The sequence below is a fragment of the Glossina fuscipes genome, unplaced genomic scaffold, assembly GCF_014805625.2.
Source record: "Glossina fuscipes isolate IAEA_lab_2018 unplaced genomic scaffold, Yale_Gfus_2 59, whole genome shotgun sequence".
In the NCBI taxonomy this organism is placed as follows: Eukaryota; Metazoa; Arthropoda; class Insecta; order Diptera; family Glossinidae; genus Glossina; species Glossina fuscipes.
Genome location: NW_023998431.1, coordinates 5,136,957 through 5,195,852, shown reverse-complemented (window position 1 = coordinate 5,195,852; position 58,896 = coordinate 5,136,957). Strand labels below are relative to the sequence as shown.

General features: G+C 33.1%; 5 protein-coding genes and 1 long non-coding RNA gene across 8 annotated transcripts; 2 read left to right on the top strand and 4 right to left on the bottom strand.

The window, feature by feature from the left end:
- Window positions 1–6,680: 6,680 nt before the first annotated feature.
- LOC119637300 lies at window positions 6,681–18,849 on the bottom strand. 3 transcript variants are annotated; one of them, XM_038033239.1, is made up of 5 exons: window positions 18,608–18,849; window positions 12,652–12,847; window positions 12,211–12,573; window positions 7,295–7,489; window positions 6,681–7,220 (listed from the first exon to the last, which is right to left on the bottom strand). In XM_038033239.1, exons 3-5 carry the CDS (start codon window positions 12,295–12,297, stop codon window positions 6,681–6,683), a joined length of 822 nt encoding a protein of 273 aa, XP_037889167.1. In that variant the 5' UTR covers window positions 12,298–12,573; window positions 12,652–12,847; window positions 18,608–18,849. The 3 variants fall into 3 exon arrangements, with proteins under 3 accessions (XP_037889167.1, XP_037889168.1, XP_037889166.1); XM_038033240.1 differs by lacking the exon at window positions 18,608–18,849 and having other exon boundaries at window positions 12,652–12,987; XM_038033238.1 differs by lacking the exons at window positions 12,211–12,573; window positions 12,652–12,847; window positions 18,608–18,849 and adding an exon at window positions 10,090–10,243.
- A 215-nt stretch (window positions 18,850–19,064) lies between these two features.
- On the top strand, window positions 19,065–22,110 carry LOC119637298 (mRNA-capping enzyme). Its single transcript, XM_038033236.1, has 6 exons — window positions 19,065–20,416; window positions 20,851–20,986; window positions 21,057–21,195; window positions 21,256–21,529; window positions 21,604–21,797; window positions 21,869–22,110. Exons 1-6 carry the CDS (start codon window positions 19,344–19,346, stop codon window positions 22,096–22,098), a joined length of 2,046 nt encoding a protein of 681 aa, XP_037889164.1. The 5' UTR covers window positions 19,065–19,343; the 3' UTR covers window positions 22,099–22,110.
- A 147-nt stretch (window positions 22,111–22,257) lies between these two features.
- On the bottom strand, window positions 22,258–24,284 carry LOC119637299 (tRNA-dihydrouridine(20) synthase [NAD(P)+]-like). The gene is made up of 6 exons (XM_038033237.1): window positions 23,851–24,284; window positions 23,485–23,785; window positions 23,129–23,421; window positions 22,882–23,047; window positions 22,594–22,820; window positions 22,258–22,535 (listed from the first exon to the last, which is right to left on the bottom strand). The coding sequence occupies exons 1-6, from the start codon at window positions 24,059–24,061 to the stop codon at window positions 22,282–22,284; spliced, it is 1,452 nt and encodes a 483-aa protein (XP_037889165.1). The 5' UTR covers window positions 24,062–24,284; the 3' UTR covers window positions 22,258–22,281.
- Window positions 24,285–29,307: 5,023 nt separating this feature from the next.
- LOC119637387 (run domain Beclin-1-interacting and cysteine-rich domain-containing protein) lies at window positions 29,308–34,204 on the bottom strand. Its single transcript, XM_038033387.1, has 6 exons — window positions 33,894–34,204; window positions 31,797–33,420; window positions 31,357–31,723; window positions 31,133–31,300; window positions 30,717–31,068; window positions 29,308–30,648 (listed from the first exon to the last, which is right to left on the bottom strand). The coding sequence occupies exons 1-6, from the start codon at window positions 34,077–34,079 to the stop codon at window positions 30,451–30,453; spliced, it is 2,895 nt and encodes a 964-aa protein (XP_037889315.1). The 5' UTR covers window positions 34,080–34,204; the 3' UTR covers window positions 29,308–30,450.
- Window positions 34,205–35,229: 1,025 nt separating this feature from the next.
- Window positions 35,230–44,220, top strand: LOC119637278 (DNA topoisomerase 1). The gene is made up of 8 exons (XM_038033191.1): window positions 35,230–36,281; window positions 39,020–39,219; window positions 39,301–40,381; window positions 40,443–40,531; window positions 41,069–42,198; window positions 42,297–42,547; window positions 42,605–42,798; window positions 42,857–44,220. The coding sequence occupies exons 1-8, from the start codon at window positions 36,255–36,257 to the stop codon at window positions 42,957–42,959; spliced, it is 3,075 nt and encodes a 1,024-aa protein (XP_037889119.1). The 5' UTR covers window positions 35,230–36,254; the 3' UTR covers window positions 42,960–44,220.
- Window positions 43,712–48,258, bottom strand: LOC119637279. The gene is made up of 2 exons (XR_005247232.1): window positions 45,177–48,258; window positions 43,712–45,051 (listed from the first exon to the last, which is right to left on the bottom strand). It is a non-coding gene; the product is annotated as an uncharacterized LOC119637279 (long non-coding RNA).
- Between the last annotated feature and the right edge of the window lie 10,638 nt (window positions 48,259–58,896).

The window sequence follows — 58,896 nt, the reverse complement described above, 5'->3', positions numbered from 1 at the left end:
AACGAAAATTTAAAAATGATGTTCAAGCAAAAATAAAATTATTGGATGCGTATGAAGGCAGTGGCCTTCATGGCGTTGACACTTCTGCATCACTTTCTGGAGGGCCAGTAAGAGCTGATAACGACAGCGCATTATTTGAGGCAAACCGCCGAATGACAGCTCGTAAGATCACTGAGAGCTTAAATCTACTTAAGAGAGCTTATTCTACTGTTCTTGATAAAATGTTATTTTTATACACTATAAAGAAATCGATTTTTGTTTTGATCAAAAAAAAGAAAGTTTTTTTCTGAATCACACCATATAATTAAAATTCGTATTAGACATAGTTTAGTTTATGCAGTACTAATTACTATTATAATAATAAGACTATGCATAGTTGCAAACAACGATAATCTATAAAGGCAGATAACAACTATGTTATGCTGTATTGGGTCGAAGCATAGATATACATGTAATTATAAATTACAGATATAGATGGTTTTAATGGCGACTTTCATAAAGTTTACAGCGTTAACAAAGAATAACGTTGATGATGATAAATACTTGTTATCAGGCAGGATTAAATTCGTCGTCTGACAACATTACATCATATATACATCCGGGCTCTCGATTGTGGATGATCTTATGGAGAAACACTAGATTAAGCTACGGTATTAAGCTACGTTTGAAAATCAAACAAAAATCTTGAGCGAAAACTGCGATATTCTTTCATATTTACGTCTATTAAAGGCATATCAAGCATACTTTTTATTAACAACACCCTGAAACTTATTCAATTTAAGTTATTGCACACGTTCGCATTACAAGCTATGCACGACACGACGAAACATTGAATTAATTTCAATTTCATGACGGTAAGAGCATATTTCACAAACGAGACTTCATAGATTAATAGTCAAAAACTAAAATAGTACTCTATAATTACCTAAAAAAAATATATTATTCCATTAAAATGAAAAAACCAAAAAATGAAAGAAAATTGAGAGGAAACGGAACGTTGAACCATCATTAACGAGCGCTACCAACAATAATTGATGCAACTGCCACAAAAAAGACGAGAAAAAGAGCGCGTGATATGCCAGAAATAATGGTATCATGACTTTTAACTATGAAAGATTTCGGCCCCATATAGCAAGAATCAGACCAGCTCAGGAAATGTTTGCATCGTTAACCTGGAAAATCGCATTTTCCCTCTGTTAGTAACGAACACTCGTGCGGGTTTTAATGTTTGCTCGCTCCTTGGGACGATAACCAGGGGTTCTTTGGGAGAAAACCTCAAAAGACGGAATATTTTCCCAGTAAGGAATTTGAAAATTGCCTGAGAAAGAGAAAACAGTTGTAACAAGTGATTGCCTGTACTTTGATTACTTTGTTCACTCATTTGCTTCTGACGTAAATACATTGTTGACTACAAAAGAAAAATCTCAATAATCGAGCAATAATGGAACTCGATTTATTTTTTATGAACCGATGGTTATTGCTACCAGGCCAAGCCAATTGCTTGTTTTTTTTTTGAAAATTTGAAAAAATCAAAATGAATTATATCGTGTGGCCGACAATATAGTGAAATTTTTAATTAATATATTCGGTTAGAGAGACCCTTAGTTCAAAATCGCCCATAAGTGTTTTGAATGAAAGACGCCAAACGCTAGCAAAGCGACTTTGTTTTGCAAAGAACTGTCGTCGTTCAGTCGTCGAGTGATTTCAATCATGTGGTAGAATATGTGAAAAAATCCGCAAAATAATCGGTTTGTTTAAATCTTAAAATGTGGTTCCCTAAACTACTATATAAGTATTTTAAAGGAATTTCACACTTAATTTCGAAACAACTGAATGATATTCCTACAATATGCATAAATATAATTTTAAATATTCATCCATTGAATTGTAATTTTTAGGATAGCATAGGTTTTTCGTACAATTTTGAGGAAATCTATTTACAAATTGTTAATAAGAACTTATATGCACAATACCTCGTCTAATCTGGTCCGTTTGAGTACAACGATCCAACTCTCTTGACTTGTGTATTCCAAGCAAGTTATGTTCTGCGAATTGCTGTTAATCTTTTCGCCAGTCTTCATCTGCGTCGACAGATAAAAACTCATTTTGTCAAACGTGGGATTTTCATAACGGTATATTGAAACATTATCATCAAGCCGTTACTTTGTGAGAGGCGGTCTAATGATTAAATTTTGATGCACTATCATATTGGCTATGTGTGATCAATTTTTTCCATTTTTCTACAAGCATTACAGCATCATCCATAGAATATGCGTTCAAATTCTTGTACATTTATCTGCTATAGCTTATAAGCAAAAAAGTAATTTTTTATTTTTTTTGAAAGACAGAGGTATTCTCAGTTTACGTGATTCTGTACGCGTGTCCTTCAACCGATTTGGCTTATTTTCTATACCAAACCGTGTTCTAGCACTTCAAATTTTCTGCCACATTTATAGTCGATAGCTTCATTTTTTGCGGCCATGAGAATGTTTGCAACAGACATTACACAAACGGACAGACGGACATGGTTAAATCGATTTAAAATATGATGCTGATCGAAAATATATGTATTCTAGTTGCTAGTTTAGTAACAAAGACAACTTCAAATGCAAGACCTGTGTATGAAAACTTCAAAGATTGACCAATCGATGGATCCGTACGAGTAGCTGATAGGTACGAATCGCAAATACCAAGTCAGTGTTTCAAATTTTAAATGCGGTAGAGTTCATTTTGGTCGCAAATATACTAGGTGCTCAATTGGTGATGGCATAACACTTACCGACTGGACGCATACCTACTAGATTGCGGCTGTCACCTCACAACCGTTACCGTGTTGCCATGTTGCGGAAAGCGAACATGTGTTGAGTGCTCGATCTACATCAAAAAAAATCACCGGGCTATCATATCAAATCAAAATACCAGTGAGCTTCCATCCTAGCCTTTGTGACACAAAAATAAGAATTTCTTTCCAGACGCACCGCATTATATCAGTTCGATATTCATAACTTGGAGACCAAACTCTCAATGTATATTTTAGTGTGTTGGCCTAACCAACTTCCAGTTATGTGAAGGTCGCAAAATTCTCGAGACGACTTTTTTAATAAATCCTAGATTATGCCTGACTTTATTTACAGCTAAACTTATATGCGGATGAAAGGTGAGGTCTTACAAAATAATAATTTTTTACATCTACTAAGAGGCATAACCTTTGCTCTACTCCAACCCACTAAAGCTTCTAAATTTTGCTTTAGACAGAGTTTGTTCATGTGTCAGATGAAAGAGACAGTTTGACATTGTCGACATATATAAAAATACGTGACTGCTGAACCACGGATGGTAGATTATTTGTGAGTAAAACGAAGGCGAGGAGGACCAGGTAACTTCGTTATGGAAAGCCAAATAGAACTATGCCTCTTTTCGCTAAAGCGAAAGGAACAAGGAACATACAACTGTATAAAATAAGTTTAAAGATAAGTAGGCCATGATTTACTCTATCAAACGAGAAGCAATACATGTTTCAATAACACATTCAAAGTTTGGCATTGGGCGCCAATACGCTATTGATAGTGTTTAGTGAATAAAATGAGTGAGGTGGCTATTTAAGATCTATTTTTGTCAATTATTTTAATCGAAGTAAAGACACGTATTATTCGTATTTAGATATGCATATATATATATATATATATACATATGTATGTATATATTGTTTTTGTTTTTTTTTTGTTAATTTCAGATAAACTTCAAATGATCTATAAACAATGTTTATTATTGGTAAAAGAATGTTTATATATGTAAATAAAATAAATAAAATTTCACCTTGAATTTTCGCTAAAACATTCACGTCACAGATAGTCAGAGACGTAATTGTAGTTATAGTAAATTTTGTCTAAAATATCCTCAGCTATTGTTCGATGCATTTTTGTTTTATTTTATTTACTTATTCCGTTCCTTTTTTCTTGTTTCTTTTCATTTTTTGTAATTATAGTCATAACATTTAGCGAACGCTATATTATTAGTTTGTTTAGTTGAGCCGCTATGTATCGTGCTGAAACATTAATTTGAAATACTTTTAAAGAATTTCTTTGTTGATTGTAAACAAAATTTTTTCCAAAAGAATTTTTAGGGATCAAAATAATGATAGCGCAATGTTCCTGCTGTTCCTCTGCATCTAACACTGAAGACATAATACATTTTTCGATTGTAATGAATAGAGCGTGTGTCGGAGATGCCATAATTTACATATATAACCGTAGTGGATGTAAGAATTGTATATGTAAATGTTTTTATGTCTGTTCCACATCAAAACCTCTATGAAAAGAATAAATATGTTTTCGTATCTTTTTTTCTTCACTCTTTTTTACTAAGCCGCTCACTAGGTCTTCTTCGGTATTGATTTTCCCTTCTTTAAATTAGAAATTAGTTTGCAGCAGGGAGTTTGATCTCAAGCTTTTTTTTTTACTGCAAACATCCTATATAAAAATCAGTTAAAGCAAACCGCACGCTCATCCACAATTGTGAAAAAATGTTATATAAACAAGAAAGAAATTGCATTCGTTTTAGGTTGAATTTAATAACGCTGACGCAAAGAAGATGTCTCCATTCCGTACGTATTTTAAATCGTATTTTGGTACAAATCGAGAACACTTTATAGGTAATTGTACAGTATCTATATAGTCTGTGTTCGGCTTTATTTTTTCAAGCATAATCTGACTAGAGTACTGAAAGAAGATTTGGGAGCTCGTCTATCGGGCTAAACAAAATCTTGAGATCGTATTGGTGACTTTTAGAGATGAACTGGCAAACAATAAGACATGACTGAGACGATCCCGCCCTTTACGTTAATCAAGTATGAAATAAATGTCTTTCGAGTTTCCGATTTACATTTCTATGGTTTGCAAAAATTTGATAAGTTCAATATAAATCGCTTGGCGAGTATAGTCAAACAGTGTGTAAATATATTACGTATGTTTTTTCGGCAGTACAGGGCAATGCCGTCTTTATTTCCTGAGTGATGTGTTGCGCCTCTTACAGTTTTAAACATCGAAAATTTGTATATACAATTATCGTATATGATAGATAGTCATGTTTTAAGCCGATATCATATGCTCAAGTCAGTCCTTGCGGATTCAAATCTCAAGTGCGGTAGAGTCTTTTAGTCATAGCTGTGGTGAGAGCTCGGTAGACAAACGCATAACATTTATTGATTGGGCACACACCTATTTCTGTGTCATTCCTCTCTTCTTTCTGACAAAAACAGTGTTAAATGAATAGGGGCCATCCCATGAATGTTTGGGCATATTACAAAAAAAAAAATACGTGAGCCAATAATTCTTGGAATAAAACACTTAGATGTCGTCACTAACAAACATTCGAAATTTTTTTTTTGGAGAGCCAGTCACAACAAACCACTAAGCCTACTAAACTTCATAAGTATTTTTTAATGATTTCTTTGAAACTTACGGCGGTTTTAAAGACACAGCTTTTCTCGTTTTCAAAGCAGTGCAAAATATTCGACTTTCGCGTTTCGATTAAACTTTGCTGTTTGATGGGAAAGCACACCGCCCAAATTCAGCTTTGATTTGAAAAAAGTCTTGTGGTTATTATTCTTCGCTGACAACGATAGTTTCTTGGTGGTTTGTCGACTTTAAGGATGAGGCTGAACGCCAGTGAAAAGAGCCAGAATGTTATCGTCAATAATTGAAACCTGGAGTTGCAAGAGATAGCTGACGTCCTAACGAGGCCAAAGGGTAGTTTATTCACTATTTTGCATGCAAATGTCGGGCAGAAGAGAGCTGTTTTTAAATGGATACCCTGCTTATAAAAAATGTAGCAAGGGCACGCGGCCCCAACTCGCAGTCTACGATGGCAAAATTGAACGAAATGAAATTTTACTTCCTGCTCCGCTCGTCGGATTGCTCACATCTGGCCCCCAGCTTCTGCTATCTAATTTGCAAGTCTTGAAACGGTACTCCAAGTGAAAAGCTTTGTATCAAATACTATCATTGTAGAAACTAAACCGCATTTTGCAGATTACTGGAGCGTTCGATGAATTGTATCACTCTTGAGGAATAATAGCAGATTTTGAAGAAAAAAGATTTTTTTTACTTCGTCCCGCGAATTATTGACCGATTGTTATAGGCATATTATTCGTAGATATGTTTATTATCTTTGTTGTTCATTTACTTAATTATTTATTTTTGAAAACTCCGTTTTTTAACCAATCGAATGGCGGATATTAACATTTCGATATCAGTCGAATATAATTTCTTCCTTGCTTTTAGTATTTTTCTATTGCTTTCCATTCAACTGTTCGTTATTGAGTAAATAAAAACAAAAAATAAAAATATTGATAATTGCTATGGAAGATTTAAAATTGCGGGTAATTACATAAATTTTTGTTGTTGTTTTATTTAAAAGAGCCAAAGGAAGAAAGAAGAGAAATATAACTAAAAATTATAATTGCGACCCAGAAACAAGAAAGAACAAAACAAAATAAGAAAAAAAAGATCATAAAAGTAACGCACGTACCCAGTATCAGTATAAAAAACTCATAAACACATTTTTATTTTTAAAATGTAAACATTTCAGATTTAACGACTTTCCTTTATGTGATTTCCCGTTCAATGTAAGGAACGTTTAAGCAACGTTTGCTGCAGTAGGCAAACGCGACGTATAAAAAATCATGGGGCAGAACTTGTGCGTACCATGGTCGGTACAATTAGGGCATTGTGACGTTGTAAACGTTTACGTTTTAATTGCGTCAACGTTTTCGGATCATTTTGTTGATTTTTCGTCTTTGATATCGTAAATGATATTTTTCGACTCTGTTGTTGCTGTTGCTTTTGTTGCTGCTGCATTTGATATACTCCCTTTGAACCGAATAATTTCTGTCGTAAACTGGGTCTTTTGAAACGCAAATCTTTCGTTGCATAATGAGAAGCCTTAGCAGCATTTTGACCCAACAGTAACTGCTCTCGGTGTTTACGATGTTTAGGATGCTCATGCCGTGTAGCACTTGTAACGACAATATTTGCAAATTCAAGTGGCTGCAATAATGTATTATTATTGGATTTTTCTTTATTCAATTCGTTTTCGTAATGTAGCGATATTGTATCTTTGGATAGTCTACGTTTATCGCCGGTTTTTTTAAATTGTTTTAATTTAGCTTTAGCTTCCAATTCTCGTTTATTTTTCATAGCAACTTCTTCTAGATATTTCTCCTAAGCAATAAATAAAAAATAAATAAAATGCTATACAAATGTTAGACAAATAATTGGTTTGTTTTCTAACTTACAAATAAAGCACGTCTTGCTTTATCGCGTTTAGTTAAGACAACTACCCAGCCGCCAAAAGAAATCATTATGACGGCAGGCACCAATATGCCAGCTAATAAGCCGGACTTACGTATCCAGGCATGATATATTGCTAAAAATATTACCAATGAAGCTAATATTACTGCTACCAAACGTCCATTGGCTTTGCGTTCTTCCTGTAAAAGAGAAGATGGGAAAAATTCGAGAGAAAGTCGTCATTTTATTTTTTACTTTCCTAAATATTTTTAAAAAAATTTTTAAACATTACATGTAAGAGTAAAGGCGTCTATCTGTCTTTCACTTTTTTTCTTTATTTCAATAACTCGATGTATTTGCTAAGTGATGGACTGCGTGTTTGTGTGACTGGCCACGATATCTCATTGAAATCATATGCGGGAGATTATCGCGTAGTAGATAAATTCACTATCATTAGGAACACCATCATCTGCCACCCCTCCCTACGTTCCTATTTTCTTTACATTAACACTCTATCGGCATGAAGGCTAACCACTAACTGAAGTTTGCATAGAGAGGATTGTAACGACAACAAATTAGCTGTAATCCACGTAAACTTGATGTAACTGAATAATGTTTTTAGTAATAGATGCTCAGTCATGATTCCAGCTCTATCAAGTAATTCAATAGTAGATAATTACGAACTGAAAACCTGAGAAAAACACTAGAAAGCTTGTATGAAATAATTCCCGAAAGTAAATGCGGTTCCGAGACATTATATTCTTGGTCGATGTCTCTGGATCACACTGGATCATTTCAACTTCGTTTCACAGTTTAGCTAAGTTGTCTGTCATTGGAAATTTCATTAACGTAATTTGTGATGAAAAGTGCAAACTTATACATATATTTTTTGATTAATGATTTGATGATTAAGGTTAAAAGCAGAGTTCCAATTACTTCTAGTTTTGGTGACTCAATCTCAGAGATATAAAAAATTTTCGACTTATGACCGTAACGAATATACGAATATATTAAATTTGTCAATCTGTTTGAAGACCGAATACACCATATATTTCCGATTCGGTTCAGACTCTGACCATTCTTAGTAATGTTCGTCTATTCCTCTTTATTTGAATATCGTCTATATTCCTGCTAATCAGAGCCGCAAAAATTGAGATACTGAACTGTTAACTGAGCCAGTTATGTTCTAAGTTTAGATTCACAGATCAAATGTGAATGCGTATGCGCTAGACTTATGATGTTTAAAAAGTGGAAAAACGAAACTTTTAAAAAAATATTGTTATAGCATACAACGTTAAAGTGTTCTTATATATTAAACGGTTAAATGAATCAAATATGCGACATTTTGATAAATAACCTCTTGCCGCTTTCCTAGTGAGCTTTTGCCGGTAGCCTGTCAGATGAGAATTATATCACAAGATGAGAATTATATCACACTACCCATTGACAGGCTAATTCTACATACAAATAGATTCCTAGATATAGATAAGCTTTTAGTCTTGTCGACCAAGCAAATCTGCTTGACAATTCCACAAGTCCCTCAGTAATGTCCTGATTATCGGAACATTCTTAGGATATTTACCTATTTTCTTATATATGTTTGGCATATAATGGCCAATTAAGACGGATATAGTTTTCGTAGTTGTTTTTATTAAAAATTCTGCATTTCTACACATGTGCCTACCATTTACATTCAATTTATTGTAAACATTTTATTTAGTTCAAGTTTTCTAAAGAAATTTTAAAACATCGATAAACAACGATTTAAAACAAAACAAATTTAATTAAAAATTGCGCAAAGTACATAAATATTGTGATAAATGCATTAAAACAAAAGAAAATGAAGAAAGACACCTTCGTTAAACGAAAAGTGTAAAATAGGTTTTCTTAACTTACCGTCTAAATGTTTATAGTAAATATAAAGGAAAACATTGTTCAGGAGAAATATCTCCCATCTGGAAAACAGTTTTTATGAGAAGTCTCATTAAAAAGAATACATGAAAATAGCAAAGTGTAGCCGCGCAAGCACTAAAGGAAGTATTGCGACCATCGTTTACATTGCCTCGCTACCCGATTATACACCATTCTTAAATTCTAGACGTGGCATATTCCGAGAAAGACGTGAACTGCGTAAAAGATCGTATTGACTCTCACTCACTAACTGTCCAACGCAATCTAATGCGTTAGTTTCATCGATTAAAAGAAAAAAATTGGTCAGCGGCCTACGCAGCCTAAGCGGCATTCGGCAAAACTCCATTATAATGTATTTATACAAATCAACTGTTTTCTATACACTTTCTGAACTGGTTGACTACACATTTCACTTCTTTCTTAGCAAATTTAATTTTTTTTTTTATTTCCTGATCAATCATTCAGGGGACGTTTCGTATTCGTGTAGTGCGGTAAAAATCGGAAAGAAGTGAAGAAAGAGAAAGAAATAGGCAGCATAGCAGGTGATGGCCGCAGCCGAGCCGGTGCATGCCCAATTAGTAAGTGATTACGACTTAATTGAGTCAAAGTAAAGTCTATCGCATTAAGATTTGAATGCACGAATGCAGACAGGGTAGGAGCGATTTTTACCTACTCGACTCTCCACACGGATAATGGGACTTGATAGTGATATACAATGGCGAGCACTGCTACCACTAGCTACAATTTCTTTTTTTTTTTTGCAACAAAATTTTCATACGAATTATAAAAAAGCCCTACTAAAGGTTTTCCCTTTCCCATAGTTTAGATTAAAACAAAAATCATTGTGTATCTAAGAAGTAAAAAAAAATTTGAATTTGAATGAACTCACGCGATTTTTCTTATCCATTAGTTCCCTAAGATTTTTTTGTATAATTTCATCGTCAACTATTGAACTGGAACGTTTTCTTCCAGGCACCTTTAATTGATTATTGAAACTAACAATTTTATCAACTGCTTCTCGATCCATTGCAGTGACAGTTACTTTCATCTCCACCGACATTTTCGATAAACATAAAATTTTATAAATATAAATATCTATATATCTATATATATGCACAAATTAGTTATTCGTTAGATGACTCATCTATATATATATTTATATAGGTAATGCGGTATGGAATTAAGTTTTCCTTTTTTTTAGCACTAATAAATAAGCAAATAAATAAGCAAAAAAAAATCCTTAAATTATTTTTGAATATTTTCAACCGGAATTTCTTTATTCTTAGAAACGTATTCATTCACGCATGTTTTAACACTTAATGACCTGAAGCAAGACTAAAAGATTTTATCTTTAAAATAATAATAATGATATGCAAATCTTTCTTTCATAAGGTTCTCTCTCAATTCATCCTCATGCCATTGCAATTGTAAAAGAATTGTGCAAAAATTTTTGGTGAGAAATATGGCTGTAACAGGAAAAATTCACTTGAAAGAGTTGAAAAAAATAGTTGTGTCTAATGTATTCGTATAATGCAGTCGCCAAAAATCAATTATTATTATTATCCATATGCGCTATTGTTTATTTATTGATAAACATAAGTTCAACGGGAGTCAATTAACATAAAAAAAAATTCCATTTAAAACAAAAATTCAATTAGAAATTTCTTTACACATGCACACAAACATTTTGCAATTTTGCAATAAATATTAAACATCGATTATTGTTAATTATAAACACCGGAAACCTAATCCCGGATATCGTAAATAGAAAATAATCATATTGAGATCACTTAATATTTAAAGTTATTCAACGTTATTATAAACGTGCTATCAAGCACAGGTAACGTTGCATAAAATGCGAAATTTCTCACTTGTACGAAGGCATATATTATGGGAAATAAAAAACTAATGCAAGATAGATGCATCAGTAATCTGTTAAGGCCGGTTTAATTATGTCCATTGGCCCATCCTTCCTTATTCTTATTTATTTACCCATGAGTTATTATTGGAATTTTCACTTTCTCGGAAATGTTTAAACGAAAGGCTAGAGCTTGTCAAAAATATTCGCAAATACTGGCCGTAGATCGGCATTTAAAAGAGTCATGATTCGTATGCTTCGGCAACTATCTCTGCAATAGACGAAAATTTTGTAAATTACATTTGACATACAGTGCTACTTTAAAATTGGTAAAACCGAAATATAAAAAGTGCTCAGTTTAGGTGTCTCTTATGTTCTTATTGTTAGGTTAGCTCCCAATATTTATCTCGTTTTCTGTTTTTCTAATGCAGAATTTTCTAAATGGCTGCTTCTTTCTTATCTCAAATCGCTTGCTTACGATGGAAACTATTATTGATTATTGCCAAAGACAACACAGAAACGCTAAAAAACTGATAAGCAAACCACAAAAAAAAAAAAAAAAAAAAAAGGAAAGAGGCTCGCTTGTTAAGTTCTTCAGATTTCGTAAAGTTGTTTATACCAAACATGTACATAGGTGACGTTCTAGCTGGCAAGGGCTTTTATATCATTCCATTATTTTTTTGCTTAGAACTTCCAATTATGGAAGACAGTCAGCTTCGATTAAAATTAGTTAGAATAAAGTAGGTGTGTCTCACAACTACCAAGTCTGTGTCCGAGAATTCAAATCGGAATGCGATAGAGTTTGCTTTGGTCGTACACAGCTCAGTCGCAGCGGTAAAGGCATAACACTTGTCGATTCGGCACACAGCCACTAGGTCGCCGCAACTATCTGCTTCTGTTATTTTCTTTTTCCTCCACGGTCACAATGTTACACAAATAGGGGATATCAGCTGAGCGATTAAAAAAAAATAAATAAATAAAAAATAAAATCAAATCTAGAATTGCAGTTAAATAATTAAAAACTATGCTGTGATGCGATAATGAATCCGGTAATGTTCTCCCGATCACACTGAAGTTTAGATAATATATTTATTGTGTTTATTCTGTTACATGATAATAAATAAAATGTTCACTACCAATGTAAATTATTACCTTTTTGTTGATCCATCCAATCCGTTCTGTCCAATCTGCCATGATACGAAAACCAAAATTGGTCCGTTGATGAGAAAAGCTGTCCATCCATGCCCTTAAGCGAAATTGATGCCTTTTTATTTGTTACTTTCCCATCATTTTTTTTTTCTTTTCGTCTTAAAATATCTTAACTAAGTTTTAATAATCATTATTAATACATTAACTTTAGTTCAGTGAAATTTATTAAGCGCCTAAGAAGTTTTCAAATTTTAAATTGTTGTTGTTGTGTTAGCGTTAGAATATTTCATTGTTAGTCATCATAGACTTGTTCTGGAGCTGAAGTCACACCTACTACAAATTCAAGCGTATAGGCACTCACACCGCCTAGTAAAAGAAAAGTATTAAGAAAAGGGTATTTACGATTGGTTGGTTTTACTCGATATTTAACACTCTATCACTTACTTTTTAGATAAGTTTTTTACCGTTTCTGTTATACCCGACACTATCTGTCTGGTGCTTGTGCGGATATATGCAACGCGTAGAAAGACTTCAAGTAGACCCACCTTATAATTATATAATACCGATTAAATCAGAATCAGTTTTTCCAACGATCTAAGCTTGCCTCTCCGTCTGCTTGTCTTCTTTTTTTCTGTTCAACCTACATACCGTAAATTTGGAGATATTTTGAAAAAATTTAATACACAGACATATTTTGGACCAAGGACAAACACTGTTGAAAACATATATATAACGCCGTATTTGAAAAAGTCGTTGTCTGAGTATGAGAAGTGGTGTAGGGCATTTAATCACGGGCCGTGTCCCACTATAATGTTTTTACTTATTTTTATGGGCAACTCTTGCTTAACCTTCATGAGGCACTTTTTGTAGTGTGTATTTAAAGCAATGCGTTTAAACCATTATTTGGTTTATTGTGTGCTATTACACATCAAATTTTTTTAATAGGTTTTAAGAATTGATTTAAAGTTTATATAGCCGCACAATATACTCTTGCTTTCCTCCTCGCTTTTCTTTAAAATCTAAAATAGTGTAATTTTTTTCAATCGCTTTTTAATAGGCCGCATGAGTAGCACACTAGGTAAGCGTCGTAATTACCAAAGCAATGTTCGTGGATTCAAATTTCAGGAGGGGCAGAGTTTAGCTTCGTTATTAGAATAATGAGTACTCAGTCGATAAACCCATAACAGTTATTGATTGGGTACACTAGACTGCGGCCACCACCATTTTCGCCTTCTTCACTTTTTTTTGACCGTCACTGTGTTACGCGAATAGAGGATACGCCTTGAGCGGTTGGCTCATATGAAATATATACAATAGGTGCTTCCGTTAATTTTAGCCATTTTTATATCAGTCACCGAAGGATGAGGGATATATTCATTTTATCAAAGCGTTTGCAATCACCAGAAGGTAAAATCAGAGACCGCATATGGTGTATATACTCTTGATCACCCTCAAACTCTACATCGATTTAAGCATGTCCGTCTGTCTGTCTATCCGGCTGACGATATGTCTGTCTGTGTAATGTCTGTTGTAAACATTCTCGTGGCCGCAAAAAATGAAGCTATCGACTATAAATGTGGCAGCAAATTTGAAGTGCTAGAACACGGTTTGGTATTGAAAATAAGCCAAATCGGTTGAAGGACACGCGTACAGAATTACGTAAACTGAGAATACCTCTGTCTTTCAAAGAAAATAAAAAATTACTTTTTTCCTCAGTACTTATAAGCTATAGCAGATAAATGTACAAGAATTTGAACGCATATTCTATGGATGATGCTGTAATGCTTGTAGAAAAATGGAAAAAATTGATCACACATAGCCAATATGATAGTGCATCAAAATTTAATTCTTTTTTCAATAGCTTTTTAACACGGAAAAACAGGCTTGAAAAACCCCGTAAAGTGTACAAATTCTTGGTCAGTTCCAAATTCGAAATGCGCCTAAATTTGCCCGTCTGTTCTTCTGTACCTCTTTCTGTTTGCGCAACTTTGTAGTATTTGTGATAAATATTCTACCGTTAGCAAAAATGAAGATATCGCCTAAAAATTTGCAAAAGAATTTGGAATTGACCTAAACTTTTCAAAACATGCGCCTACAACGCCCACATGCCTCTACGATTAAAACTTTTATTTTAAAAATAGAAGAAAAAAACTGCGCCCGCTCCATATTATAGAAAACCAGAATTGTGTTCTTTAACTCCTTTTGTCTTCTTTTGGGGTAAACGGTGATGGGTATAAAAGATTCGTTACCGACTAAATGCAATTTTCTTACTTGTTTCGCATTGAAAATGCATTTATTGAGAAAAATTATTAGAATATATTTTTCTACAACGTTTTATGATATTTCTAGTAATATGGCGATATCGTGCGAAAGAACTTATATTAATTTGGTAACGATCCAATCATCGATCCATTTTCGCACTTCTTCCTTGCGAAGCTGCGTGCCAGCCGTTCCAAGCTGCATCGATCTGAACAAGTGGTATTCAGGAGGTGCCATGGCTGTCGAGTGCGTTGAGTGTGGCAGAACTTCCTATTCGAAATACAATAGTGTGTCCTTAACAACTTTTGCAACAAATGCTCAAAATGGTATTTTTAGTCAATTTGCAAGGCAGCCATTTTAAACGTCTAGAAATTGTTGAATCGTCAACTGCTGAACTGTTCAAAAGTTTTTCAGATTTTTAGGGTTTTTGGGTTTCTCTTCAATAAGTCTTGCAATTGTCTTTGAACTTTTTTGACCCTCCAGCCCGTTCTTAGTCATTGACATCAAAATGATCACTACCACATCTTGATAATATCTGGAATGTTAAGCAGGACATCAACCGTGCTACTTATAGCATAATTTCTGAGCGGTGTGATTTTACATATAGTACACACATCCGATCATTCAACAGAGCGACCTCTACAGTTGTATTGTGTTCTAGTTTTTTGGCCTATTCATGGCCGCCATAAATATCTGTTTTCCGCTCTCTGAGAGAGGGGATTAGTTCTTCTTTATACCCTGTGTGCGCACCATTAATAAGTTAAGGAAACATATTTTTGAGTTTAGTATCAAGGGTAAGCATATCTGCAAAAAAGACACCGGCTCAGATCTTCCATTTGCATGGCGTACAGATAAATGACGCAGACTGAACCCTATATTTTTTCCAACCCACCATTTGAAATGCACACACTAGAAGAGTGAATCCAAAGTGAGCACAATTCGCATTGAACAGATACTCGGCTGCCGATACTACAATTGTAGAATCCACGTTTACAGGTATTCTTTGGCGGTATTTTCACACAAGTGTGGCAAGCTCTTTTCCACTTGTGGTACATATTATAACATGATGCCGCAGCAGCTGTGATACAATAATAATATCAGTGACAACAATAATTTCTGCTCTAAAGATTGCCACTTTCGCAAATAGCAATGTCACGCCCTTAAAATGTAAAATTCCCAGTTCAGCAGATATAATTTACAGTTTAAATTAGCCCGTATCATAAAGATTTGCCAGGTCTTGACGCTAATAGCTGATCCACAGCAGCTTAACCATTCAACAACACCAACCATAAGATTCCACGTTATTGACCCGTGTACAGCGAACGATCACCAACCAATACTTTGGAGGTTTAGCATGAACGCCCCAATTTTATTTCAAAAACAGTAACAATGATTGCCACAATATAACGTCAAGAATTGCAATGAGCGCTCCGGAAATGCCCACTATCATAATTAGGTACACACTAGGTACACAATTTTCCAAGATCACCACAAACTGCCCTAATATTAGATGGAATAATTGTAGTATCTCAGCCCTTCATGTACCAGTACTCTCAATCATTCAGTACCATTAACCCAGCAAACGGGGAAAGAGCACCAAATTAATACTTAGCATAAGATACAATTACAGATTGAACACAACGTCTTAATTTTGGATGTAAGAATCTAAGAAAGTTTGCACAATATATAATGTTATGCGAAAAAGTTATCATAACACAATATAACTACTTACGTCAACAAAAATGGAGACACCTTTAACCTTATAATCCAACTTAATAAGTCATATACTTTCAACGTTCACTGGTTAACTATTCCGCACAGGTTACAAAAGGCGACTTTGACTAACACCCAAGACATGGTAAAATGAAGGATTTTTAAGGAAATGAAGCAAAAATTTACCAGCGAGATGCAAAAGCTGTTTTATTTAGTTAAAGTTGCCATTCCTCATATTTTTCTGCATTGATATTACGCTTTAAGGTGTACTTGATTTTTTTTAAAACCTCCGTGTAATATTTTTTATGTTAAGCAGAAATTATTAACTCAACATAAAAGGTCCAATAAAGCTTTCATATAAGGTTTTTAAAACTTTTTAAACGTATTCGATTCAGAGTTTGAATGCAGACGCTGTTTGTAAATTTTATTATAAAAATTATAAATATATAAGGAAAAAATTGAGTTCGTTTTATTTATTGCTCAAGGATATATTCATTTTGTTTAGATTCCATAGACCCTGAATTGTTTCTTTACTTTCCCTAGAGGTTACATTTAGATAGCATTAGTACCACGATTTTGTTATTGCTTTTTGCATTAGAAAGAAGTGACGTCATCTATAAAACAAAGCGCTTTTTATTTCCGAGCGATAGCAAGAGTAGCGAAAGCGGTGACAAAATTTATATATAATACAAAGAAAAACGGATATCAATTTTTGACGTTGATACGTAATAATTATCGTTTTGTCTCACCACTCCCACATCTGATTTTTGTGAACTCGCAAGCCCAAATGCCTCTTGTTCTATTCACAGCTGATAATTTTAAGGAGATCCATAATGACCTCTTTCAATTTCATAATTTACTGACAACTTTGCAGACTTTTCTTCTTAAATTGTATAATATTTAGTCATGATAAAGCAATCAATAGAAAATGATTGATTTGAATATATAAGAATATGGGAGTCAGGTTGCGTGAAAACTAGCTCGTACAATCTGATCGTTCTTGTACTGAAGCTCAACTACTAAACATAATTATCTTTCAACGCATTTGTGAATATTATACTCAACAGAGAATTATGTTGTTATATTTTGCGAAATGCTGGGTAATGCAGTACGAATCCAATCAATAGCCAATCCTATTGTTAAAAAATAAACCGAAGAAAACAATTGATACAAGGCGGGCCGATATGCTACCGACTAATAAAACAGCAATGTTTTACCTTTACATATTAAACACAATTTAAGAATAAAACAAATTAAGCGGTTGAAGTCGTCGGAATCCAATTTGTATTCACATCTTTCAATACATTCAAATTTAATCGACGTGCTTTAAAAAGCAATGAATCCTCATTCTGTTTTCATGCGTAAGGAATATTACTGTTACTGTGGATACTAATGAACTTTAGCAGATCTGTAAAAAACGTATCTATCGCGATTATTAAAGAGTTATAATGAATGACTTTAAATGACTTGCTTTAAAATGAAATGACTTGAAAATTTTACCATTTTATAAACCACACTCTATTTTCCCATGTATGTAAACATTTTTCCCCGCTCTTACGTATCGAGAAAATTCGAAAGGATAAAATATAAATAATTACCTTCAAACCTATCTAAAAATCTCCAAACACAATGAACACAATGATTGCATCTGCATCGTACATCATGCACGTTCTGTGAAAATAAAATTTAAATGCACATGGTTATATACAGTTTAACAAATATCTTATGTTGCTCATTGCATCAATGTAAAATTTTAAATTTTCCGCATTTCCACTAACAAACGAAATAGTGTATTTAATAATTCAAGCAGCGTGTTACCTTAAAATCGTTATTTTTATTAATTTCGCAGGTTTATCAAGAAGGAAAAAGAAATAATTAAATTTAATTAAGTTAAGCGAAATAAAATAAAAGTAAATTTAACTTTGAGGAAAAAGTAGAGAAAAAAGCATATGCAAAAAATTAAAAAAAAGTTCGAAGAAGAGTTTATCAAAGCGGTATATAAAGAGCAAGAGCAAGCAAATGTAGAAGAAGAGCTTGCGAGTTTATCGGAATACGGGTGAAAAGAAAAGTCTCGATATAAAAATGATATAAGGAGCTGAGTAGAGAAGGACTGAAAATATATATTGAATTTCTCAAGATTTTTGTTTCTTTTTTTCTTAATACAAAAGAATATTCATAGTTTTATATCATTTATTTCATATGTTGTTTACATAAACTTGCCTAGCCTCAAAGCTTACGTTTAATTGTGCTTAAAGAATTTTTCTGCGGGATATGCCTTCACTTTTTTTCTATTATCTTAACTAAAGAGTCACCGCTGTTCATCTTTGCTTCTCACTCAAATATGTCTCTACAAATCAATAAGCAATTCGATAACAAAAATTGCTAGTTAATGTTAAATATTATTTTATTCACTATTGTATGAACATACCAGGAAGGCCAGAAGTAATTTAAACAGCCTCCTTCCGAAAAATTGCTTTTTCTTCTTGTTATCTTTTGCTTTAAAAAATCATCCGAACAAGCTTTTCGCTTTATTAAGTTTTCATTTCATTAATGCTTATGTAGTTTCTACTGTTGTGTTCATTTTTCAAAACTTTCTTTTAATAACACAAATTAAACAGTATTACATGAACATTGCCTACAATAGCGCAATATGCTAATCCAGTCATTATGCTTAGCGCATAAGACAATGCGATATATATATTTAATATGTAGTATGCTATATAATATATATATACACTTACGTAATATAGCTTTTTATCATAACTTGGAATATTTTACTTATGCACCGTATGTCACTACTATCTTAAAAACTCTGGTCAACACGTGAACGTTAAATAGCGAGTACTTTTTCATAATTTCAATTTAAGTTTTTCGTGCAATTGGTAACCCTAAAAACATGAAAAAAGAACTTTTATTGCAAGCTGATAAACTGTGAACGGATCGAAAATATTTTATTAAATTTTTAACAAATTTTATGAAATTGTTTTCTGAAAAAGAAACAAAAATGTATTGATTGTAGCGTTGTGAATGCATACGTTTGTTAAGTGGTTAGAAATGTAAAATTGATAAAAAATTGTGTATACACATATATATGCATCATCCTTAGTCGAGAAAAAATTTGACTACGTTGTACAATATTTTGTTGAAATAGAAGAAACCTAAAAATGTCTCATCACAATCGTGGACATGGATCTATACCCAATCGATGGCTGTATTGCCCTAGGAAAAGCGATGGCATAATTGCTGAAAAATTTCTTGCTTTCAAAACCCCACTGAATGCTGCTTTCCTAGACCAAATGCCATTGGAGTGCATTTTTCAACCTGAAATGCTCTTTGACTATTGTAAAACTATAAAACTGAAGTTAGGTTTATGGATAGATCTAACAAACACTAAAAGATTTTATGATAAATCTGTGGTCATGACCCGCGGAGCCAATTATGTCAAATTACAGTGCCGCGGTCATGGGGAGACTCCATCACTTCAACAAACACGTTCTTTTATAGAGATTGTAGATAATTTCGTAAACGAGAGGCCACTTGACATTGTGGGCGTCCACTGCACTCACGGTTTCAACAGAACTGGATTTCTAATTGTATCGTATATGGTCGAGAGACTAGATTATTCTGTGGAAGCGGCTTTAACAATGTTCGCTGGGGCCAGAGCGCCCGGAATTTACAAACAAGACTACATTAACGAGCTCTTTAAACGCTATGGAGATGAGGAAGATACAATGCAAGCGCCAAACTTGCCGGATTGGTGTCTCGAATATGACGATTCAAATAATCAACAGAATGGTTTCAAAAGGACACATGAAGATTCACCTCATTCTTCCAAGTTCCAACATGTTACGGGATCGTCAACAACCGAGAACAATGAATTCGGTTTCGATTCGGATAATTTGAAAGATGATGAAATCGATGAAAGATCAAATGACGATAATCAACCCGGTGGCTCCTATTCCCAGTCAAATAATGCCATGTCCACGAATGGTAAGCCACGTAAAAAACGAAGACGAGAAATGTTTGTGGAGAACGCCACATTTATGGATGGAGTTCCAGGCGTAGTATGGGTACACGATCAGCCTCGACTCAGCATAATACAGCAGAAAGTGCAAGACATGTGCCGCTGGGAAAAAAACGGATTTCCCGGTGCCCAGCCAGTGTCGATGAATCGTGAAAATATTAATATGCTGCGTGAGAAACCGTATCGAGTCTCCTGGAAAGCAGATGGAACCAGGTAAATTAAATGGATTCGATATAAAAACATTTGAGATGCAACGTGATTACATAGTGTAAGATAAGTATACTGCTATATGCGGACAACATAGTTGACTGATGAAAACCAGTTTAAAATTGTCGTCACAATTATCTATATCATACTTCAAGTATGTGCATTCAACATTTTAGTAGGCGTACAAATTTACCAGTCGACTACTATAATGTCTGTAAAATAGAATATAGTTTGAAACTTCATCTAAGAAATTGATCTCATCTAAGAATTGATGTACTCACGTGCATTGAGAATACAAGTATTAAATCTTAAGAATTCCGACGAACAATAATTAAACCAGATATTTCGCAGTGCGTAAAAATTAATATTTCATAAGACCTCTGAAGCGTACTACTTTAGGATTTACTCACCAACTTTCCCTTTTTTTTTTTTTTTTGCAGGTATATGATGTTAATTAATAAGCGTGACGAAATCTATTTTATCGATCGAAATAATTCTTGCTTCCAAGTGGATAACTTAACGTTTGTGAAATCCGAAGATCTTAATGAGCATTTGGAGGATACATTAGTCGATGGCGTATGTTGATCATTGGTTTAAATTATAATAAATTTTATGTAAGAAAAATTTTTGAACTTTAATCATATAGGAGATGGTTTTAGATAAGTATAAAGATAAAACCTTTCCCCGTTATTTGATTTACGACGTTGTTAGATTAGGGGAAAAAGATATAGGCAAAGAACCATTTTATGAAGAGCGATTAAATTGCATACAAAAAGAAATTATTGGTAAGGTCCTTAAAACGAACAAATTTTAAATTAAATAATTAATATTGCAAAATTTTTTAGAGCCTCGTCATCGAGCTATGGTGGAGAAAATTATCGATCGTAACGATGAACCTTTTGGTATTCGTAAAAAGGATTTCTGGGATATAAGAACTTCGGCCTCCTTGTTAGGTGAAAAGTTTGCCAAGTGCTTGTCACACGAACCGGATGGTTTGATATTCCAACCATCGAAAGAACCCTATACACCCGGAATGTGTGAAGACGTTTTTAAATGGAAGCCGCTTGAAATGAATTCGATCGACTTTCGTTTGAAAATTGTTGAAAAATGTCTTCCTGGGTATGAAAAGGATACTATAAGGTCAAAAAAAAAAAATAATTGATATGTAAATACATATATTTTTTCTCTTTAAGAATGCTTCCAGAGAAGCATGCGCTATTATACGTAGGTGGTCACGATGAGGCTGTTGGTATACTGGAAAGTACGAAAGTTCCCAAGAGCTTAAATAACAAAATCATAGAATGCTCTCTTAGTCCAGAAGGAAAGTGGGTGTTTATGCGCGAGAGGACAGACAAGACTTTACCTAACAGCTATAATACAGCTAAGTGTACGTTTCCGACTATTTTTTTTAAGGAATACAAGATAAAAAAGTTTTTATGTTTGTATTAAAACTTTCAGCGGTTTTCGACAGTATCCGCGCTCCTATTACAAAGGAATGTCTTTTAGAATATATAGCCAACTATGGTTTTCGTGAAGATCACGATAAAATGCCTCCGCCAAGAAGTGCTTCTCAACGTTTGCCACCCAATCAGCAGCATCAACAACATTACAATCAACGAAAGCAGCAGTTGGCATCTCCTTCACAGAAATTGCAACCTAATCAGCAATTTAAAACAACACATCATTAAATGGATGATATTTAGTTATATTAATTTTTAAAACAAACACAAACATTTTGAGATGAATAAGCTTACATTTTTAATATTTCAAACTCTAACAACAGGCGTTTATTTGTAGAACTTTTAAGAATTCCTTATAAATAATAGAAGTTATGTTAAAACGAATTTTAAATGTTATTTAAATCATTAACATCATCTCAAAATGCTGCCATTCTTAATTAACTCCTCTTCCGCCACTAAACCAATATGCTTAAGGCAAACCAAGGCAGCGGCTTGTTCAGCTTGACGTTTATTCTTCTGCCAAAATGTGCTGCGATACAGCTTTCCATCGAATTTGCACATGGAACGAAACAATTTATTTTGACCTTCTGTTTCATAACAAGCAGGTAATTTGTTTTGTATGTTGGCATATGTGTAAAGAACTGACTTCGGAAAGAGTCTAACATCTTTAAAACACTCAACATTACTTTATATTAACATTATTATATACAATAATAACCTTACCCGAACTATAATTACAACGTAAAAAGGAAATATTTTCTTCAATAATATCCTCAATGACAGATATTTCAATCTTATTCTCGGTTTTAGGTTTTTTGGTTGCAATTTCCCCGTCGTCGAGATCACGGTTGATGATCTGATCGGGCATTACCTTGCGACGTCCAACCTTGCCTCTTCTAAATATTTCCAACTCCTTATTGCGACAATAATCCCCTAAATCCCAAATTTCACTACAAACATCTTTTCGATTTCAAATTTTTATTATACAACAATCAAAGCAAAGCCACTCACCACATTTGCTGCATTGTTTGACATTGTAAAAATTTTTTGCCTCTCGGTGTCATCTGCAAATCTCTTAATATACTTTGTATTCCATATTTGGTATTGTGAGGAGGATTATCATAATCAACGCTAAGTTTTAGATATCTGAAAATCACTTCATCTATCGGTAACAAACCTATATATTAAAATGTGAAAACAACAAATAATTTATCAGACAATGAGGGCAATTACGTTTACTATTTGTTATATAGCTAACCTTCTTTGCGAAATATTGAAACATTTAGCTGCGCTGCTCGTGCTACCATTACGCTAGACGCATTACAATCCAATCGAAATTTCAGTATATCCGCATATTTTTGTATATCGCGTGAACCCCCATTGGCTATGATAGGTATGCTTACATGTTTAACAATTTCTCTAATAAAATCGGGATGAGGATTGTGTTGGGGTCTTTCATCACGAGTACGTGCATGTATGGCTAAAGCCGATATACCTGTGGAAGCTAATTTCTTAACTAACTCAACGGTATCTTGCAAATTGGGAAGGATTCTTTAAGACAAAGTATTTCAAAAATTAAACTTAAGTTATAATTAGTATTATGATCACCCGAACCTGATTTTGCACGTGACCGGTATTCTTAAATTGTCTACCAATGTTTTTAATATATGTACGGCCTTGTCCGGTTGTGCCATTAAAGCAGCACCCATACCCCCTTTAATAGAAAATTCCTTTGGGCAGCCCATATTAATATCCAAACCGGATATATCGTTCTGCACCAATTGACCCACAGCTAAAGCTCTAGTGGCATCACTTGTTCCCATTTGTAAAACGACAAATGGCTTTTCTAAATCGCAAGTCCGGAATGCAATCGTACCATCTGAGGGATCTATATAATCCACTGTACTTAATAATTCTAAATTATAAGAGCAATAAACTAAAATATCCCTTCTTATTATATTATATAAGTACACCTCTTACCATTTATTATGCGTTTGCATTTAACTAATTTGAGATCTATCAACTCTTCGGAGTAGACAATGTCAGCACCCATTTCCAAAGCTAATAGACGGGTAGGTAAAGTGCCAACTCGTACCATTGGAGCTAATATAACTTTGTTACAGTAATTTAATTTTGGAGATTTATCAACAACCATTTTTCCTATAGTTTTTAATAAAGAAACCAGAAACATATGCTATATTTATGTTCCTAAATTCAGTCTCACAATGGAAATGAATTTAATGTTTTTCTCGTTGTGCGTGACTTTTTTCGCCAGCGATTCTGAACATAGTTTTGAATAAGTGCTCCATGTGAGTTAATTGATAAACGAAACCATATAACCAATACACTTAATGATAAGTTCGCTTAGCTAAAAATTTACTCTGATAACAATATCTTGCTTTGTTAAGTAATGACTTTATGCATAAAAAAAAAGGAGAGAGGAAAAGTGTAAATGCGCATATTGCAAGCGGAGAAAGCCAAACACAATATTGCAATCGAATGAAAAGCAGCCGCCACAAGCGGTATTATTTTCACAACACCAATGTACAGCCAGAAAAATAGTGGTTTTTCAACAACAGCTGTTTGAATGGAAATAGTCACACTATACTAGATTATATAACATAGTGTACAGCACAATAGCTATGTTTGCATCGCGCATCTTGCGCCAATTGTCGTATAATAAACATTGATTGCGTGTGTTTAAGTCTAACATATAGCTTACTTACATAGCTTGCACTGAAGCAAAATTAAAATGTTTCCAAATATTTACAAAGACAAGAAGCCCAATGATGTATATATGAAAGGAAGATAAGATTAAATGGATAATATTTCAAGCATCAAATGACTTTCGAACGGTCATTTGCATTTTTTCGTTGCGATAACGAAAAGAAAAAAAAATTAAATAATATATTAAATGATATTTTTAAATTAAAAAAAAAAATTTATGAAAAGAGAAGATTGTCTCCAAGGCTATCGCAATAAATTGGCATAAGAAAAACTTGGATATGCAAAATTATTATGATTATCATCACATATTTAATTTACAATCTATCCAAAAAGGTAATAAGCTATTGTTATAGCAAGATGAAGATAAATAGCAGTTACTATCCCTGAATACGACCAATGTAGCAGTGCAAACGTTGTGCTTAAATAAATAAAAAGAAGCTACATAAACTTGGAAAAGTTATTAAAATAATTTAGCGAGCAAATAGTTGAATTCAACGTCTAGGTGAACAGTGAAAGAGGATCCGGATGATGGTGAAATACCACTTTAGCAGAGGCTTCTGCAAAAGGGATAAAAGGTTTCAGGCAGTATCTACTCTTCTGAAAACAATATATGAAAATTCAAAACTGTAAGTCTGACTCTTGTGTGAGCGTTATATGTATAAATACTTTGGGTAGAAGTAAATTGTTTTGCTGATCCGTTGATAGAATTGTTTGAAAGTTTAAAATATCCTTGGAAAAAAAATCTCGTTTTTGCAAACGGAAAGCTGAAGACGATAAATTTGTGAGAGTATCGTTGATCAAATTGACCTATATGGAAGTAAGAAAGTTTGAAAGAGGAGAGAAATTTTAAACTATTTAGATATATATATATACAAGCTAAGTTTTATACTCAAGTTTTCGGTTATTTTATAATATCATACGTAATATCAAGTTTTGTTGATACATATAGTGAATTTTTTTGGCTTTTACATGATCAATTAATGCATTATTTTTTTTTTTTTGCTTACATTGCTCTTCATTTTATTTTTAAACTGTTAGCGAAAATGCATGTTTTTGTTTCATACGAAGTTGCGTGGAATTCAGAGCCAACATTAAATTTGCACTATTATGAGTCGTTTTAAATAAAAATTTAATTAGGAAATAAATTAAAGATTCCTCCCAGTAATCAAAAATTGCTAAAACAGCTGCGAAAACTAATCATGTGACTGGCAGAATGAATTAATAAAAATTTGGAGAATTTTTTTAATTGAAAAAATGTTTATTATAAAAATAAAAAATAAATAGCTTGATTTTGAATCTGCTAATATATTAAACAGTAAATATCAGTATCTTATTGTTTTCTCTATGTGTTTGCCAACGTAATTTTGCATTCAAACCATATAATTTTGCTGCAATGGTATAATGCAAGCTGAATTGCTGTACAATAAAAAATGTACCCAGAAATTGCAACAATAAAATCACGACCTCTAATGCTACCACTGCAACTCTAATGGAATAAGTTGTAACACCATGTGTGGCCTTGCGCCACGCACAACGCCAAACGCATATCGCAACTTCGGTTAAACGAATACCTTACTTGCGTTACTAAATTCAAATCATATGGGAAGCGTTTGTTTATATGACGTGCAATGAAGACCAAATCAATGAAGAGAAAAGTTTCTTTTGAAAAAATTTTTTTGAAACGAAATTTATATTTATATTTATAATACTGTAAAATACCGTAAAAAAAATGTTAAGAAAATAGATAGCAATAGATATACTATAGTGAAAGCACAATAAAGATTCCGATAAATTGACTCTTATAATATATCTCTGTTTGACTCTGACTCTGATTCAACTTATATAATAAATTGTTATGTTAGCTTAAGGAAACTAGAAGTTTTAAACTTGATTATTACTAAAGTTTCACAAACGTAAGTTGTCTTAATTAGGGTATTACATTTAATATAGGTAATAACTAAAGTAGATTATCTCAACTAGGTTTACATTATGTGGAAATATAAGAAAGTGTAAACTTAGCATAAGTGATTAATAAGTGAGAATACGTTAAATCGATAACGCTATAACACATTAACTTTATCTTTTTTTCTCTTTAAATACGTAAATGACATAGAATCACATAAATTTGGTTTGGTTTCACAAACACATTACTGTTTTGTCTATCATAAGCGACCAAAGGTAGTAATTTTAAAAGTTTGCAAAAGATTTGCGTACACGCACAACGCTACGCAAGCTATATGTTCTACATTAAAATGTACACAATAAATATTAATTTGACAGTTCGTACAAGGCATAATGCTCATAGCTTATAGTTCAGCGTATGCGTTCCTGCAGCAATACACAATGCCAATGCAGTCATTGCGTTTAGCGCTTTATATAAACTTATTTTGATTTTTAATTATTTATTTACCTATTTATATATGAAATTCAACTAAGCCGAATTAATAGTCGAGTTCAAGTAAATCCTAATAGTAAATCTTATACTAATTATTTTAAAAACTAGTGTACAATGTAGAGAAGAAAATAGAAGATTTGAAAAAAGAATAATAGAAACAAAGTAACTTAAAATAATAATTCATGTGTAAATAAATAAGAAAAAACAATAAGCATGTACACAGCTAGCACAGACGCACACCACAACAAGAACAGATCAAGGTTGCAAGTGAACCCCTAAACCATTGCAAAGATGCATAAGCTTAGTAACCGACAACGTTAACAACACCATTTAGTTTTCGAAATAAAAACAAATGAAAATTTAAGAATGTAAGTTAGTTTAAGTACGACATAGGTAAATCGCTCGTATTAAGCAAAGTTGCTGAGAATTAATGAATCTAAAGAAGCATTTAATTTTTTGAGCGGGAAAGGGCTACTGCAATAGGAAAAATGAGGAAAATGTAGAAGGGGTGACAATCTCTGCACAAGCAGCTTGTGCGTATAATGATGACCATCGTTTATACTCAAACAGCTAGGGGGAGAGGTGCATTTATTATTTCCTTTATTAGTAGAGTGATTGACGCCATTGCGACATCAGCATAGCTAAAACCAGGAGAACTTCCCGGCTTATTTGTAACTTTTTTATTATTGCCCGACTCATCAATAGCATAAACCCCAACGTTCATTGTAGACATAGTGGAAGCGCTAATTTGAATCAACGAATCAGACTTGGGAGAACTCGGGGGTGACGTACCACACGCCATGCTACGAGTTTTAACTTTATCAGCTTGTGAAGAAGATGAGTGCTCAATATAACGACACTCATCGAACGTAGTTTTAATTTTTTCAAAACTTATCAAACAAGCAGCGAAGAGTTTTGCTTAAATCTGAGAAACTATTTCTCGTCTTCGTAAAAAGTTTATAGAAACCATTGTCCGGCTTGCTACAGTTGGAACATGACCATCGTAGTCCTTTGGGGGAACCAGGACAGCACCTGCAGCACGGCCATTAACACCAGCTAGCAGGAGATGAATCGTTCAGATTGTGGGCCCGTTCTTACATAAACAATCCATGTCTAGTGAAACACGACAGGAGATTATGAAGAAAAAGAAGAACAAGAGACTAAAAAAACTAAACTTTTCACTCTCGTTGATACTGTAAATACAGAACGAAAGCAAAACGAACTGTAAACACAAATTAACAAAGAAAAGAGAGACTTTTACCAAGGCTTCTAATTGTTGATTGCACAAAACTAAATTGAATTTCATGTAAAAGATTAATATATTTCAAATAAATTAAATTACACACTTTATTCGTTTAAAGAATTTTATACTTTAGAATTGAATAGAGCGAAACACTAAGAAAATGAAATATTTCTTGCATAGAATTAAAACGCGACTACAACGCGCGCGCAGATTTACCAAACTGATAAGCCTAACACATACAAAAAAAAAAAGATATAAAATGCATTTTATTAATTTAAGACGAAATGCAATGCACGAAAGTTGAGCAAAAGTGAGACTTATTGAGAATTAGACGCAAAGTTTGTAGTATAAGCCGAAGATTGTCGTATTTGCTGTAGACGTTTGCATTTGTTTATAAGTTAATTTAAAGAAAAATCATTTTTAGCAGAGGGTTTGTTTCATTCATACTTTTCTATTATTCAGCGGCAGTTGCGCGCCGTGTCCTATATAATATCCAATCAATCACCATTTGTAGGTAAATACCTTCTGTCGTATATAACACGTGATAGTTGCATTACCTTAAATTATTACCTTCCTGCAACCAGAATTCATATTTCATAGTTTCACTTTGAGCTTCATACATTATTTTGCTTTATTTTATATTGCACTAGAGAGAAAAAGATTTAAATTGTATTTCTGTACTCGCAGTTCACTGTATATCTTTTTTTAGTTTAACTAAAGTTACGAGAATTTTAATATTGCATAATATTTGTATATTTTTACGTTTACTTTTATTTTTGTTCCGAAGCACTCTTTTTACTTTTTGCACAAACTATTCGCGACAAGAGACTTCCGTTTTTCAGCAAATTCGTTTAGATAGAAACAAAATTTCACAATATCAGTACTAACAACGGTTATTATTAAAGTAATCTTCTGTCAGGACAAAAAATTTTATTCTCTTCTTAAAACTGGACGGAGAGGACCGTTGGCCAGGGAATTATTTGAATTTTTATTTACCTTCTGTGCCTGTACCTCAACTCAATAATATTATAAATTTGCTTTATACGCAAAAAGCAATAATATCATAACGATTTCTACACCTGAAGCGAAAAGTAAATAAAATCGAAAATTCAACATGTTGTACAATAAAAAAAAAAAAAATTTCAACATCACGGCTACTAACGCTACCAAATTATAATCTCTAATGCAATACATGCTTTGTGCATTGCGTCAGTGCATGGGTTCTATACGATAATTATCAACTCGACGCCTTTCATTACAATGTAACGATTTAAGGTCATTTGTAACCAATGAGGGTGTCTTTTGATGCCGACGCATTATGGTCCGAAATACCACTTTTCTTGACCAAAAGTATTAAAAGTTATACTAACAAAGTTGTTAGAGCAAAATTTAAATTTTTAGTACATTATCGATACATTAATCGAGAATTTAAACAAAATTTTAATTGTAAAATTGCAATATTTTTATAAACCTTTGCCTCAATTTAAGCTCAATTCATTATCAAAAATAACTGGATTTTGTATACAGAAAAAAAATGAACATATCTAAAAACTACAGACTTCAAATTGATTTCGGTTTTTGATCTTATCGTTAACAATTTTAAGTCATATTTTTAAAGCTTAGGTGAATTTAGGAAATAATTCCAAAAATTTTAAAAGACTTCTAGGAATAATGATTTGATTTTTTATAACTAAGTTTTTTTTATATTTTGTATTACAAAATTGTGATGATGAGCTACCATCATCACTCTTTCTGAGATTTACTTTTTTTCACACGTGTTTTTTTGCCGGATCAAACGGTTGAAGTAAGCACTATAAAACAACGAACGCACTTCTGGTTGCAAATGCATCAAATAACTTCGTACCGGTAAATTTTATGTTACAACGACCAAATTGTTTTCTGTTGGTCTGGAGTATGTGCTGTCAGCTACCTCAGAGAAATCAAATAATAAATCTAGAATGATGTCTAGAGAATGCCAAAAAATCGATCGGCCAAGAAAAGTGCTATTGCGGGCCACAGTCCGATGTAATAATTTATAACGAATTTGTTAAAAAAAGCAGCAACAACCGTAAATTATTATAATTTACTCGCTATAACAATATTTCCAGTACAAGCAAAGGTTAATACTTATTTTAATACTTCACAAACGGTTTTTTTTTTTTTAAATAAAATTAAATAACGTATAGAAAAAACTTTATAATGTTATATTTATCAGCTACAATTGGTCAATATTGTTGTCGCTATGACGTTTGTCGATTCTTTGACAGCGACAACATATTTGAGACATAGATTTCCAACAGTTTTGATGGAAACAAGAACCACAACGATCACAACGAGCAACCCGTGAATTCCATGGGTAGATAATCGTATCGTCATGACAATGTTCACAAATAAAGCCTCTTGCGGTGCACAGCTTAACAAATAAGGTAATTATCAAATTTTGTAACACCATTAATTAAGGCATTTTTATTGTACACTCACCACACAATTATGTATATGAATTGCACATTTCTCAATCAGTTGGTCAATGAATTTTTGTAGACATTTGCTATGGACATCAATAAAATCGGACATAGACCAATTGTCAATATCACTGGTAATATAATCAGGTATAGCGTTGAAAAACGATTGCTCGCGTAAAGCGAAGCGACATGTACGTATAAAATCCTTAACGAATTTCAACTGTAATCTTTTATTGCGGACTATAAGTAAAGATTTACTTTTCGCATATAACTCGGGATTCAAATCAGGCACATAAAACAGAGGATATGTATACATCTGTTCAAGTAAACGGTAAGCAAACACGCTAACTGGATAACATTTAAAATCCCACCTAAAAAATAAATATTCTGTTTAATTGCTTATTTAATTTTGAATAAAAATATAATTCCACTTACATTTGCAATATTTTGGCCGGTGTAGCCGATATTTGATTGCGATGACAGCCGGTGCAATGGTATTTACCCAGGTAGGTACAATAACGAAAACTACGCACATATTGTTGCGAGACACGCATGCCGCAACCAGCACAACGATAGTTTTGTTTTTGCAATAACACTTTACGGCTTGATTTTTAAATTAAATTTAATATTTTATTCCACTAATTAATTATTGGACTTACTTAGGTGGCGGATGATCGGTAAAAATAATTTGCTGCCTCGGCGGAGCCCAATATCTGGTACCTCGTGTTACCGAAGGTAAAATATGATCATCGGGGTTGGCTGAACTTGATACATCGGGCATGGGTAACAATTTTTGTGGTGTGTCGTCTTCAGAGACCAACCATTTTAATTCGGACACTTTAGGTAAATGTTTTTCATTGAATTTTGATATTAAGGATAGGCCAACTACTTCGGCTGACAGCGTTTCCATACACACGTCGTCCAATTCAACATAGGGTTTGTGTTCCTCTTCTAGGAAATCCAAAGTTATGCTACTGCTAGACGCTTGTGCTTGTGCAGCCAAATAGTCCGTAGCTATAGGCGTAGCTAAATATGATTAGAAAAAAAAAAACAAAAGAACAAAATGTAAAACCAGTTGAATCTGCTCACTAAAACTTGCCTTCAGTTATTCTACTTTGCTTATCCGATTCCAAACGATTGCATTTCATATGCTCAATGGCCGTTATAATTGCTTCGGATATACGGAAATGAGCATTTTCTTTTTCCAATTGGGTATTGTTATGAGATAAGTGAGACATTTGTAAGAATCTGGTTAAACTTTGACAATTTTTTGATGTTACCAGCGATGGGCTTTTATATCCTTCCTTGTCTTGATTATTAGGCAGAGTAGTCGCTGACGTAGTTATGTTATAATCCAAAGTACTAATACCGTATTCGAAAAGTATCTCTGAATGCCGAGGGCGTAACTTTTTACCACAAGTAGGTAGAAAGTTGTCTAAGACACTTGAACCGACAGTTAAATTGGGGCATGGTCGTTGTAGAGGGGATACAGGCGGTGGCGCTGGTAACGGTGACGCATCTGATGATTGATTTGATAATTCCAGGGAACTTTCACTGCACTGACTTTGCTGTTCCGCTAAGCTTTGTTCAGAAAACCAACTATGAGACGAGCCAAATAATGACGATAACAAACTATTGATAGGGCTAATACTTTTGGCTTGTTTGGGTACTATAATTTGCGTATTGAACGAATTTGCTGTTGCAGGTATAGCACGAAGCGGGGAGGTTTTTGTCTGACTGGCCTGTTGTTGTTGCAGCAATTGCCGTTGTTGTTGGCGTAATTCCCAATTTTGATCCGTCCAAATTTTAATGTTGTCCGTGTTAATTAAATGAATACGACGTTTGGTGCTGGTAGAGTTATTGGAAGACCCTGAGGTAGATACGGAAATTGTTGCAGTAGATTCTGTGGAATTCAAAGTTAAATTGGAACCGAAACTTTTACGGCTACTAGTCGAGGTAGATGGCATGTCATCATAAAAGAATCGAGAGCAGGCGGCGGGTGTAGATGCCGAAATAGTTTGATTATTCTTATGCTTAAATTGGGGAACTCTAGGTATACTTTCAGAAAGTAACTGACTGTTGCATTTGGCATACGTTTTACAACGAGGTCTTTTTGTTTCATTACATTTTAGATCAAGAAGCTTAAAGGTAGGTAAACTTTTCGTTTTACGTACTGTGGTGACAGCTTTAGCTGTGATTGTCTTCATATTTTTATGAGAAATGTCTTCTTTGGCAGGCAAATTGCAAAAATTTGGTTGAGAACTGAATCTTTTGTGAAGGTCGCGTGAATTAAGTATTTTTTGAATTTGATGCAAAAATGTTTGCTGCTGAGATTCCCAAGCTGTGAGTCCCATAACGAAAGCTGCTGCATATAATTCCTGGCGTAGAAAAGCTTCTTTATCATAACAGGACTCCAATAGGCCCTTATCAGCTAACAAAATCTGCAGACAGTCACTAAGACAACGATCTTCTATATTTATTGTTAACCAAGTTTTCAAAAACAATACACAGCGATCCTCTCTACATTCCGTATCATGTGATAAGGACTTAGAAGCCTTGATTGAACTTTTATCTTTGTTTGTGAAATTCAAGTTTTGTTGTTTATTGAAAGCATTTCGCAGCCACTCAAAATCATTGATTAGTTTATGTAAATTGCCAAATTCTGAATTATCACTACTAAATGATACGGAGCTGTAGAATTCTTTGTCAGTTCGACCGCGAAGCTTAAAACAAAGATAACGTTTTGTTAACTTAAAAATAATACACAATAAAATATGATAACAACTCATCTGCTACAATAAAAGACAATTTTAAAGTTATTGATGCGATTGATGCAGGGGAACTTTGGCTTAGAAAAGGAGAGACAACAATAGGAATTCATTTATGTTTGCTAGCTTCAATTTACACTAAAAAAGTATAATCTATTAATATATAAAAAAAGTTTATGTTTCGTTATGTAAACAAAGAAATTCAGAAATAAATTCACAACATTCGAATATCAGTATCAAATTTAATTTTTTTTTTCTCACAATTTTCCCATTACTCAATTATCGTAGAATACTAACAGTTGTCTGACTACATTGCTGAAATTCTTTACACTATACAGAAACACATACACATTTATGTAAATTGCTAAGGCATTAAGAAAGTATTGCAACAAATCATAAACAATAACTTTTAATTAGAATTTCTGTACCTTTAATGCCAATAGGCCATGCGTTAATATTTCCAGGCATGACAGTTTGATCCCATTAAAGTTATCGCTGTCAAAACCATTTATAAACCATAATTCTAGCGATTTCTTAAAATTTCCAATTAATTCACGATATTTTGCATCGTCTTTTCGCATGTGCGATAGTTTTTCTTTTACTTTTGCTGACATTGGAATTTCTTCTTTGTTGCAAATCTTTCATCTAAGTACCTTCTGATGAAAAACAGTTTGCTTTTTGACACACTTGAGAAGATTTTTAAAAAGTTTTCTTAAGAAATAGATTAGTTTGTAGCTTACAACTAACAAACATATATATGAAAATAACATTAACGAAATAGGCAATTGACAACTCAACGAGGAAGCTTGAACAACGGGTGTTTCACAGATAAATTATTTCAATTGTTTGTCAACTGTGCTCAATTACGTTCATCCGTAATTTTTTAGACCGTATTTTACCAAACTTTATATTTCTTTACGAAATAAATGGTATAGAATCTGTAAAGAACCCAAAAATATAAGGTTTATTCAATATCGAGTAAAATTGAAAATTTAAAAAAATATGCTGTTACGTAAGTCGTATATGCGGAGAGAGGGAATAAGTCTATATAAAAGCTGCTTGATGCTTTTAAAAACGATATTTTTTTACACAAAGGGAATTACATTTTTCAATGTTTTTCCCCCATAAAGAAAGTTCCTGGATAACAAATAAACTGAAATTGAACGGATAAGGGAATTTTTAAAAACATTACAATGAAATAACTTATCCATTACTTGTTTCGAAAGGCTTATAAACGAAAATTTGCTAAACGCGAGGTAGTTGTGAAGCAGTGTCTTCAGGCGAGGAAGTCTATGAAATGTGTTCGTGCGCTCAGTGGAGTGAACGAATGAGAAATTTTCAATTGCTCTTTCTAACTCCATTTTTTTAACCTGTAAATTATCCTTCTAATTTTTCGCATACCCTGTATAAACCCTATCGTAAATATATTCATTAAACACAGCAAATTCTAAACGGGTAACTCATAGTTACTTCAGTGCATTCGTTTAGGTAAAAAAGAGAAAAATATAATTAGTATGCATTTGCAAACAACAATTCAAGATGCACAGCCTTGAATTTGCAGTTTTTATAAAAGAAAAATTGGAATAATTATTTGAAGTAATTTTGAAAGTAAAATAAAATCAATCACAAGTTTTAGTTGAAAATAATATTGCCTCACCAATGACCGAACAGAAAATTATATTAATCAAGTATGAATGGAAATATCTGTGAAGAATTTTTTCAAGAATTTAGAACAAAATCTTGGAAACTTTTGGTTATAGTTGAGAAAAAACGTTTTATTATTGATAATTTTCTAGGAGATTTTTAAAAAGAGAAATGTAATTTTCTTAGGGAACGACATATAAAATATTCCTTTGTCTATCTACATCTCCGCATACAGAAGAAAGCGCAATGTGTCTATCTCAAAATTTTATTAGTCGGAAGCAAAGTTCCGTCAATGCGGTGAAAACAACGCAAAGAAACGCTTAAAGTGAACTTAACAATTAAAGACATAAGTAAAATTAACGCATAAGATCGCATCGGCGAGGACTTGCGTTTTCTACGAACCTAACTCGCTCAAATCGTATCTATAGAAAAATAACGAAGGCCTTTAACAGCGTTACTGGCTGTCATCGACTTTGTCTTTTTGTGCATTTTATAGAGTACGGACGTGTGGACGTGTTAAATTACTTCCCATAATCTTTGTAAAATATATGCAAGTGAAATCTGAAGTCTCTAAAATAAATTTCAAAGGCCACAAAAAGAACTATTAAGCAGAAAGTTATTTTCTTGCGAATAGTTGAAAAAAAAGAAGAGTAATCTGCCACATTGACCTTTTGTGTGACAAACAAAAAAAGAAGAAAAACTTTCAATCCCAAAATTGAAAATTTTCGCAACTTTCGTGCACGTAGTGGAGAAATTTTTCCAAGTTCAAATTTTCTAAGGACTTGGAAAATTTTTTCATTTTTTACTGGTACCACTACTACAAACTACTACGGTTGCTGTTTGTTTTGTACGTAGCACGAGAAGGAAAAAAAACACTGAAAATTTTTCAATCACTCGTTGGATTCGTGCAGTCGTTTTAGCTGCAATTTCTGGCTGGTTGTCTGATGTGTGCGTGAACTCTTCCGAGTCGCAATAGTAAAAAAGACAGAAATAAAAAAGACTGAAAAATTTTTCCTATATTTTGTTCTATTTAAAATATAAAAAGTAGAGGTGCTCTTATAAAGTTTATTAAATAAAATCATCAATCTTAAGAACTGAGTAAAGCCAAATCGAATATTGTAGAAAATTTTTCAATTGCATAAAAAATGAGTGTGGACGTAACGGGTGAAAATGTAAGTATAAAAATTTATTTGAAAAAATTTTTTTTATGTTTATATAATTGAAAAAGTTTTAAGATTTAAAAGATAATCGAGAATGTTCTGTTTTCAGTTTCATTCGTGAATTCCTTTTCAATAGAATCGATATATATATATATATATATATATATATATATATATGTAATATACATATATATATATATATATATATATGTATATATACATGTAAATATGTGTATTATGTATACATATATATGTTTATTATATATATATATATATATATGTATATATATATATATTTCCAATTCTTTATAATTTATTTATAAACTCTAATAAAAATTTTTTTTACCCAATAATATTTGATGGAATATATACAAAAAGTTAAGAAAATGGCGACAAGCTCAGCTCTTCATACACAAATTATATTTTATTTCATTCTGTTATTTGACTGCTTCTTGCTTGCTTGTTTGTCTCACTGTCTGGCTACATATCACTGCTCTACCTTGCATTTTATTTGTTTCATTTTCTTTTCATTTGTATGACAACCACATGAGCAGGAGAGAAAAAAGAACAATAGCAAAACATCGAGAAAAATGTACAAAATGTCCCGAATAACTTGATTTGTTTTGTCATTTTTAAAAAATCTCGGAATCATATAGATTTACCTACTATGCATATTTATATTAATTTTGACATATACACACAGGAAAATTTTCACACACGCTACCGAAACGTGTCCAAAATGTAAAGTTATATACAACATTTTAAAGTTTTAAGAAATAATAAAAACATTAATCGATGATACATATATATTTAATCAGTTTTGGCCTCCAATAATGGCAAATTTATATTCATGTGACTTTTAAGTGTGACATTGGTCATTAAACTGCAAAGTAATCCAGTTTGTATTGCTGAGAATTGCATTTTTTCAGAAATGATGCAGCAATATCGATGATTTTACGACAATATGAATAAGATAATAATCGCCCAATCCATCTGGCAACGAAAATGAAATAACCACGCCCTTTTAGACTAAATTCCATAAAAAAAAGTCATTGAAAAGGAAACGATGTTCAAATTATCGGAATTTCTACAGTATTACAGTACAGATATTAGATACCAATGCCACCAGTCGAATGAGTTTTTGAGTAAGAGAAACTTGTTTCCGGAAAATAGGTCAGCTATTCTGTAATATTAACTTCAAGTGTGTCTCTTATCTTTGGTTTCAAGTCTGCTGCCATCGATATGTTAACATTGCCCTAATTTGTAGTTTAGACGGTATATATCGCAGGTAACCATTTCTCTGTTTCGGAGTCGCGTTTCGTAAATGCTTACAATAAAGATTGTTGGAGGTAATGATATGCCATAAATGGAATAACATCACAAAAGCAAGGCGAACTGTGCAGTATTATAAGCAAGTCTCTCCCGCCTAGCATTATTGGTAAACAACCTGCCCTTTTATGATCGCACAGTTCGACTTCAACTGACCTCACCATCTCCTTTTCATATTTGCGTACCGTTCTCTTAACCCGGTGATTCGAAGAACTCGTCTTTATGCCGCACTTTATGGAATACTTTATGTCCACAACACAAATCATATTTTTCTTTCTTTAAACCTATTTTTGTTCTGTAGTTAGATATTTTCGACGGTGCTCTGCGCGATATCAGCTGCTAGCATTTGCGTTTCGTTTGTTTGGAAGAATTCGGGCCGTGTGAACCTAATAATTCTAAAGTTCTTTCCTTTCAAATAAGCTCCACTCAGGCGAATTTCGAATAAAATGGGTTGGAACGAATTTGCAGACGTCAGGAGACTAAATCTTTATTTAAACTTTTTTTTTTTTTTTTTTTAAGATTTTCGCGCTATACTCAGTCAAGGCATGAAGAGCTCTTCTACTTGTGTTTGTGGTTTTTGTTTGCAATTTCGACTTTTATGAAATGTGAACTTGACGATTAATGAGCTTAGATGATAATTTTATTGTTGTTCTTGCGACCTTAGCTTTAACGCTTCGAACTTTTTCGCTATTCATTCAAGTCTGCTGAGCTTCATTCAAATTTTTTGTAGTTTTTTAGTTTTGCAGTAATCTCCGCAATGTGAAAAAGTGAAGCATTGCATCAGTATTAACCATGTACATATGTATATTATGGCCTTGCTATTCTACTTAGACTTTACTAGAACTTACGAAGCTCGAATGCAAAAATAATTTTGTTTAAAATTATGAAAAGTAGGACTTCACAAGATGTCCGGATATCAGATTTTCATAAATACGTTTTGCGTATATGTTTTCCGCATAGTTTACAAAATCCTTATTGCCTACAAACAATTTTGGGACTTACAATCTAACCATTTTTATATTTGCTCAGACATGTTTATTCATCGAAAGCCTTTTGGATACGCCAACATCGATTATATTTGCATTTTAAAACAAAATATTTGCGACATTTTTTATAAAACTGCTTAATGTAGGCCTGCATATAGTAAGGGGATCCAATTTCATTTCCGTTCGATATTCTCGTTATATTATAATTAAAAGTAAATTGCCTTAGTTTCAATTCAAACGCGTATGTATAGGTAGATTTGTTTAACTAGTAATCTAATCGAACGCATGAGGGGGAGATTATTTTATATATATATATATATATATATATATATATATATACATATATATATATAAATATATATTGCATACAAATTGTTGTTAATCGGCAATAATTTTTCTTTAGCCAATGTATAATGATGGATTATATAATTTCAGCAATCAACAGCTCAAAATGGGAGCACTGAGGTTCATGTGAATGGCATAAGCAATGGTCATCATCATTATAGTAGCGGTGGTGGTGACGGAAGTGGCAGTAGTACTAATAAGCACAAATCGTCTAGTAAGGATAAACACCGCGATAAGGATCGTGATCATAAGAGCAGTTCCTCGTCAAGTAATCATAAAAGCAGTAGTCGGTAATTGCTTATAAAGTTATAATAAAAATTTTTTAACAATAACATAACGTAATATTTCCACTTTATTTTTTTTCGTCGTAGTGATAAGGAAAAGCATGGTAGCTCTTCATCATCGTCGAGCAGCAAAGATAAACATCGTGATAAACATCGTGATCGGGATGAGAAACATGGTAGCGGTAGTTCTTCCGCTTCTAATCATCATCGTGATAAGGACAAAGAACGTAGTAGTGATAGAGATAAGCACAAATCTTCGTCTTCATCATCAAGTCATCACAAAAGTTCTTCCAAACATCGAGATCGTAGCGACAAGGATCGCAAGGAAGGGTCCAACAGTTCAACCTCGTCCAGTAAAGATAAAGACAAAGAACGCCATCATCACAAATCTTCATCGTCGTCATCGAGTTCACGTGATAAAGATCGTCACCATCACAAAAGTTCTTCATCATCATCGTCGTCCAAGCACAAACATTCCAGCTCACGATCGTCGTCGTCCTCTCATGATAAAGCCAATCGTCAAGATGGTGAATTTATTAAACCGGAGCCCGTATCGCAATCTACTGAATCGTATTTGCAACAAAATGGTTTCAACGAAAACGTCATGACTACTGATATCAAGCAAGAAATTAATGCTTTAGATTACCAATCTAACGATAACAGTTTTAACAATGGATATAAAGAAGGCTACGAGATAAAATCTGAATTTAAGCCTGAAGAGCACAACTTCGACGTTTCTCAGACCAGCTCTTGCGATTATTCAATGTCTCAGTTTAAGGATGATGAACCAGCATTTGTAATAAAGGCTGAGGCCAGGTACAGTGAGGATGGCATTTACAAGCAAGAAGATGAGGAAGAGGACGACGAGGAAAATGAGGAAGAAGAGGAAGAAGATGAAGATGAGGATATTCCATTAGCTATGCGAAAATCAAAATCAAATCAGTTCCAGGAAGACGAAGACAATGAAGAAGATGAAGAGGATGTTCCTTTAGCTAAACGTAAAAAGCCATTCGACGGTGATGATGAGGAAGATGTACCGTTATTGGCGCGTAAAAAACCTAAAAAGGAGTCGAGAGACAAAAGTAAGGAGAAGAAAAAGAAACGTGTTAAAGAGGAACATGAAGAAGACGATTACCCTAGTGAAAAACGCAGAAAAAAATCAAAAAAGGTAACAAAAATAAGTTATATGCTGGATTACTTAAAAGAAAAATGCATTGTAAAACAAATAGGCCGAGGTCCATGGTAAAACGGAAACTGCTTCCCCCACGAAGCGTGTCAAGAAGGAAAAGAAGGAAGACGACGAAGAAGTTTGGAGATGGTAAATATGAAAATATTTAATGATATATTCTTCCTCTTCATATTTCATCCATTATTTCTACAAAGCAGATTTTAGGTTATCTTTGTCTATCTTTCTCTCTCTCTCTCTCTCTCTCTCTCTTTCTTTCTCTCTCTCTCACTCACATTATTTATAAGCGTAGTGTAATTTTCTTCAGGTTGACAACATTGATTCAGTGTTTCATTCATATTCCAACGAACTGCTGTTAGCATAGGACAGTATACATTTAATATTAGAGGTTATGTTCACGTATTTCTAAAAGTATGTGGTTTGCGTAATTTTTTTTTTTTTTCACATTTCTTTGGTCCCTGACTATGGCCAAAGCAATAACCTTTTTTGATTTACTAAAGAGCTGTTGTGATGTTATTATCTGTACATCACATGCAATCACACGGATAAATTTTCGCAACTCATTTATTGTTAGCAAGCATCAGTGTTGTTTTAAGTCTGCGAAAGTAGTGAACAAGTAACAATTAAAACTTGAATAAAGAAAGCTAAAAAAAAAAATTTGATTTTTAGGTGGGAAGAAGAAAAGCGCGCCGATGGCATTAAATGGACTACTTTGGAACATAAAGGTCCTGTTTTCGCTCCCCCTTATATACGCCTACCTAAAAATGTGCGGTTCTTTTATGACAGCAAGCCTATGGAATTGTCAGAGATAACTGAGGAGGCAGCCACTTTTTATGCCAAGATGTTGAATCACGATTACTGTACGAAACAAGTTTTTAATGATAATTTCTTCAAAGACTTTCGTCGTTCAATGACTTCAAAGGAGAAGGAGATAATAAAAGATTTTAGAAAGTGTAATTTTCAAGAAATGCACCAATACTTCTTGGCCGAATCGGAGAAACGTAAAAGTGCAACCAAAGAAGAGAAACTGACCAAGAAGCAGGAGAATGAAGCTTTGATTAAAGAATACGGTGTATGTGTTATTGATGGTCACAAAGAGAAGATAGGTAATTTCCGATTAGAGCCACCGGGTCTATTTCGAGGCCGCGGTGAACATCCCAAGATGGGTATGATTAAACGTCGCATACAGGCCGAAGACGTTTCGATTAATTGTGGTAAGGAGTCTAAGATTCCTCAGCCTCCAGCCGGACATCGTTGGAAAGAAGTTATTCATAATAATACGGTAACATGGCTGGCCTCATGGGTGGAAAACATACAAGGTCAAGTCAAATATATTATGCTTAATCCTTCTTCTAAACTGAAGGGTGAAAAGGATCATATCAAATACGAAACGGCACGTCGCTTGGCCCAAAGTATTGACAAAATACGTTCAACATATCGTGATGAATGGAAGTCGAAAGAAATGCGTGTACGTCAAAGAGCTGTTGCTCTTTACTTTATCGATAAGTTGGCTCTAAGAGCGGGTAATGAAAAAGATGAAGATCAAGCTGATACAGTCGGTTGCTGCTCATTACGCGTAGAGCATGTCTCGCTCCACAAAGAATTAAATGGTAAAGAAAACGTTGTTATATTTGATTTTCTCGGTAAAGACTCGATACGTTATTATAACGAAGTTCAAGTGGAGAAAAGAGTCTTTAAAAATCTGGAGCTATTTATGGAAAATAAAAAGAAAGGTGATGATTTATTTGATCGTTTAAATACTCAAGTATTAAATGAACATTTAAAGGAGTTGATGGAAGGTAAGTTGAATAGACATTTACTTTTGAATAGATTGGGTTGACTTGTTTATTATTTTAATTGTGTTTTTTTATTTATATTATTCCTTTAATGAAAAAAGGACTCACTGCCAAAGTGTTCCGTACCTACAATGCTTCGTACACTCTACAAAATCAATTGGATTTGTTAACAAAGGAAGACATGACTATACCGGAAAAGTTATTAGCTTATAATCGTGCCAATCGGGCTGTAGCCATATTGTGTAACCATCAACGTTCGGTGCCTAAAAGTCATGAAAAATCAATGGAAAATCTGAAAGAGAAAATACGGCAAAAGCGTGAAGCTCTCGATGAATGTGAAGTCGATTATCATGTAAAACGAAAAAAGTAAATAGCTTGAATATAAAGTAAGATTTTAATATATTTGCAGGATGCTAAGAAAGCAGCCAAACGTGGCTCAGTTAAGGAAAAGTTGATGGCTGATAAGAAAGGCAAACAATTAGAGCGTTTAAAGGAACAACTGAAAAAACTAGAACTTCAAGAGACTGATAGAGATGAAAATAAGACGATTGCCTTGGGTACTTCAAAATTAAATTATTTAGATCCACGCATTTCAGTAGCTTGGTTAGTATCAAACATAACAGCTAAAATGTTAAATATAGTTTGATATTTTTGCTTTTAGGTGTAAAAAGTTTGGTGTACCCATAGAGAAGATCTTCAATAAAACTCAAAGAAATAAATTTATGTGGGCCATTCACATGGCCGATGAGAATTATCGTTTCTAAGTGCTTATTTAAGTAATTAGAAACAAAAAAAAAAATATTTTTTAGTATTTAAGATCACATTATTCAACATAAAACAACCCATATGTAAACCATTTAGTTACTTACTTACGTACACAGTTTAAGTAATGAAGAAAACCCACCCAAAAATGCGAAAAGAAGCAACGTTTTTCACGCGCTCTCCTTCTTACATTCACTAATACTGAATTCAGTCCAGTTTTATATTCATACTATACATATACTTAAATAGTATATATCTATAATAGTGATAATTACAGTTTTTATTATTTATACTTATGTTAATGAGAAAAAAGAAAAGATTATCGTATACAAATATCTGACAGCACCACAAAACCGTAGATAATTGAATTTTTATTACACCTACCACCTGCCACCTAGGAAGAGTGTGTGTAATACGTAATTTCGTCATTGAACTTGTTATAAGCGGAAATATGCGCAAAAGAGATTCCATAAGCCACTTTTGTCATTCCGTTTGTAGTAGCTATACTCGATTTGCAATTAGCATGAAAGTTTTGAATTTATTCAAACTTGTCTGTACGATGTACCGGCACTTTCGCTATTCATTTGTAAATGAAAGCGTGGACTTGCCTAAAATTAGCATGAAACTGCTTGCGGTGGTGGGTAACATCCTAGGTTCATCCGAAGTCGTGTATAGGCTTTCTTTATTTTTTTTTCTTTAAATATTAAATTTCTTTGCCTCATACAAATAGAATTTTTTTTTTTTTTTTTACATATTTTAGTTTTTATTTATTTACAAATTGCCAAAGTAAGCAAGTGTTGGCAAACTTTAATTTAGTTGTAATTACAATGATTATTCTCTTAATTTTAGAATTTAGTTTAGTATCAAATTTAGATTTTGCCTTTTTATTTTTTGGAATTATTCGATAATTTATTCATGTTGTCGAAGTATAATTATTATTTATACAAACAAAAACTCTACAAACTCTACAAAGTTAAACTAATTATATTTTCCCTGTTAAATCGGAAAATTTAAAAAAATTTAAAAAAAGGAACGAACAAAACGCAAATCCCCTTAAACCCGAAATGCTATCTTTTTAGATTTTAGGGATTATCTTTTTTTGTTAGGACATTTTATTAACACAAAATTTTTAGTTAATTGTTTAAATTCTGTAACTACTCTTGTTTTTTGTGCAATTTTTGTAAACTATTGTCTCCTTGCATATTATATTCATAACCATTCTTAGATCTGTCTTATAGTTAATAAAGAAAAACAAAGGCTAAAGAATCGTTCTTTTTTCTTTCTTTCTTTTTCTTAATTTACATATATGTATGAAAAGAATATTAATACAATTTTGTACTCTGCAAAATTTTAGACTTTTCATTTATTCGAATTAATTGTGGGACATTAGTCTTTAATATGTTCTTTTTTTTTGCCAAGGTCAGGGCGTTTTTAATTTTTCTTAAAAATCAAGGAAAAAAATTTTTACCCTTAACATGAATAAAATAATTACAAACAATCAATTATCTTAAATCGCATACAAAAACAATATTTTTATTAGTAGTATCATAGGATTTTAATTAATTATAGTCTATCAGAAGCAAGAAGAAGAGTATATACATTCATATGACGTCGTTTAAGCCACGCTTTGATTTTATTATTTTTATTTTTATTTTATTTTTTTTTTATCAAAAAAAGTAAATCATGAGACAAAAAACATGTTAGATACAGTAAATAAAATTGTATATCAATAAAGTGAAAACTTAAAGAAATTTACATATTTTCGTGTTTTTAAATGGAAGGTGGAGAAAAATCAATCACAGCCGAGTTAATTCCAGATAGACAAACTTTTCTTTAGAAGCGCCAAGTTGCTTCCTTGTAATTATCCTCACGGAGTCAGTATTCTTCACGCCATAATCTGGTGGTCAACTGTATTTCAAGCTCTTAAATGGAGACCATCTTATAACGTCCTGCTGAGCTAGAGTCTCCTATAAAATTTCTAAAACTCCCCCGGACGGCTGAAGCGGATTGTGGGACACTCGTGGACATTTAAAGGCATGCAAAGCCGTACTTTCCGTTCCGTTTTACGTTACATTTTTAATGCCATTCTCAAGCCTGTGGATAGACAATATTTTGATTTTAAATTAGATTAAATACGGCTGCACTACTCCACCCGATTCATTTTTCTCTTTATTTAATATTTAGTGTGGCATCAGGATACGTAGTTTGTCGTATTTTACCGTCTAAGTCTAATTAATCCGCAACTTTCTTGCGGCTGCTATTTTAGTGTATAAAGAAAAATCGACTGCACTGCACTCAATTGTCATATTTGGATATACGAAAGTATGCGAAATAGGAATTAGTAGCTTCTACGCTAATGCCAAAACAACTCCAATTAACGTTTATAAAATATGTTGTGGTCACTACATTTATTTTTCAGCCGCGTGCATCATATTTTTGATATATAGATACTGCATAATTTTATTCATTGTCTTCAGTAGAAAGCCCACAATAATTGGAAAAGTCATTTGCCGGCTTATTGTTCTTCTCATAATAACAGTTTTAATTAAGTTCTTTAAAATTCATATTTATTTCATTTAAAAATAAAAAATCGCATGACAATGTATTTTACGCAGTCAATAACTTGAAATGAAATGTAATAAATTGAAAATTTTGCACAGTAAACATATAAAATCAATATTGTTCTCTGTATTGGTTCTTTCAGTCGAACAGAGAGGAATTTTTTTTCTGCCAGACTTTGAGGATATTGACAATTCAAGAGGCTCAATTATTTTTATTTTTCTCTAAAAGCGCTGACACTTTTACAAAATTATATTCTTCTATCGCTTTATAGTTGTCAATCCAATAGGTCTTCATATTAAAGCTTATATTGTTCTTTCCTACAGATTTAAATATTCTAATCTTAACGTAGAAAGATAATTTTTTTTTGCCGATCTTTTAAAGGAAAAAGAGAGGCGAGATAGATTTTTTTTATACGCTAAACCTTTTATGGTGCAAGGCGACATGAAATTTGTGGGGATATATTCAACACCAAGAAGGACTTGAGATAGACCCATCTTTCATTTCACTGATCGGCTCAGAGTCACTTTTTGCATTGCTTCAACGTGTCTGTCCGTCTGTTCGTCTTAAATTCACAATTTTTGAGATATTTTGATGTAATTTGTTACGTCGATATGTTTTGGACCAAGAACGAACGGTTGCTTGCTAGCTCGCTTGAACATGGTCTGGATCGGACAGCTTGTTCGAATGTATTAAGCGAAATGCTGTAGGTGATTTAAGGACGTGTTTTATTCCGCTATAGGTATTTTAATCGCTTTTAAACTATCTTAAAAAAAATATATATATGCAAATATTGCCAAGATCATCTGGATAGGTTAAAACTGCATTAGAAAATTCTTATTTATATACACTCAACAAAGACCCTTTTTGCACAGTAGGCGTGCAATATCCACATGAGTTCGATTCTAAGCCGTTGGAAAAACACCGCAATTATAGAAAAGTAGCAAAAACTTTGGAAAAGATTCACGAAAGCCGCAGATGGGCAGATGCACTCATTCCGTATATAGAGTTACATGTTCTTAGGCAAGAAGGTAGGTAGTTTACAGTTCTTTACACTATCTAACTACTTAATGGTCATGTATGTCTCCGATTTTCCTTAGTATTTTGTATTATTATTACCATATTATAAATTATTTAGAAATAAATTGTAGGACACGATCAAAAGTAGTATCTCAAATGGTTTAAAAAGGGAAAAAAATAGATTCTAGGCTTTATTTAAGTTCTTTAAACGCTTTGCGCTGTAAATTCGTTAAATTGATAATGACGGTGTAAGATTAGATATAAAATTCGGAGAAAAGAAATACAAGTTCGTTGATTAGTCTTGTAATTTTATTAAACTATGTTGTGTTTGTTCTCAATTTTAAACGATTTTTCCAACGAACAGAACACATTCGTAATTGTGTGTTTATGCATTGTCTGACAAATACAATTTGTGCACTTAACCCATTATACACTATGCCCATTATCGAAAGACAGAAGTATACCAACTTTTCCAGTTCGTTTGCAATATAAGGAAATATGCGACGAAGGCTTTATTGAGTATCCGCATTTTGTAATAATCCGTACACCCTGCTTAGATTTATGTCTATTTGTATGTTTTTGCAAATTTGGCAAAGATTTAAACTGCGCTGAACACACGGTTCATTCGATTTCTTAGAACGGATTGGCCTGGCTCATTGGGAGCACACCCTTCCAGCTATCTGCAAAATATGCACGTCAATAAAGAATTTAGTCATTCCAGGTGCAATCTACGCTCATATGCGTTAAAGAGTATGTAAAACATTCCTGATCACCGTAAGATTCTGGGTCTGCTGTTGGAGCTCTCACATTTTTAGCTTCGGCCAAATTTGACATTCGAATACACAATTAAACAAAGAACTAATAAAAACGTTTCAATCTATTCCTTTGACATTAATAAATTATGATTAATATCGGGCATCGATCGAAACCTTATCAGATTCAGATAAAATTTGTTTTTCAAAACTTTATCGGAAAATTTAACGTGTTGCAAATATTTACAAATTTTATGGTCATTCTTCACATTATAGCACATTTTGCGACAATCTTTGTAGACGTCTCACCTCTCAATACCTTAGATATATTAATAAAGCGAACGTTTAAAGTACTTTCCATCAACAAACACAAGAAATACTCCATATCGTTCAAAGAGTAAATGAGTCTGTTAAAATTTTAAAAGCTAGAGCTCACGTTTCATACACTTGGTGTCATTATTTATAAATTGAAGTAGTTTAAGATATCAGATAAGGAATGAAATCATGAAATATTTTCAAATTATTCAAAGGTATTTCCTTCATCGAATAAACAGAAAAATTATCACAGAATCCATGATTAACTATAGGCAATCTTTATAAAACGACGGCATCATTTAGTTCAAATAAACGGAATCTTGAGAGAGAAAGGCCCTTAATCAATTTGATTTCTTTTCAGTCAATACCAATTTGCCTGCAGTGACTTCCAATGTTTTTGTCATCTTTCAAATCGATATCCTAGTTTTCCTTTTCAACAGTAAATTTATCATAAGCATTACATAGACATGTAGACGGACTTGTTTAAAACGATTTCGAAATTGAAATTGACCAAACGCATATATACAGCTTATTAGCATATATAGATTATCTGAAGCGTATGTGTGTCTCTATGGATGTGAATGAACACACCATCATTCCTTAGTGATGGGTATAAGACCTAAATATGGGCCTTTATTTTCCAATTCTTTTCTGAATTTTTAAACCTTTATCGTCGAAGAAAAATTTTGTACTTAAAGATCTTTTCAATCAATAGAATATTTTAAGAGAATACGGTTTGAAAGTCTGTGGTGAATACACCCCTGACTGCCAAAAATAATATGTCGGTTTCAAATTTGAGAGAAAATGTTGAAAAATATTGAAAGTAGGTTCGCATTGAAAATGGGCCAATGTTTGGAATACAACATAAGTTTGATACATTTTTGCTTTCCCACCTTTTTGCTCATTCCTCACAATAGCACTCACTAAAAATTTTCATGTATATTCTCTAAAAATGAAAAATGCGACCACACAAGTCTAATTTTATGGAGTATGAAAATCTCATTTTTTTTTTTTTAATTTACTTCTGAGATAAAAGCGGTATAGAAAAGATTCGATGACAGTCGAGTTTAATTTCCTTCTGTATTGTTATAGGTAAAACGTATATATCCTTTCCAAATTTTTGCAAATATTCTTTTCAAGAAACAATTCTCGTAAAGACAAGGAAACCTATTAATGTAAAAACATAAATAGATGAAAATTGTGAATGTATGCTCACTGGAAGCAGAACGCGTAGCATATATATACGAAACATGTGCCAGGTGGCAGACGGAAAAAGAGACACAGAGATACTTTTCAGGATAGACATATGTTTACGCAGATATATTGAAAAAAGTATGCTGTGAAAGCTGTTTGATTTTCACGACCAAGCAAGAATTTACTATAGGCAGTCCCTCCGCAATTTTTATACAAGATGAAATTTAAAGCGTCGAAGCGGCATATTTACAAAATCGCAAGGAAAAATTTTTTAAAATACGAAACACGAATAGCAATGCGAATTATACATACCAGAATATTAAAAAAATTGAAAAGAAATTAGGTTTTAGGTAAATAATTATTGATAAAACACAGACTATTGGACGATGTTACGTTAACGATGTTATGGCGCAAGGAATCGAAATTTCTGGTCCGACATTGTATGTCGATTTATCGCGTACATACTATACTACTCGGAAAATTCAAAAGTAATTGAAATGGCGTAATTTATAGATTAATATCTTTAGCATGTATTTACTCATTTATTATAATTGTATTAAAATTTTTCTGTGTTCAATATTTATTTAAATAAAAAAAAAATTAAGGAACATATTCTGGGTAATCATTTAGTATGAAATATAGTAAATAAGTAACGCATGCCGTACAATAGCTCATGCAGCATGTGGAGAATTGTATAAAATATGTTAAATATGTGTGTATGCAAGTGTACCATAAATGAAGACAAGTTAAATGTACATGTTTTCATTATTATTATTATTATTATTATTATTATAAATTTAGCCAGAGAATAAATTCTAAGACTAAAGTCTTAAAGCATTAGCATCTAAGGCTTTCGGCTCTACCGCGCTTGAGATTGATTTGCTAGTCGAGACTCTTACCTACTCGGCCGCTCAGGCGGATATATGTTTTTATTCATAAAACATTCCTTCATATTCCTATAGAAAGTGTTCACTGATATTTATTGAAGCGTTTGGCAATTTTTTCCGTTTACAATTCCTCAATATGAAATCGACGATGAAACTAAAACAAATTGTATTTGCTATCTAATATTCGCGTCTTCTTTTCGTACATATATTCTTATAAGCATGACATAGCGCACGTTCATTCGAAAACGCAGAATTGTACTAGCTTTTGCTTTGCAAACGTTTGAGCGAATGCGGCGTCATATAAAGAAATTATAAACAGACTTTTTGCCCACGTATAACAAGAACAATAGGAACGATTGGATAGGCGGTCAAACGGCTGCTAACTAACTAAAAGAATTATTACAATTATTGACAACAGAAACACAAAACGTGTATAATGATGTCCCAGTTTGCACTTTGAGCAGTGAATATTGTTGAACCATCTTGTCATTCAGTTGTCTCGGTTTTCGCTCTGTGAAAGCTTGATACAGCCTGACGTTGTATCAAGAGAACTTTAACACCATCTTTGCTCATACGTGTGATGAGAATGAAAGAGTAAGCACTTAAACGGCTTGTAATTGACAGCGCTACTACTGTTATTGACCAGTTATTTTGAAAATGTCTTGGCGTATCTTGTCATTTAACTCTCTTGGATGCTATCACGTACTTTAAAACAAGCATGTGCCTGGCATTCATATATATATGCCACAGCGTCAGTTTGTTTGTGTGTTTGTTTCAGTTTTTTTTCGCTCTCTTGCTCCTCTGCTGCCTTGCTACTGGCGTTTGTTTGCATCTCTCAAATGGACGATTTGATTTTGTTCGAGATTTTTTGGAAAAGTTTCCAGAGTGCAAGAATGCTACCATTTTATATATTCGCAGCTTATGGTTTCTGTTATCCTCTTTGGATATTATTTTAGTTAAAGCTTTTCCTTTAGTTTATATTAATATAGAATGGTTTTTAAAGCTGCCATGTGTCGAATTAGTGGGGGATATAAAATACATACACACTCTTAATTCCTTTTTTTACGTTAATTTCGTTTAGATTGCCTTGACAAATAGGCAGTTCGAAGTAGGAATTCGAAGTTCGAATTCGCAGTATTTATTTAAGTGTACCACTAGAGAACTATCGGGTACGCAATTTTTCTCCTTGTTAATTCTCGATCTTTAAGAAAATGGTTATAATGGTTTAAATATCTGTAATCATTCTTTTTTTTTTGTTTAGTCAAGTATTGGAGATGTCGGGGACATATACCTGATTCTACTAAAAGCAAGTAGCTTGATAACCTTTTTTTGTCGAATTGCCAAAGTCGCAAAAATGCAGATAGGTAGCGTAACTTAAGTTTGCAAAACTATTCCTTGGTCGATTATGGATACAACGCTAAAGAATTGCCAATGTAAATAACGATCTGCCGACATACAAGCTTACAATAGAGAAAAAGCTGAGACCGATCATTTTTTTACATTTGTGTCTATAATTTTTGATCCCGGGAAGATATTTCGGAGAGCCTGCCATCCACTAACCGACACGCATCTAACGCTAACATTTTAATTCCAATTTATTTCCAAATAACCGATTGGCACCGTTTTTAGATTAAACGTGAACTTGAGCCGAGCGAACATTCGGATCACAGGTTTTCGGAAAAAACTTCACGGGATCGAAAGTTATAGACAAAGACATGAAAAAATCGTTTGTTGGAGGTTATTTCACTTTCTTCTATGTTGTAGGCGCGCACATCAGCAGTCTCCGCCTATTTTGAATTTCATATTTTTAATCGATCAAAGAATTTTTTTGCCACTTCAGAAATTTCAGCTTCCTACCTTTACTTTTACGACTGTGGCAATTTGACAATAGAAGAGGGGATCAAAACAATTCCTTTTATTGGAAATAAATACAACCAATCCTTAGAAATCCGTGCAAAAAAAAAACAATCGTGAAAAAATATGTGCGCCCTATGATCAATTTGGTGATGTGTTCCACAACTTTAAAAATTCGTGTAAGATGGTAAAAAACTCCAAAAAGATTCCCAAAAAATCGTACAAAAAACCAATAATGAAATCCATATTACATATTTATAAGGCAAAAGCAATTCCTTTTCATTACGAAAAGAAAACAAAAAAAATTAAAATTAGAGTATAGTGAAAATTCAGTCCACAAGTATGACATGCAAAAATTTAAATTGAAACTAGGAAAAAAAATTAGTTTCGCAACTCAAACTAACACATTTCGCTAACACATGTTATAGGCATAAACCGATTGACTTCTGATCGCAGCATTCCGTCAATTGTACCTTGTTGCTGTATACAAAAGTTTTTGCGAAATATTCTCGAAATTAAATTCGAGCTAGGTGGACCATATTATTTCACAATCGTGTAAAAAAGACAGCATAAAAAAAGTCGAGTGTACATGCAAAATTGCGGCAATTCTAGTGTCCAATTGAAAATTCACGTGTGTGCGATTCGGATTTGTGTATGTTAAAAATAAAGGAATACAATTAATATTATAATAGATATGGGAACCTGTCTGTCTATCTGTAAGCTTCGTGATTACATAAGCGTCAATAAATAAATAGATAAAATAGATAATATATTTAAGATATTTCAGTGCTTTGCTTTCTCTCGTTAGCTGGCTATACGTTACTTCGCAGATTATACGTTACTTTGCAAGCTACATGGGCTAAACAACTAAAACAATTATATCCGGCTCTTTGTCGTATCTTCTATACCTGTTATATTTACATTAATATAGAATATGCAAATATTTGAGCCCTTGATTTTGATAGTGGTATAAGTCAAAAATTTTAAAAATTGTGTTTATCAGTTATTTCATATCAAATCCTAATAAAATAACATAATCTGAAGAGTTTAGCAGTATGCCATGAAAATTAACTCAATGAAACGGGTTTATTTTTTGGTTGGTAAACAAAAAACAAATACTGTTTGTTTTGATAGTGGTATAAGTCAGTCTGTTCACAAAGTTTGGCAAAATAATTAGTAATTTTGTCATGTCTTCAGATAGCGGTTCAGGTATGATAAAAAAAGTTATGAGGTATGAGAAAAAGTTTAACAGATGACATACAAAAAGCAAAAGATAACCCGAGTGAATATTACGGATTCACATTTGATCTACAGAAAGCACTTTCTTATCCAAAACTTTTTGTTTCGGTAGCTTATTATAAGCGCAACATGCATGTATATAATTTAGGGTTTCATAATTTCCACAATGAAAATGCTAAAATGTATGCATTGGATGAAACAATTGCCTCAAGAGGATCACAGGAAGTTGCGTCATGCATCTTAAAGCACATTCGGGACATTACCACTCAAAAGCATGTCATAGCTTACAGTGATGCCTGCTCAGGACAAAATCGTAACATTAACACGGTTTTAATATGGTTAAAAATTGTTCATTTATCTGATAATAATGTTGAAACAGTTGATCATAAATTTATGGTATCCCTTTTGCCAAATGATCGCGATTTTGGTTTGATAGAAACTAAAATTAAAAAATCGAATTATTTATACATCCCTGAGCATTATTATAATTTAATAGAATCATGTAAAAAGAGAAACCCATTTTTGGTAGTACAAATGGCCCAGCAAGATTTCATTTCGACAAAACAACTAAAAGAATCAACGAATAATAGAAAGAAAACCACCAATGGAGAAGCTGTGTCTTGGCTAAAAATACAATGGATCAGATTTCTAAAAAATGCTCCATATAAGATGTTTTATAAAACTTCCTTGGATGACAACTCCGAATTCAAAGTAATAGTCCTCTCACCTAAAAGAGGAAGACCTAGAATATTCGAAAATATTGATTTGCTTCCTTTATACACAAGCATTAGACCAATAACGGAAGAAAAACGTGAAGATATGATGAATTTACTACCCTATATTCCACCAATTTTTCACAAACACTTTATATCCCTAAATACTAATAAATAATTTACTTGGTTACAATGAAATGAGTTTGAATAAAATGTTAATAATAATTATTAATTATTAATAAAAATGTTTTCTTGAAGGTATAAGTCATTTATTAAGTCATGCAGTTAATTTTTAAAGTGGTATAAGTCATTTCAACCTTTCAAACAACATTTCCTTTTAAAAATGGTTATAAATTTCACAATCATAATAAATACTTGTTTGTTGACACTACTTTACTGTCGAAAAATCATATTCCATAATACAAAAATATTTTTTAATCCTTTAAAATGCAAAACTCAAAATATCTCGAAACAAGGAAAATGTGACTTATACCACTATCAAAATCAAGGGCTCATCAATAATATAAGCAATAAGCGAAATATTGGCTGTTGTGAGGTGTTCTCACTCAACATTGTGCTGTGGGCGCGTCCGTTGATCGATGTAGGCCACTTTCAGTATCAACTCACGTGCAGTAATATTCTTGCTAAATTTGAAACTGATATCTTCATTGTTGCGAATTAACGCAAATGCACAAGCCGATAAGAAGAACACGCGGAGAGAAGAACATGCTTGGCCGTATTTAAAATTTGATGCTGATGATATATATATATATATATATATATATCTTTATTGAGTCTTCGAAGTTTCTATCAGTGTGATACAAAGATTTTGATATTAGAATCAAGATTCGATAATGTATAACTTTAGATGGGAAAGGACAATTTTTTTCCACTTTTGCGCAGGTGCTGCAGAATCAATTATAAAATATAGATGCTAATTTTGTCATTGAATCTGTGGTAGTATGTAAATAAAGGGCAAAAAGTTCCTTTTTTCTGTTTTCGAAAAAAGACTTGTTTTCACTTTACATTATATTCTGGGCGTGTGGACCCATTTGCAATATCAACTTGCGCGCAACAACTTGCCATGTTCATGCCAAATTTGCGCTCGCTATATTAATTTTTGCAGTCAGGAATATGGCTACCACAAATATTACACAGACACAATTTGATGCTTCACAGTTTTGTTCAATATTTACACCCAATTTTACACCCATTAAATTATTTAGGAAATCATTGTGTCCTCAAAGGATATGTCGCATACACGACGAATAAATATTATACCTTAACCTTAGCAACAAAACAGCTTAGAATAATAAACTTATAGTTAAATGTAATCAGTTAAAATAAATACTACTGAGAATTCACCGTACATGGGCGCAGAACAGCGCTTACGTAGTATAAGCACATGAGAATGCATAGTACAAAAGCAAAAAAGTTTTGTAGCCACTACGGTGACATAGCACTCTTAACAATACTATAAGAATCAGTAACGACGTTGAATAAGTGCTAGTTATCATTATACATTTGACGAAGCATATGGAGAGGATTATAAAAGCCGTTTATTTGCATTAATTAAGAAATATTTATTAACTTTTTTTGTGTTGTTTACTTCTCTCAGAGAGGGATGAGCACCTAAAATGATGAAGTGTCGAGCGGCATGATAATTACCAAAGAATCAGCAAGTGATTCAACAAACATTTTCCACTGCACCAATCAGGGCCATTACACGGCAATCACTGCTGCCTCTTTTATTGCTCCTACTTCTTCTATCACTTCTATCACTTGAACGGGGATGGAAAACCTTGTTAAATTGCAAATTAAAGCCAATACCAAACGCTAAAAAAAAATTAATAAATTAAAGTCATTGCTCTTCTTATTTCGATGAATTATTAAATGATAGTTGTTGTACGGATTGGTTTTTATATGATCTGTAAACGATAGCATGATAAGGATATTTGATTTGCTAATCAGGCTGTTGGGTGGGCATCCAATGTGAAAATGAGATTGAAGTAACTATTAACGGCAGCAAGCGTGCACAATGTATGTGGCATTCGCGTGTATTATAAGTAGTAATCACAAAATACTTTCATTGAATAAATAAGAAGGGGAGCACTGACAAAAAAAATAGATGGTTCTCGGAAAAGGAAGCACGAAAAATATATATTTAATTGGTTGCGCTTTCTAAGATTTTGAATTTTTCTATGCTGTATTCTTCCATATTCACAACGGAACACATCAGCGTATTAGCTATACTTAATAGGCGTGTACACACATTGCAATTATGTATAAAAATTAGTATAATCAAAGTTGTTATAATTCAATTGAAATTAGTTAGAAAGGTCGGTCCGTGAAGGTTTATACTAACAGAGGCGCTGAAGAAAATGAAAATTGACTTGAAACAAAAGAAAACTGAAATAATTTTTAGAATAATGTTACTTACAATTCCTTTTGGAATTTGAAATTTCTGTCTGAATCTTTCCAAGACTAAGTTCGTACCAACTAATTGTGACTTTTAGATTAATGTACCCTCTATTTACGATTCTTAGAATTATTTACAAGAACTTATATTTACAACGTTTTACTACTTCTTCCGATGATGTTCCTTCGAATATTACCATTCAAGTCTCTTGACTTAACTGATTTTGCCTTCATCAAATACTTTGCTTACATTGTGATATTGTCCTGCCAATCCCTTTTTACGTGCTAATATTTTAAATTTATGGACTTTCTATTCTTCAAACCAAAAGCGAATAGTCAGGTCACCCGTCAACGCACCTTTATCCTCTGTGCTAAAACTTCCAATCCAATCCAATTATCCCTATCTGTAAGTCGAAAATATATTTACAAAATATATACGAGCTTATTAGTGCCAGGGTAGTAAGTTAATTATCCAATGAATAATTTTAAATATTCGTTGCTCATTGTTTCGCATAAAATGCAAAAATGTTGTTAACCGCATTGTGGCTAATTCCCGTTCATCATTACATACATTCATTTTTTAATTTTCCCTGCTGAAATGGTGGCTTCTCATAACTTTCCACACCACTTGTAGTACAAGGGTACATTGAGTATTGAGTTTGACCTAGTGTATGCCTGAAATAGATCCAATATTTATTATACCGATCGACTCAGAACCATTGTTTGATTTGATTTAAGCTTGTCTGTCCTCCTTAATTTCTGGTGTTCAATTCACAGATCACAATTTATGAGATATTTTGATGAAATTTCATAAATCGACGTTTACTGGCCCAAGGACGAACACTATTAAAAATATTATGGATCGGACCACTTCTTCGAGCACTTCCCATATAATGTCTTATTTTGAATAGTTCTTATGTGAGCAACTGTAAGGTGATTTATTTATTTATTTATTTTATTTATTCCACTTATACTAAACAAATAACAGTCGAGTTCAATTGGCTCTTAATGCAAAACTTATATTAATTAGTGATAAAATTTAGTATAAGTATAATAAAACAAATAAGAAGAAAAAAAAGCATGTACACTATCAGAATAGGGCCACACTTACAACCGGTACAGGACCAAATTGCAAATGAACCCCTAAGCCATCGCAAACATGCATAAGCCTGGCAACCGATAATAAATTGACAATAATTCATTTTCGAAACGTAACGACTTTTTAAGGATAAAAGCTAGTTTAAATACGACATAGGTAATTCGCGCGTATTAAGCAATGTTGCTTTAATGGACTTTAAAGAGTCCGATAACGAGAATAAGTGGTAGACGTCATTTAGGTTCTTGCAAACGACTCTGATCGGATTGAACAGCTCATAATTAAATTTACACTGACTAAGCTTAACCAAGCTAAAGTGCCTAGAGAAGTGGTTAGGGACATTAAAGCTTATTTCACCAAGTAATGAAGGCGAGTCAGTAGCACCATTTATTACTTTAATTAGAAAGGAAACGCCAAGAACAAATCTACGTTTCTCAAGAGACGGTAGGGACAGCAGAAGCAATCTATTTTCATACGGAGGAAGAGAGGCAATCGGATCCCAACCCAAATTTCTAAGGGCAAACAGCAAGAATTGCTTTTGAACAGATTCAATTGAATCTACGTAGCACCTATATGAAGGAGACAACACAACTGAGGCATACTCGAATATAGGTCTGACCAAACACATGTGCAGCCTTTTCGTAATGTAGGGCTCATCAAGCTCTTTGGACCACCTTTTTATAAAACGAAGCGCGGACCTAGCTTTGCTAATCGAGAGCTCAATATGCAAGTTAAAACGTAACATATGGTCAAATAGAACGCCTAAATCTGTGATCGAATCGACGTCCTCCAACTTATGCGAATCTATGAAATACTGAGAAATGAATGACTTTCTTCTTGAGAATGAAAGCTTCTTACATTTACTCAGATTTAGTTTCAGAAGATTCAAAGAGCACCATGCAACAAAATTACCCAAATCACCTTGAAGCTGATGTGATTGCGATTCAACAGAGAAGGAGGAAAACAGTTTCACATCATCAGCATACATTAAGATCTGGCTGGAATTAACCACCGATGGGAGGTCGTTAACGTATAAACTAAATAAAATGGGACCTAAGTGACTTCCTTGAGGTACGCCAGACGTAACGGGGAATTCATCCGAGCTAATGGAGTTAAACAAAACTCTGAAGGATCTATTGTGCAGATGAGAGCTTATCCATTTCACTAAGTAGGGTGGGAAACCAGAGGCTTGGAGTTTAAAGATAAGTAGTCTATGGTTAACCATATCAAATGCTTTGCTTAAATCAGTGTAAATAACATCTGTGCAAGAGCCACTAGAAAAAGTCTTGAAAACTCTAACAAGCTGGTGACTGTAGATCGACCTTTTCGAAAGCCGTGCTGGTGCGGAGAAATATACGAATTAATGACAAAGGGCAAATGCTGAGTCACAATACGCTCGAACAACTTGAGCAAGACACTCAACTTGGCTATGCCTCTGTGGTTCTCAACAAATTGTCTACTTCCACTCTTGTGGATAGGAATAAGGAAACTACTCTTCCAACATGAAGGGAAAACACCTAAATACAAGGACATGTTAAAAATCTTTGAGATCACACCACATAACTCGACAAGATTTAAGTACACATGATGGATTTCCATCAGGTCCAAGCGAACAACTGTAATTTAGAGAATTCAACCGTTTAAAAACGTTATCTTCCGAAATAACCAAGTTAGGTATTGAAACCGAGTTAGTTATATGATATGAGTAGTTTGCTGGTAAATCGAAATTAGCAATCGAAAAGTTTCGTCGGAAATACTGAGCAAATAGATTTGAGATTTCAAAATCATCCGAGGAATCAGAGCCATTAAAAGAAACATGAGAGGGATATGTGGAAATTTTTCTTTTAGAGTTAACAAATATAAAGAAGAATTTAGGATTAGCAAACAGACAG

Bases quoted from the DNA above. Each gene is read 5' to 3' on its own strand.
- LOC119637387 (XM_038033387.1), bottom strand. From the start codon at position 34,079: ATGTCAGCAAAAGTAAAAGAAAAACTATCGCACATGCGAAAAGACGAT. The intron at 31,069-31,132 runs GTAAGTGGAATT...TTTATTTTTTAG, and splicing joins CCGGCCAAAATATTGCAAAT to GTGGGATTTTAAATGTTATC. The intron at 30,649-30,716 runs GTGAGTGTACAA...TTATTTGTTAAG, and splicing joins TTCATATACATAATTGTGTG to CTGTGCACCGCAAGAGGCTT.
- LOC119637300 (XM_038033238.1), bottom strand. From the start codon at position 10,227: ATGGATCGAGAAGCAGTTGATAAAATTGTTAGTTTCAATAATCAATTA. The intron at 7,490-10,089 runs GTGAGTTCATTC...TCTCTTTTACAG, and splicing joins TAATGGATAAGAAAAATCGC to GAAGAACGCAAAGCCAATGG. The intron at 7,221-7,294 runs GTAAGTTAGAAA...TTTATTGCTTAG, and splicing joins AAGCAAGACGTGCTTTATTT to GAGAAATATCTAGAAGAAGT.
- LOC119637278 (XM_038033191.1), top strand. From the start codon at position 36,255: ATGAGTGTGGACGTAACGGGTGAAAAT. The intron at 36,282-39,019 runs GTAAGTATAAAA...ATATAATTTCAG, and splicing joins TGGACGTAACGGGTGAAAAT to CAATCAACAGCTCAAAATGG. The intron at 40,382-40,442 runs GTAACAAAAATA...TAAAACAAATAG, and splicing joins GCAGAAAAAAATCAAAAAAG to GCCGAGGTCCATGGTAAAAC.
- LOC119637298 (XM_038033236.1), top strand. From the start codon at position 19,344: ATGTCTCATCACAATCGTGGACATGGATCTATACCCAATCGATGGCTG. The intron at 20,417-20,850 runs GTAAATTAAATG...TTTTTTTTGCAG, and splicing joins TGGAAAGCAGATGGAACCAG to GTATATGATGTTAATTAATA. The intron at 20,987-21,056 runs GTATGTTGATCA...TTAATCATATAG, and splicing joins AGGATACATTAGTCGATGGC to GAGATGGTTTTAGATAAGTA.
- LOC119637299 (XM_038033237.1), bottom strand. From the start codon at position 24,061: ATGTTTCTGGTTTCTTTATTAAAAACTATAGGAAAAATGGTTGTTGAT. The intron at 23,048-23,128 runs GTTAGCTATATA...TTTAATATATAG, and splicing joins TTCAATATTTCGCAAAGAAG to GTTTGTTACCGATAGATGAA. The intron at 22,536-22,593 runs GTAAGGTTATTA...AGTGTTTTAAAG, and splicing joins ACGTTGTAATTATAGTTCGG to ATGTTAGACTCTTTCCGAAG.